Raw genomic sequence first — 72,089 nt, forward strand, 5'->3', positions numbered from 1 at the left:
CAACAGAGCTCAATCTCTATGGCTTACTTATATGGGGTTCAAGGTTGGCTGCTATATGACAAATATTATTACATACAGTATCACATCAGTCAAAACAGAATCTCTATGAATTGTGGGGAAGGACTGTTCAAAGTGTGCGTCATCATACCAGTTCTGTGTCGGGGACCCGTGTGAACAGTGGATGCTCACTGAAGTGTTTCACCATCCAGTGAAGCACCTCCTCCATGTCTGTGTTGGAGTAGACCAAACCCTGGGAGATCCCATAAAATGAGTTAAACAATGTCCTCATAAGTATAACCAGTAAACAGAAAGCCTTTGTCAAAACCTTTCAGATCCCAAAAGTAGACTAATGTTCAGATGAGTCCACGTCCCACATAATCTGTTCTAGATATAGATATATTACTAGATATATTACTAGATATATTACTAGATATATTACTAGATATATTACTCAATTCCACAGGAATGGGGAAAACAAGCACCATATGATCCTCATTTCAGTCTGTGCCAAATGTTTTCCATTCATTTGGGTTTTAGGTCCACTTTTAGACCTAAACATCTGACAAACTTTGATTTTAGAGTGAACAGTCACTTAAAGCTCCTACCTAGTGCAGCAGGTGACTGACACACTCCTTCTGTAGCTCAGTTGGTAGAGCATGGCGCTTGTAACGCCAGGGTAGTGGGTTCGATCCCCGGGACCACCCATACGTAGAATGTATGCACACATGACTGTAAGTCGCTTTGGATAAAAGCGTCTGCTAAATGGCATATATTATTATTATTATTATTACATCATACCAACTGTGGTCTGTACTTTAAGTATCAATCTAGTTTGAGACAGGGGACAGATACTGGGGTCTACTGGTTAACAAACCTAATGCAAATGGTAAATCCTAGCGCTTGCACTAAATCCAGAAGTTTGTCGGAAATATTTGTGCTATTTTCACAGCAGGAATTATTGGCGCAATAGCTGGCAGTGGTGTGAAAAGGCTAGGTTTTGATTAATAAAAAAGTGGTAGGTGTGACAAGGGCTTGACCATCCACTGGTCAATCAACGTGTTCCATGGCTAAATACTGATGCGGCAGTTGTGTACGTTATTGTCTTTGTGTTGTCATCAACTCCAATTCGGCTGGGGGGCATGGAATATTCTAGTCCAATAGTCCATTGTATTTCGATACGGTTTATTACAGTGTTGTGACTTTGTCTATGAATATTCAAGATCATTTACTGATTAATTAGTGGAATAATTAATTGATTTAATTTCTAAGAAATTTGGTCATCCTATCCAACTTAATCTAAAGAATCATTATGGGTTTTGATATAGAGAGACCCCTTGTAGTAACTATCAGTAGTTATCATTAACCATCAACAATAGTCTTAATCAACACTTAATTTACTATATTCTCATTCTGAATGGTCATTGAGATCTTACTTCAAGAATCCAATCTCTCACTAAGGCCAATGCAACAACGGATTTACTTCAAACTTTTAATTTTGAATATTAGTTAGGTACAGTTAGGCCTTCGGCATGCCAATATTGGAATAAAACCTGAGATTGGCTTGTGAGTGTACACAATAAGTCCCTACTATAGGGACTACTATATAGAAAAACAGTTATTAGTTCCTGAAAGGGGATAAGGAGCCCATAGATTCTAAAAAATTCCAGAGCTTCCGGCGACAGTACCCAGTCCAGAGCGTCCGGCGACAGTACCCAGTCCAGAGCTTCCGGCAACAGTACCCAGTCCAGAGTGTCCGGCGACAGTACCCAGTACAGAGCGTCCGACGACAGTACCCAGTCCAGAGTGTCCGGCAATAGTACCCAGTCCAGAGTGTCCGGCAACAGTACTCAGTCCAGAGTGTCCGGCAACAGTACTCAGTCCAGAGTGTCCGGCAACAGTACTCAGTCCAGAGTGTCCGGCAACAGTACTCAGTCCAGAGTGTCCGGCAACAGTACCCAGTCCAGAGTGTCCGGCAACAGTACTCAGTCCAGAGTGTCCGGCAACAGTACTCAGTCCAGAGTGTCCGGCAACAGTACTCAGTCCAGAGTGTCCGGCAACAGTACTCAGTCCAGAGTGTCCGGCAACAGTACTCAGTCCAGAGTGTCCGGCGACAGTTCACATGCCGGAACCTCCAACGACGGTCCCCAGTCCGCGGTCTCCAGTGACGGTCAGGATCCGCAGTCCAGAGCCTCCGATGATGATCCACGGGTCAGTGCTACAAGAGCGGACTCAGAGCAAAGAAGGAGGGCGGCGTCCAGAACCAGAGCAGCCACCGGGGTTAGATGCCCACCCAGACCCTCCCATATAGGTTTAGGTTTGTGGCCGGGAGTCCACACCTTTGGGGGGGGGGGGGATACTGTCACGCCCTGACCTTAGTTATCTTTGTTTTCTTTATTATTTTGGTTAGGTCAGGGTGTGACGAGGGTGGTATGTATGTTTAGTCTTGTCTAGGGTTTTTTGTAATTCTATGGGGTTTTGGTATGTCTAGGTATATGTAGGTCTATGGTGGTCTGATTAGGGATCCTATTTAGGGTGCCATTTTCCATTTTGGTTTTGTGGGTTATTGTCTATTTGTAGTTGCATGTCAGCACTTGTTCTATATAGCTTCACATTTGTTTTGTTAGTTTTTTTAGTGTTCTTTCTTTCATTAAAGAAGAATGTATTCATATCACGCTGCGCCTTGGTCTCCTCTATACGACGAACGTGACAGGTAGCCTAGCAGATAAGAGCGTTGGGACAGTAAATGAAAGGTTGCTGGTTTGAATACCCAAGGTGAATTTTTATTTTTGTAATTCTTTTTAAAAATCGGTCGATGTGCCCTTGAGCTTAACCCCAATTTGCTCCAGGAGCGGGGTACTACTATGGTTGACCCTGAAAAACACACACCTATCCGGTGTATGTGACAATAAAATATATAGTTTTATCAGATGAAACAATTGTTACAGAAAAATATCTTAAATATTTCAAAATACGAGTCACCAGCAACATCTCGTCTCTGGTTCAATGATGGGCATATGGACACGTAGCCTACATGGAGGGGGTTTTAAGCACATCCAAAATAGCCGGCTAAAATAATGTACAATATACAGATAAAAAGGGGATGTCCGCTCACTGTTTTGCTGCTCCCAAACTTAATATTTTAATAAAGCGTTGTTGATTAAGATGTATTTCAAAGCAGTCTCACGAGCCAAACCCTTTATTGATAGTCTTGGCAAATGCATTGGTAAGGACCAAAAAAACTGCCTTCAGTAACCCGGTTTCCATCAAACAGTTGTATGCGAGTAAAGTACATTGGATATTGACTGGAAACAGTCAATTTGTCAGTAAACTTTCCAAATGTCGACAAAAGAAAATACACTAGACAAGGTGGAATCTTTGAGTCTGTAAAATGAATTATGCGAGAAATGGTGGAGGAAACACCTTTACGCGCAAATATGGAAACAACGTGATGATATGTTGTATGGTCCTCCCAATATGACTTGGGAAAGTATGCTGTCTATTAGGCTACAGATTAAATCATTTATAATGAACTTCCTCAAATAAATAGTGAGGGTTTTATTTTGGTGACATGATTAGTGATGCTTGGCTGCCGTTTGACAAATAAAAATAATCTCATGTACAATACCAGTCAAAAGTTTGGACACGCCTACTCATTCAAGACTTTTTCTTTATTATCTCTATTTTCTACATTGTAGAATAATAGTGAAGACATCAAAACTATGAAATCATGTAGTAACCAAAAAGGTATATTTTATATTTGAGACTCTTCAAAGTAGCCATCCTTTATCTTGATGACAGATTTGCACACCCTTGGCGTTCTCTCAACAACTTCATGAGGTAGTCACCTGGAATGCATTTCAATTAACAATTGCCTTGTTAAAAATACATTTGTGGCATTTCTTTCCTTCTTAATGCGTATGAGCCAATCAGTCGTGTTGTGACAAGGTAGGGGTGGTAAAAGACCAAGTCCATATTATGGCAAGAAGAGCTCAAATAAGCAAAGAGAAATTACAGTCCATCATTGCTTCATTACTGATTTATTTGGAATTCAAGGCACTCTTAACCAGCATGGCTACCACAGCATTCTGCAGCAATACGCCATCCCATCTGGTTGGCGCTTAGTGAGACTATCATTTCAACAGGACAATGACCCCAAAACACACCTCCAGGCAAGAAGGAGAGTGATGGAGTGCTGTATCAGATGACCTGGGCTCCACAATCACCCAACCTCAATCCAATTGAGACGGTTTGGGATGAGTTGGACCGCAGAGTGAAGGAAAAGCAGCCAACAAGTGCTCAGCATATGCGGGAACTCCTTCAAGATGGTTGGAAAAGCATTCCTCATGAAGCTGGGTTGAGAGAATGCCACAAGTGTGCAAAGCTGTCAAAGCAAAGGGTGGCTACCTTGAATAATCTAAAATATATTTTTGATTTGTTTAACACTTTCTTGGTTACTACATAATTCCATATCTGTTATTTCATAGTTTGGATGTCTTCACTATTATTCTATAATGTAGAAAATAGTTTTTTTTAAACAACAACCGTTGAATGAGTCGGTGTCCAAACTTTTGACTGGTACCGTATATAAATATGTTATACATTTAATGATGTGTATGAACAGTATATGAATAGAAAAGTATATTGTGCTGGGTGGTAGCCAGCTAGAACAGTGACTAAGGCTAGTGGTGACTGTTTAACAGTCTGATGGCCTGGAGATTGAAGCTGTTTCTCAGTCTCTCGGTCCCAGCTTTGATGCACCTGTACAGTTTCAGCCTTCTAGATGGTAGCGGGGTGAACAGGCCGTGGCTCGGGTGGCTGAGGTCGTTGATCTTCTTGGACTTCCTGTGACACCGGGTGCTGTAGATGTCTTTGAGGGCAAGCAGTGTGCCCACGGTGATGCTTTGGGCTGACCGCACCACCCTCTGGAGAGCCCTGTGGTTGCGGACGGTGCAATTGTCATACCAGGCCGTGATACAGCCCAATAGGATGCTTTCAATGGTGCATCTTTTGAAGTTTAAGAGAGGACAAATTTCATCAGCCTCCTTAGGTTGAAGAGGCGCTGGTGCGCCGCCTTCACCATGCTGTTTGTGTGAAGGGACCATTTCAGGTTGTCAGTGATGTAGAAACGTGAAACTTTTGACCCTTTCCACTGCAGCCCCATAGATGTGGACGTTCTCTCTCTGCTGTCTCCTGTAGTCCACGGTCAGCTCCTTCATTTTGTTGATGTTGAGGGAGAGGTTATTTTCCAGACACCAGACTGTTATGGGTACTTGGTAATTAGTTGCTCTTCAGTAGCTAACTATAAATAGGTTTTAATGTACAATCAGGGCTTTACCTAGAAATTTCTGATAAGGTGGTAGTGATGTAGGCCTAAGGTTGGGTAGGGGGTAGCATAGAGTTTTACATTATATCAAACAATGTAGCCAACACATTAGTTTATGTTTGATCGTAAATTAAATTGAGCTGGTCTAAATTACACTTTCATATTTTTCTAGGTTCAATTTAGGGGTCATTTCACTGCCACGTTCATACCAGTGTACTTTGACCTCAAATTGTGTGTATGGTACGCAAAATGCATGCAGGTTGTGTGCAAAATGCATACAGATTTGGTCATGGCTGGATAGGCTTAGCTTCTGCTGTCAAAATCCATGCCATAACCAACCTCGTTACTGCTAAGATGCTTTTGGGGAGTCTAAAATCTCACTATTTGCGCAGAAAGATAGTCATTTTTGAGCTACTTTTTAAAGACATTACTCAAATATTGCCACCCCTCCCACCTCAGTGCAAGTGAGCTGATGTTAGATAGGTAAATTGCCAAACCTGGCACAAAGGATGCAAAATGCCATAGCACCAGTTTTACAAGCCGAGATAGTGAACCGAAACACGGAGGGGCTACCTGGACCTGTCCAATAAGAAGTTGCACTAATGAATCCGTGTGCAATATTAAATTTGACCCCGATCTCCCATTTTCCTATGATCTTTTAATATTTTTCACAAAACATGCCTTGGTGTGGTGGCCTTAAATACTTCGAAGAGCAAAGGTCCCCCCCCCCCCCAAAGGACAGATATAGCCCAAAACCAACATAGAGGTTTATCACCTGTGTCATTGTAGTTTACATTGGATTGCGGACAGATAGTGTCATTTGAACAGGGCTTTCTTGGAAAACTCAGCAATGGCACAGATTAGCATAGCAGCTGTTGTGTTCACGCCAGGAAATGGGGAGGTGTGGACATCTTACTGAGCTGAGGAGAGAAATCAACAAAACAAATAGATCACAACGCAGACATGACCAGACAGACTGAGGCCACGGACCTATGAAACAAATTCCTCCTGCCATTACTTCCTCTGGTACGTCTTTTACTGTGAAAGCAAGAAAACTATGCCACTAAATATGATCTTTTATCAAACCAGTGTATCAATGTGGTTATTATTCAAACCAGTGTATCAATGTGGTTATTATTCAAACCAGTCTATCAAGTATTATCATTTTTGTGAAATGAGTTAGCGCTATGTAGTTCTCATAATATTTTGGTGTTAGTTGTCAGGCAGCCCGGGATGTAAAGGTGGAAATTCTCTAAGTGATTTTTATTAAGATAAAGTCCCTCTCGTCTCTACCTTTAACAAGGTGTACACAACTTACTACTATTAGTAAAACTGTTCAAGTTCACTCTTTTATTAGTTGAAATAACTAAAGACAGAAAAACAGGGGGATAATCATGGGGGACTGTCTTTGCCCCAGGGGGGTTTCAACTGGGCCACACCACAAAAAACTTCACACTTTAATTAGATGCTCTGGCACATAGGAAAAAAAGAACAACGACATATTGGGGAGTTTAGCGCCGTTTATACCCACACTTACATCATGCGTGTTGTTGCACAAATATCACTCGGGCTCCCGTTAATGTGTGTCCGTATGACTGAAAGTATATTTATGTGTGTGTTAGTCGCTCTGTGTGTTTTTCCAAAGCACCTAATCCTCGGCACAAAACGGGCAGGTCTTAATGACATCATTGTTGGTGCTCTGAAACTTTATTAACACTTGTGAGCGAGTCAAGTCGACAGACACTTTTTGCATTGCTTTCAGTTGTCAGCCCCAGGAGCCCACACCCAGAATGACTCCCTCTTAGGACAGCAATACACTATAGCATTGCATGAGTGAAATGTCCACTGCCTACTCCGTCTCTTTTCATATGTCATCGTGTCACCGCATCTGTTCAAATTCAGCCTAGGAGCTTTGCTCCAATGCAAGAAGTTGAAAGAAAACGAGACGTATTATACATTTCTTGTTTGCTTTTACTTTTTCCACTTGATTAGTTTTCCCTGTAAAATGTGTTGCAACTTTAAATTCCTAAAGTTTGATTCAATCTAATTTAGGTTACTCGCCCTATGTTGTTGATGTGAAAAATATTTGTTTGTGTGTAAAGAGGAGCAAAAAGACAAGGCACCTGACACATTTATGAAATTGCTTATTCCAGTTAATAATAAGCATGCACCTATTAAGAAAATGACAGTAAAAACAGTTAAATCTATGTGGATTGATGAGGAATTGAAAAATTGTATGGGTGAGTGGCAAAAGCAATGGCAAATAAGTCTGGCTAGACAACCACTTGGCAAACGTATTGCAAATTGAGAAATCACGTGACTAAACTGAAGAAGAAGAAGAAGACACTACACTATGAAACAAAGATACATGTCAAAGAATGATAGTAAAAAAGCTTTGGAGCACCTTCAATTAAATTTAGGGAAAAAAGGCAAACTCAGCTCCATCATACATTGAATCAGATGGCTCATTCATCACAAAACCAACTGTTATTGACAACTACATTCATTATTTTTTCATTGGCAAGGTTAGCAAACTTAGGCATGACGCTGACACTACACATCCAAGTATATCTGACCAAATGATGAAAGACAAGCATTGTAATTTTGCATTCTGTAAAGTGAGTGTGGAAGAGGTGAGAAAATGATTGGTGTCACTGTGGTCTGACAAGACTCTGTGGTCTGACAACTTGGATGGAAAATGACTGAGGATAATAGCGGACAATATAACCACTCCTATTTGCCGTATTTTCACTTTAAGCCTACTAGAATGTGTGTGCCCCCAGACTTGGAGGGAAGCAAACGTAAATTCCGCTACCCAAGAATAGTAAAGCTCTCTTTACTGGCTCAAATAGCCAAACAATGAAGAGAGTCAGACCGAAATGCAGCATGTAGGTTATTCATGACTTTAATGAAAATAATCGCGGTACATGAAATAACTGTATAAGAAAACAACAAACGAAACGAGAAACCTATTACAGCCTATCTGGTGACTACAACACTAAGACAGGAACAAACACCCACAAAATACAACGCGAAAGTCAGGCTATCTAAATACGGTTCTCAATCAGAGACAACGACAAGCACCTGACTCTGATTGAGAATCGCCCCAGGCAGCCAAGCCTAACTAGACACACCCCTAATCATACACAATCCCAATTACTACAAACCCCAATACGAAACACAACATATAAACCCATGTCACACTCTGGCTTACCCAAACATATACCAAAAACACAAAATATAATGACCAAGGCGTGACAGGGTGTTCTTTAATGGAAGTCATTCCAACATAATCCAGGTAGAATCAGGAATTCCCCGGGGCAGCTGTCTAGGCCCATTACTATTTCCAATCTTTACTAATGACATGCCACTGCTTTGAGTAAAGCCAGAGTTTCAATGTATGCGGATGACTCAACTCTATACATGTCAGCTACTACGGCGACTGAAATGACTGCAACACTTAGAGAGTTGCAGTTAGTTTCAGAGTGGGTGGAAAGGAATAAGTTAGTCCTAAATAAAAAAAATTAACTAAAAGCACTGTATTTGGGACAAATCATTTACTAAACCCTAAAACCCAACTAAATATTGTAATAAATAATGTGGAAATTGAGCAAGTTGAGGGGACTAAACTGCTTGGAGTAACCCTGGATTGGTCAAAACATATTGATACTAAGATGGGGAGAAATATATGAATAATAAAGAGCTGCGCTACCTGTAACTGACAGTTAACCTATGTCGTTGTCATTTGTTTGAATTGTTTACGTGTCCGCTGTGCGGGGGAAATGATAAGACAAACGGAACTACGTAGCTAATACTGTTGTAACGGGGATCCTTATTGTAGCAACACACTTTTGGAGGGAAGGCAATCCAGCGCTGTGTTAGCTAAGTTTTCATGTTTTCATCAGTAGTCATGTAGTTCGTAAAGGTTGAAGCGTGTATGTTAGGATGGTAAACGTTATAATAATTAAGGATGAAGAGTGAATTCATGCCAGGAATAATAAGTGTGAAGTTTGATTTCCTCCCTTCTGTAATAAGCAGCTGTAACAGTATAACTTTAGACCGTCCCCTCGCCCATACCCGGGCGCGAACCAGGGACCCTCTGCACACATCAACAACAGTAAGCGGAAAAAAAACAGAAAAAACGCCACCTGCTGGAGAAGACATTTTGGGGGCGAGTTACCCGTCTCACTTCGCCTCTTTCACTCTGTTTGTATCCCCTATTTTGTGATATACAGAAATATTTATATTGTGGTTGATAGTAATTATTAAATAACGTGTCCTTCCTAAGGTGGATAACTTCACATAACCTCAATGCCCAATGGTCAGAAAGCTGTACAAAATTGTAGCAAACACCATTTGAATTTGAGCATCACCAGGAAACAAAACATTTAGAAAACTTGCTGAAGGGATCAAGTGCTGTATTATTTAGAGGTGGGATGTTTGACAGACGTGTCTCTACAAATAAATATAAACACGATAAATACAAGGTAGAAGTGTTATGTGGGTGACAACCTTAGACTGTCTTCGGCTACCTCATCATCAACATTGAAGTGTATAAAAACTTTTTTTTTTAAATTGTTAGAATACACTTCACACAAAAAAAGAAAGAGGGGAAAAGGAGACAAAAAATGTGGAACAGGGGAGGGAAAAAAAAGTTAAATACCTGTCCCTTGGAGAAGAAGTTGGGCAGGTACCTCATGGTGTTGCACCGTAAGCAGGCAACGTTCCCGTAGCTGAAGCACGCAGGGAGCGGATACGGTCTTGGACGTAATCTGACACAGATCTCCAGGCCCAGGATCAGTTGGTTTGGGAAGAGCAGGGATAACTACCGGAAACAGGTGGCTAATACAGAGTGGGAAATACCACTAAAATAGAGTCTACTATGGCTGTGGAAAAGGAGAGGATACTGAATATTGAAAGTCCTATTCTGATTCTGAATGCTTTCCTTGCATTAAATCGATATACAAGACTCATTCAATACAGCGACAATACTGTACAAGATCCTCCTTTTGGTTAATCCAGGAATATAGACAGACAAGCCAACAAGTGATATGTTTCTATCCCTCTGTACAGATACAGATCTACTACTCACACCACTCCTCTCAGGATCCCTCCCACCTCTCCTTTCTTCACTGCCTCAGCATAGGACAACTTCTGCACTACTCTAACCCTGGAAACCTCAACCTGCCTCTCTCGCACAGGACATGTTTGATCCCCAGCCCCATGGGCATCCCTACAATGAACACATTCCACTACTTTCCCCAATGCTACACATTATTTTGTCTCATGCCTTTCTGCACACCTAGGAACCTCCCTCCTACACACTGCTGCCACATGACCATAAGCTTGACACCTGTAGCGAGACAGAGGGCTACCTCGCTTCCTTAAGAAACTTTTGCGGTATTTAGTTTTTTTATGTATTATTTTTTTTTATTTTTTTACCTTTATGTAACTAGGAAAGTCAGTTAAGAACAAATTCTTATTTTCAATGACAATGGGTTAACTGCCTTGTTCTGGAGCAGAACAACAGATTTGAACCTTGCCAGCTCGGGGACTTGATCTTGCAACCTTTCGGTTACTAGTCCAACGCTCTAACCACTAGGCTACCTGCCGCCCCATTTTCTGGGCTAACATCCATTGTCCGCACCCCCCAAAGCATTTGAACTGGTTCCAGACACCAACCCAAAACAAAGCCACCTCAGGGAGAGGGAGTTGGAGCGGTCTTCTAGTCAAGACTTCGGAGGTGCGCACACCACCCACCGCTTCCGAGTATATTACTCGCTAATGTCCAGTACCTAGATAACAAAGTTGATGAAATCAGGGCATGGGTTGCTTTCGGGAGAGACATCAGGGATTGTAACATACTGTTTCATGGAAACATGGCTCTCTCAGGATATACTGTCGGAGTCGGTACAGCCACCTGGATTCGCAGTGCATCGCGCCGACAGGAATAAACATCTCTCCGGGAAGAAGAAGGGCAGGGGTGTTTGTTTCCTGATAACGACTCATGGTGTAATTGTAACAACATGCAGGAACTCAAGTCGTTTTGTTCACCTGACCTAGAATTCTTCAACCGTGTTATCTCCCAAGAGAATTCTCTTCGGTTATTGTCACACCCATATATATCCCCCTCAAGCCGAAACCACGACGGCCCTCAAGGAACTGGATGCAAACTGGAAACCATATATCCTGAGGCTGCATTTATTGTAGCTGGGGATTTTAATAAAGAAAATTTGAGGAAAAGGCTACCTAAATACTATCAGTATATCAACTGTAACACTCGCACTGGAAAAACACTGGACCATTGTTACTTTAACTTCCACGATGCATACAAGGCCCTCCCCCGTCCTCCTTTCGGCAAATCTGACCACGACTCAATTTAGCTCCTCCATTCCTTTAAGCAGAAATTCAAACAGGAAGTACCTGTGCTAAGGACTATTCAACCCTGGTCTGACCAATCGGAATCCATGCTTCAAGATTGTTTTGATCACGTGGACTGGGATCATTTCTGGGTAGCCTCAGAGAATAATATCGACTTATAAACTGATTGGGTGTGTGAGTTCATAAGGAAGTGTATAGCAGATGTTGTAACCACTGAATATTAAAACCTACCCTAACCAGAAACTGTGGATAGATGGCAGCATTCGCACAAAACTGAAAGTGCGTACCCCCGTATTTAACCTTGGCAAGGTGACTGGGAATATGGCAGAATACAAACAGAGTAGTCATTCACTCACCAAGGCAATCAAACAAGAAAAATGTCAGTATAGAGAAAGTGGAGTCGTAATTCACCGGCTCAGACACAAGATGTATGTGGCAGGGTCTACAGACAATCATGGACTACAAAAGGAAAACCAGCCACGTCGCGGACACCGACATCTTGCTTCCAGACAAACTAAACACCTTTGCCCGCTTTGAGGATAATAAAGTGCCATCGACATGGCCCACTACCAAGGATTGTGGGCTCTTCTTCTCCGTGGCCGACGTGAGTAAGACATTTAAACGTGTTAAACCTCGCAACCCTGCCGGGCCAGACAGCATCCCTAGCCGCGTCCTCAGAGCATGTGCAGACCAATCTCAATCTCTCCCTATCCCAGTCTGTTGTCCCCACTTGCTTCAATATGGCCACCATTGTTCCTGTACCCAAGAGTGCAAAGGTAACTGAACTAAATGACTATCACCACGTAGCACTCCCTTCTGTCATCATGAAGTGCTTTGAGAGACTTGTCAAGGATCATATCACCTCCACCTTACCTGTCACCCTAGACTCACTTCAATTTTCTTACCGCCCCACTGCTCTGTCCCGTCTGGACAAGAGGAATACCTATGTAAGAATGCTGTTCATTGACTATATCACAGAATTTAACACCATAGTACCCTCCAAGCTCATCACTAAGTTTGAGGCCCTGGATCGCAGCCCTACGCTGTGCAATTGGGTCTTGGAATTCCTGACGGGCCACTCACAGGTGGTGAAGGTAGGAAATAACATTTCCACATCGCTGATCTTCAACACTGGGGCCGCAAAGAATGTGTGTGCTAGCCCGCTACTGTAGTCCGTTCACCCACAGCTGCGTGGCCAGGCACGCCTCTAACTCAATCATCAAGTTTGCTGCCTTCACAAGAGTAGTAGGCTTGATTACCAACAACGACGAGACAGCCTACAGGGAGGAGGTGAGGGAGTGTGGTGTCAGGAAAATAACCTCTCACTCAACGTCAACAAACCAAAGGAGATGATCCTGGACTTCAGGAAAAAGCAGAGGGAGCACCCTTACTAGCCACATCGACGGGACAGCAGTGGAGAAGGTGGAAAGTTAAGTTCCTCGGTTAAGTTCCATATCACTGACAGACTGAAATGGTCCACCCACATAGACAGTGTAGTGAAAAGGTGCAACAGCGCCTCTCCAACCTCAGGAGGCCGAAGAATTTGGCTTGTCACCAAAAACCCTTACAAAATATTTCAGATGCAGTTGCCTGGTGCGGCAACTGCACCGCCCACAACCGCAGGTCTATCCAGAGGGTGGTGCGGTCTGCACAACGCATCACTGGGGGCAAACTACCTGCCCTCCAGGACACATATAGCACCCGATGTCACAGGAAAACCAAAAAGATCATCAAGGACAACAACCACCTGAGCCACTGCCTGTTCACCCCGCTACCATCCAGAAGGCAAGGTCATTACAGGCGCATCAAAGCTGGGACTGAGAGACTGTAAAAACAGCCATCACTAGCACAGAAAGGCTGCTGCCTACATTTACATTTTACATTTAAGTCATTTAGCAGACGCTCTTATCCAGAGCGACTTACAAATTGGTGCATTCACCTTATGACATCCAGTGGAACAACCACTTTACAATAGTGCATCTAAATATTTTAAGGGGGGAGGGGGGTGAGAAGGATTACTTTATCCTATCCTAGGTATTCCTTAAAGAGGTGGGGTTTCAGGTGTCTCCGGAAGGTGGTGATTGACTCCGCTGTCCTGGCGTCATGAGGGAGTTTGTTCCACCATTGGGGAGCCAGAGCAGCGAACAGTTTTGACTGAGCTGAGCGGGAACTGTACTTCCTCAGTGGTAGGGAGGCGAGCAGGCCAGAGGTGGATGAACGCAGTGCCCTTATTTGGGTGTAGGGCCTGATCAGAGCCTGGAGGTACTGAGGTGCCGTTCCCCTCACAGCTCCGTAGGCAAGCACCATGGTCTTGTAGCGGATGCGAGCTTCAACTGGAAGCCAGTGGAGAGAGCGGAGGAGCGGGGTGACGTGAGAGAACTTGGGAAGGTTGAACACTAGTCGGGCTGCGGCGTTCTGGATGAGTTGTAGGGGTTTAATGGCACAGGCAGGGAGCCCAGCCAACAGCGAGTTGCAGTAATCCAGACGGGAGATGACAAGTGCCTAGATTAGGACCTGCGCCGCTTCCTGTGTGAGGCAGGGTCGTACTCTGCGGATGTTGTAGAGCATGAACCTACAGGAACGGGCCACCGCCTTGATGTTAGTTGAGAACGACAGTTTGTTGTCCAGGATCACGCCAAGGTTCTTAGCGCTCTGGGAGGAGGACACAATGGAGTTGTCAACCGTGATGGCGAGATCATGGAACGGGCAGTCCTTCCCCGGGAGGAAGAGCAGCTCCGTCTTGCCGAAGTTCAGCTTGAGGTGGTGATCCGTCATCCACACTGATATGTCTGCCAGACATGCAGAGATGCGATTCGCCACCTGGTCATCAGAAGGGGGAAAGGAGAAGATTAATTGTGTGTCGTCTGCATAGCAATGATAGGAGAGACCATGTGAGGTTATGACAGAGCCAAGTGACTTGGTGTATAGCGAGAATAGGAGAGGGCCTAGAACAGAGCCCTGGGGGACACCAGTGTTGAGAGCGCGTGGTGAGGAGACAGATTCTCGCCACGCCACCTGGTAGGAGCGACCTGTCAGGTAGGACGCAATCCAAGCGTGGGCCGCGCCGGAGATGCCCAACTCGGAGAGGGTGGAGAGGAGGATCTGATGGTTCACAGTATCGAAGGCAGCCGATAGGTCTAGAAGGATGAGAGCAGAGGAGAGAGAGTTAGCTTTAGCGGTGCGGAGCGCCTCCGTGATACAGAGAAGAGCAGTCTCAGTTGAATGACTAGTCTTGAAACCTGACTGATTTGGATCAAGAAGGTCATTCTGAGAGAGATAGCGGGAGAGCTGACCAAGGACGGCACGTTCAAGAGTTTTGGAGAGAAAAGAAAGAAGGGATACTGGTCTGTAGTTGTTGACATCGGAGGGATCGAGTGTAGGTTTTTTCAGAAGGGGTGCAACTCTCGCTCTCTTGAAGACGGAAGGGACGTAGCCAGCGGTCAGGGATAAGTTGATGAGCGAGGTGAGGTAAGGGAGAAGGTCTCCGGAAATGGTCTGGAGAAGAGAGGAGGGGATAGGGTCGAGCGGGCAGGTTGTTGGGCGGCCGGCCGTCACAAGACGCGAGATTTCATCTGGAGAGAGAGGGGAGAAAGAGGTCAGAGCACAGGGTAGGGCAGTGTGAGCAGAACCAGCGGTGTTGTTTGACTTAGCAAACGAGGATCGGATGTCGTCGATCTTCTTTTCAAAATGGTTGACGAAGTCATCTGCAGAGAGGGAGGAGGGGGGAGGGGGAGGAGGATTCAGGAGGGAGGAGAATGTGGCAAAGAGCTTCCTAGGGTTAGAGGCAGATGCTTGGAATTTAGAGTGGTAGAAAGTGGCTTTAGCAGCAGAGACAGAGGAGGAAAATGTAGAGAGGAGGGAGTGAAAGGATGCCAGGTCCGCAGGGAGGCGAGTTTTCCTCCATTTCCGCTCGGCCTTCCGGAGCCCTGTTCTGTGAGCTCGCATTGAGTCGTCAAGCCACGGAGCGGGAGGGGAGGACCGAGCCGGCCTGGAAGATAGGGGACATAGAGAGTCAAAGGATGCAGAAAGGGAGGAGAGGAGGGTTGAGGAGGCAGAATCAGGAGATAGGTTGGAGAAGGTTTGAGCAGAGGGAAGAGATGATAGGATGGAAGAGGAGAGAGTAGCGGGGGAGAGAGAGCGAAGGTTGGGACGGCGCGATACCATCCGAGTAGGGGCAGTGTGGGAAGTGTTGGATGAGAGCGAGAGGGAAAAGGATACAAGGTAGTGGTCGGAGACTTGGAGGGGAGTTGCAATGAGGTTAGTGGAAGAACAGCATCTAGTAAAGATGAGGTCGAGCGTATTGCCTGCCTTGTGAGTAGGGGGGAAGGTGAGAGGGTGAGGTCAAAAGAGGAGAGGAGTGGAAAGAAGGAGGCAGAGAGGAATGAGTCAAAGGTAGACGTGGGGAGGTTAAAGTCGCCCAGAACTGTGAGAGGTGAGCCGTCCTCAGGAAAGGAGCTTATCAAGGCATCAAGCTCATTGATGAACTCTCCGAGGGGACCTGGAGGGCGATAAATGATAAGGATGTTAAGCTTGAAAGGGCTGGTAACTGTGACAGCATGAAATTCAAAGGAGGCGATAGACAGATGGGTAAGGGGAGAAAGAGAGAATGACCACATGGGAGAGATAAGGATCCCTATGCCACCACCCCGCTGACCAGAAGCTCTCGGGGTGTGCGAGAACACGTGGGCGGACGAAGAGAGAGCAGTAGGAGTAGCAGTGTTATCTGTGGTGATCCATGTTTCTGTCAGTGCCAAGAAGTCGAGGGACTGGAGGGAGGCATAGGCTGAGATGAACTCTGCCTTGTTGGCCGCAGATTGGCAGTTCCAGAGGCTACCGGAGACCTGGAACTCCACGTGGGTCGTGCGCGCTGGGACCACCAGATTAGGGTGGCAGCGGCCACGCGGTGTGGAGCGTTTGTATGGTCTGTGCAGAGAGGAGAGAACAGGGATAGACAGACACATAGTTGACAGGCTACAGAAGAGGCTACGCTAATGCAAGGAGATTGGGATGACAAGTGGACTTACACGTCTCGAATGTTCAGAAAGTTAAGCTTACGTAGCAAGAATCTTATTGACTAAAATTATTAAAAATGATACAGTACTGCTGAAGTAGGCTAGCTGGCAGTGGCTGCGTTGTTGACTTTGTAGGCTAGCTGACAGTGGCTGCGTTGTTGACACTACACTAATCAAGTCGTTCCGTTGAGTGTAGTAGTTTCTACAGTGCTGCTATTCGGGGCTAGCTGGCTAGCTAGCAGTGTTGATTACGTTACGTTGCGTTAAAAGAACGACAATAGCTGGCTAGCTAACCTAGAAAATCGCTCTAGACTACACAATTATCTTTGATACACAGACGGCTATGTAGCTAGCTATGTAGCTAGCTACGATCAAACAAATCAAACCGTTGTGCTGTAATGAAATGAAATGAAAAATGTGATACTACCTGTGGAGCGAAGCAGAATGCGACCGGGTTGTTGAGTGCGGAAGTTCTATTCAGTAGACGTTGGCTAGCTGTTGGCTAGCTAGCAGTGTCTCCTACGTTAAGGACGACAAATAGCTGGCTAGCTAACCTCGGTAAATTAAGATAATCACTCTAAGACTACACGCTCTAAACTACACAATTATTTTGGATACGAAGACAGCAAAGACAACTATGTAGCTAGCTAACACTACACTAATCAAGTCGTTCAGTTGAGTGTAATAGTTTCTACAGTGCTGCTATTCGGTAGACGGTGGACGTTTGCTAGCTGGCTAGCTGCTGGGCAGATAGCAGTGTAGACTACGTTAGGACGACGAAATACGAAGTTGCAATAGAAGTGCTGACTGTTTCACTTTGTTGTCCTCTTTCTTTTCCTTTTTCTTCTGTCCTTCTTTTGTCCTTATTTTGTCTTCCTTTCTTCTGTTAACTAGATATTTTTTGTTGTTATTCTTTGTAAGCTAGCTAGCTTTTTCCAGGAGAGTCCCTAGCAACTGCTTAGCAACAAGTAAACAATTCTGCTAGCAATTCACCTAGCTAAGATAACTGTACAATTTTATGAAAAAAATAGTTAATTTTTCAAAAGCCTGTCTTGTTTAGTTTGTTCCTTGTTTTGTCTTCTATTGAGTCTTGCAGTTTTCTCTTGATTTTTTCGATGTACTTCACTCTAAAAAAAACATTTAAATCTCAATAAATACAGGAGCTCATTTTTCAGCAGCTGCTCAATTTAGAACTCCGCCTACATACAAACTTAAATTAATTAGCCACTTTAATAAATGGAACACATTCTTATTCCATTACTTTACTTAGATTTCTGTGTTTTAGGCATTTGTTGTGGAATTGTTAGATATTACTTGTTAGATATTGCTGCACTGTTAGAACTAGAAGCACAAGCATTTGCTACACTCGCAATAACATCTGCTACCCATGTGTATGTGACCAATAAAAATGTGTTTGATTTGTAACTTAATGAATTCGGCACCAAAGCTCGTACAGGATAACTTATATATCCTAACATCACTTTGTCAGCCAAAGACTTAACATCAAAACTCAAAAGAACAAACAATGACTCTGTTTCACCACTCACACCACCCTGTCTGCATCTCACCAAACGACGAGCATCACAAACACTGGGAATCTTCCCCTTCAGTTGGTCAACTTTTACATTTACTGCACCCCAGTAATCAGTCCTTTCAATGGCACCCTTTTCTTCAGAGCAAAACAATTCACATTTCTTGCCCCCATTTGTTTAACGCAGAGAGCCTCTGACCAGCAGAAATGCAAACAATTATCACAAGATCACTTTTGGTTACCTTCGCCGACTCCACAGCACCCAACTCTGATTACACCGACCCTGAAACCACAAATGGATCAGCCAAAAGGCAAGGCTCCACTTTTCCTAAAAACCTCCCTCCTACTGTCACAGACTCATCTTTATCCTGACCCCCGGGGCAAGCCTCAGGCTCTGAGAACTTCACCACACCTACCACTTATGATACTTCGAACTCATTTACTTCCATCTCTCTCTCTCTCTCTCTCTCCATTCCTCCGACGTATTCCAAGTATACTTCTCCTAACCTACATCTTGTTCTTACCTTCTCAAGGGACGCCATTTAGTCGGCTGTCACAATCTTCGTACAATCAGCACGAACCCCTCCGGATGTCCCCCACGTTAGTTGTCGGTCGCTTCCCTTCCTTCGCTTCCTTCGGCTGCCCAGTGACACGAGCCTAACAGACGAGCTAAACTACTTCTATGCTCGCTTTGAGATAAATAACACTGAAACATGCATGAGAGCACCAGCTGCTCCGGAAGACTGTGTGATCACACCATTCGCAGTCGATGTGAGTAAGACCTTTAAACAGATCAACATTCACCTGGCCGCAGGTCCAGACGGATTTCCAGGACGTGTACTCCGAGCATGCGCTGACCAACTGGCAAGTGTCTTCCCTGACATTTTCAACCTCTCCCTGTCTGAGTCTGTAATACCAACATGTTTTAAGCAAACCACCATAATCCCTGTGCCCAAGAACGCTAAGGTAACCTGCCTAAATGACTACCGACCTGTAGCATGCAGGTCTGTAGCCATGAAGTGCTTTGAAAGGCTGGTCATGGCTGTCATCAACACCATTATCCCAGAAACCCTAGACCCATTCCAATTTGCATAACACCCTAACAGATCCACAGATGACACAATCTCTGTTGCCCTCCACACTGCCCTTTCCCACCTGGACAAAAGGAATACCTATGTGAGAATGGTATTCATTGACTACAGCTCAGCGTTCAACACCATAGTGCCATCAAAGCTCATCAATAAGCTAAGGACCTTAGGACTAAACAACTCCCTCTTCAACTCGATCCTGTACTTCCTGACGGGCTGCCCCCAGGTGGTAAGGGTAGGTAACAACACATCAGCAACACTGATCTTCAACACAGGGGCCCCTCAGGGGTGCATGCTCAGTCCTCTCCTGTACTCTCTGTTCACTCATGACTGCTCGGCCAGGCACGACTCCAACACCATCATTAAGTTTGCCGATGACACAACAGTGGTATGCCTGATCGCAGACAACAACGAGACAGCCTATAGGGAGGAGGTCAGAGATCTGGCAGTATGGTGCCAGGACAACAGCCTCTCCCTAAATGTGACAAAGGAGATGATTGTGGACTACAGGAAAAGGAGGACCGAGCACACCCCCATTCTCATCGACGGGGCTGTAGTGGAGCAGGTTGAGAGCTTCAAGTTCCTTGGTGTTCACATCACCAACAAACTAACATGGTCCAAGCCCACCCCAAGACAGTCGTGAAGATGGCAAAACAAAACCTATTCCCCCTCAGGAGAAAAGATTTGGCATGGGTCCTCAGATCCTCAAAAGGTTCTACAGCTGCACCATCGAGAGCATCCTGACTGGTTGCATCACTGCCTGGAATGGCAACTGCTCGGCCTCTAACTTCAAGATACTACAGAGGGTAGTGCGTACGGCCCAGTACATCACTGTTTGAAAGCTTCCTGCCATCCAGGACGTCTACACCAGGCGGTGTCAGAGAAAGGCCCTAATAATTGTCAAAGACATCTAATCAAATGGCTACCCAGACTATTTGCATTGCCCCCCCCCTCCTTTTACACCACTGCTACTCACTATTGTTATCATCTATGCATAGTCACTTTAATATCTACCTACATGTACATATTACCTCAATTATCTTGACTAACCGGTGCCCCCGCACATTGACTCTGTACTGGTACCCCCCTGTATATAGTATCGCTATTGTTATTTTACTGCTGCACTTTAATTACTTGTTATTTTTATTTATTTATTTACTTTTCTGCTCTTTTGCACACCAATATCTCTACCTGTACATGACCATCTGATCATTTATCACTCCAGTGTTAATCTGCAAAATTGTAATTATTCGTCTACCTCCTCATGCCTTTTGCACACAATGTATATAGACTCCCCTTTATTTTCTACTGTGTTATTGACTTGTTAATTGTTTCCTCAATGTGTAACTCTGTGTTGTCTGTTCACACTGCTATGCTTTATCTTGGCCAGGTCGCAGTTGAAATTGAGAACTTGTTCTCAACTAGCCTACCTGGTTAAATAAAGGTGAAATAAAAAAAATAAAAACATTTTTTCTTATTCTTATTCTAATTCAAATGTTTTATTTTTATACTGCATTGCTTGTTAGGGGCTCGTAAGTAAGCATTTCACTGTAAGGTCTACACCTGTTGTATTCGGCACATGTGACTAATAAAATTTGATTTGGGATTTGATTTGATTTAAAACAAAATACAGAACACAACTAATCCTAATATATTCACAATTCAATCAGAGCTACACAGGTCTGGGAAACTGAGAGGACGGAACTGTTCCAGCCAGTACTTCATGTAGCTTCTTGCTTGTGACGTCCCGCAATACCAAGAATATCTCAGCTGCGACAATTCTTCCTGAGTTCTTCTACCTAATTCATTGATACAATCACAGACCGTTATGATACAATGCAGCCTGTAGTGGAGCCAATCTACTACAGTTTAAGTCAGAAGTTTACATACACTTAGGTTGGAGTTATTAAAACTTGTTTTTCAACCACTCCACAAATTTCTTGTCAACAAACTACAGTTTTGGCAAGTCTGTTAGGACATCTACTTTTTGCATGACACAAGTAATCTTTCCAACAACTGTTTGTTGGCACCAAAAAGTAGCTTAGAAAATTCCCGAAAATTATGTCATTTCTTTAGAAGCTTCTGATAGGCTAATTGATATAATTTGAATCAATTGGAGGTGTACCTGTGGATGTATTTCAAGGCCCACCTTCAAACTCAATGCCTCTTTGCTTGACGTCATGGGAAAATCAAAAGAAATCAGCCAAGACCTAAAAAAAAAATCCACAAGTCTGGTTCATCCTTGAGAGCAATTTCCAAACACCTGAAGGTACCACGTTCATCTGTACAAACAATAGTATACAAGGGTATACAAAAACAATAGTATACAAAGTATACAACACCATGGGACCACACAGCCGTCATACCGCTCAGGAAGAAGACGCATTCTGTCTCCTAGAGATGAATGTACTTTGGTGTGAAAAGTGCAAATCAATCCCAGAACAACAGCAAAGGACCTTGTTAAATGTATCTATATCCACAGTTAACCGAGTCCTATATCAACATAACCTGAAAGGCCGCTCAGCAAGGAAGAAGCCACTGCTGTCACGATTGGCTCTTGTCCCTGTTCAGGCAGTGCTCGACAGTTGTCGTCGCAGGCCTACTAGCTGCCAATTATCCCATTTTTCCTTTTCGTTTGTGTCTGTCTGTTTATCCTTTCCAAATGTGTCCTACTTGTTAATTCCGGTGGGTTTAGTAACCTCCGCTGCCTGCTATTCTGTGTGCGGGATTATTTGCTGTTGTTGCTATATTAGGGGTGCGTGTTTGCGCCACGGGGTTTTCTTTCTCACGGTCGTTGTACCGTTTTGGACTGTAATTAGGAGTAGAGGTTTCTCCTCCGTGTGTTGAGTTTATTCCCTGTGTGTGGGGACTTTGTTTGGGCGTGTTCCTCCACCTGTTGTTGTTGAGTTGGGACTTCTAATAAATGATTGTGCTATTGGGACTTCCTTGCTCTCCTGCTCCTGACTCCTGCACCTCCCTCCACTTAGGAGGCACATAACAACTGCTCCAAAACTACCATGAAAAAGCCAGACTACGGTTTGCAACTGTACATGGGGACAAATATTGTACTTTTTGGAGAAATGTCCTCTGATCTGATGAAACACAAATAGAACTGTTAGGCTATAATGACCATCATTATGTTTGGAGGAAAAAGGGGAACGCTTGCAAGCCGAAGAACAGCATCCAAACCGCGAAGCACGGGGGTGGCAGCATCATGTTGTGGGGGTGCTTTGCTGCAGGAGGGACTGGTGCACTTCACAAAATAGATGGCGTCATGAGGGAGGGCAATTATGTGGATATATTGAAGCAACATCTCAAGACATCAGTCAGGAAATTAAAGCTTGGTCGTAATTGGGTCTAACGAATGGCCAATGACCCCAAGCATACTTCCAAAGTTGTTGCAAAATGGCTTAAGCACAACAAAGTCAAGGTATTGGAGTGGCCATCACAAAGCCCTGACCTCAATCCCATAGAAAATGTGTGGGCAGAACTCAAAAAGCATGTGCGAGCAAGGCGGCCTACAACACCTGACTCAGTTACGCCAGCTCTGCCAGGAGGATTGGGCCAAAATTTATTTTGGCTTATTTTGGGAAAGTTTTGGAAGGCTACCTGAAACATTTGACCCAAGATAAACAATTTAAAGGCAATGCTACCAAATACTAATTGAGTGTATGTAAACTTCTGACCCACTGGGAATGTGATAAAAGAAATAGACTGGAAAGAAATGATTCTCTCTACTATTATTCTAACATTTCACATTCTTAAAATAAAGTGGTGATCCTAACTGACCTAAGACAGGAAATTTTTACTAGGGTTAAATGTCAGGTATTGTGAAAAACTGAGTTTAAATGTATTTGGCTAAGGTGTATGTAAACTTCCGACTTCAACTGTAGATATGGATTAACTGCTGTATTGTATCAACGCAAATGCAGTTGTATTAAGTACTTAGGTAAAAATATGTTAAAGTACTGCTTAAGTAGTTTTTGGGGGTATCTGTACTTTATTATTCATATTTTTGACAACTTAAAATTTTACTCCACTACAGTCCTGAAGAAAACATGTACTTTTTACTCCCATATATTTTCCCGGGCACCAAAAAGTACTCGTTACATTTAGAATGCTCAGGCAGGACAGAATTACGGTGCAATTCGTGCACCTATCAATATAACGCAGTGTCATCCCTGAGTGTCTGAGTGTCGGAGTGTTTACATTTTTTCCATCACTGTACTTAAGTACATTTAAAACCAGATACTTTTAGACTTTTACTCAAGTAGAATTTTACTGGTTGACTTTTACTGTTACTTGAGTCATTTTCTATTAAGTTATCTTTACTTTTACTCAACTATGACAATTTAATACTTTTTCCACCACTGTGCAAATATTTGCATGATGTGTGTCACTTCACTGAAAGACAAATGATGTATACCAGTTTATTTGCAACGGGACACATCTGTTTGGACATTGTTCTATTTCACCTGTTCCGTATTATGGATACGGTAGCCCTTTCCTGCAGTCAATGACCAAACGCTCCCTTTTTGGCCTCATGCGTGGAATTATGTTATTAATATTTAATAAATAATAATAATTAATAAATATTATTTCAGAAAACCTGACAAAAATCCAGTGTTTCTATGTCAAACAATTTTGTTATATTTCAGTCTTCTGTGATGTATATAATGTGTAATATTGGGATGCAAATTCAAAATGTTTATATATTTCAACTCTTTATCTGACATTGTACAGGTGTTTTCTATTTTTAAGCCCAGAACCATGTGTGAGGTGTTGTAACCTGTGTGACCCTGATTCAGCCCACTGCAGTAAAAGGTTCAACTTAAAGGGCATGTTATTTTTATTGCGGCTGTTTTAATCTGTTTTAAAGATACCAAAACATGAATTGCTGCCCATAGACCATCAAAGACCATCAATCTTTTATATTGGTCATTTGTCGCCATCTGTTGGCCTACTCCGCATTTACTGAATTGAAAATAATTACTTTTCACAAACAATGAGGGTGTAAGTAGTCCACTCTAACACATAAGCATTGTACTCTCCTGCATTCTGTAAACTACAGTCAGAATCCAGAAAATGGTAATAGTGGGTTCACAAAGCTACACAATTTCTGTTGTGAAAGGCCAAAATTATTATACACGCCATTCTGCAATTGAATCCTTACACCACCCATTGGCAGATGGGGCTAAATTCCATGTCAATTTCAGTCGACTGAGGTTAGCTTATATTATATTCAAACCATTAAAGAAAAATTTAAATCTGTTCCTGTCGATTAACTCTAATTATTGATGCTTACCTACCTTCTATTGTTAACTTTAACATATTCAAATATTCCAAGGTACAAATCTCAGAACTTCACACAGTAACTGATGAAAACAAGACAACATATACTATTGATACCAAATATTGTGCACAATATAAAACTGTGACGTCACACAGGGTTTCACCATGACATGTACAGGTTTCTTTATTGCAGAAGATGAATTGTAATGTTGGAATCTCATTCAGATGTGTCAGTCATATCTCTTTAAATAGTTTTATTGCACTTTTTTGGACGTATCCTTTAGAGGGTTCCATGTCTGCTTTGCGCCAAAGGGACAGTTTAGGTGTTACAGGTGGACAGGGAATGTATTTCACAGACACCGTGGAGAAAAAGAAAGAGAAAAGGGGAGGGTATGGGGATACAGGGATGAGTTGAGTTGAGGAGGGGGAGATGTGGGTCAAAATTGGTGGCATGGGTTTTGGTGGCATGGGTTTGGGGGGCAGATGTAAGAAAATGTCCCTTGCCATTTTTCCTCAACACGTTCTCGATTATAAAATCTAAATCAGTAACAATACTTTGAGGTTTTCTTCAGAAAATAGAAGAACAGGAATAATGACAATACTGGCGAAAGAAAGCCTTCCAGCTTTTTTTCCATTTTTTTTATTGAAGCCATTTCCTTTTAGTCTTTTTTTATTAATGGTTTTGTCCTACAGTCTGTGTCTGTAACTTCAACAACACTCTAACTGTGCTGCTCTCCCTCCCCTCGTGTCTCATGGGAGGGTTATCAGAAGCAGGATCTCTGCGTCTATGCCGTTGTGTTTATGTTCACTCTCACTGCGCCACACTTTGGGCTTAGGGAGATACTCAGTGCGGGGGGGGGGGGGTAAGGCCAGGGGCGAATGGTGAGAGTCATTTGGGGGTTTTAAGGAGGTGGATCAGGGGGGTTGGTGGCTGTTGTCCAAATCCCTCGCACCCGCAGAGTCCGGTCTCATACGGTGGTGACCCTCATGACCACCTCACGGTTGGTCGTGGAGCTGATGCGTGCATTGCTGGGCCTCAGCTGGCTGAGGATGTGCAGGATGGTGTAGCCACAGTGCTGGTTGAGAATAGTCCTAACACGCTGGCCTGTCAGGCCTCCCCTGTCCGCCCCGGCTGAACTGTGGGGAGGGTTTCGACCCCCACGCCCCCCACCCTTGCTGCTGGAGCTGACAGGGTCGCCCAGGTCCTTGTCTTTCTCATAGTTCAGTACTTTCCACTGCTGGTTCACTGCCTGCCAGCGCTTAAAGATCCGGTATACAGACGATCCTTCATGAATTATAAGACCTGGACAGAGAAAACCAGACAGACATGGACAGACAGACATGGGCAAGTAAGAGAGAGAAAGGGAGAGAGAGAGAGAGAGGACAGGTATGAACGTGAGGGATGCAGGAGCGATACAAGAGGTAGGAGATAGAGAGACAGTGAATAGAAAATAGGTTGATGGAGGAGGAAGGCAAATGGATGGAGAGAAGTGAAAGATTGCAGAGTGTGAATAGCCAGACAAAGAAGGAAACAGATAAAAGGACACAGAGAAAGAGAAGGACAGGAGAGAAAGTAAGAACACACTCTGGGGGAAAAAAACCTTTAAGGCAGACATTATTGTCGGCTGCCTTTGCACAAGTATGCTGTAAATATTTAAACAGTCTGGATGTACAAGGCTCTTGAGAAGTGGCTGTACATTTTCAGCATTACATGTCACACAGACTACGACCTAAGTGAGATAAAAGCCCAAACAGAAACGAGCAAAACAAACAAATTGCTCTCACTAACTAAATTATACACACACACACAGCTGACAACTCAAGGAGAACTGACCATGAATGTTAAAATGATCAATAGTTAATAGCGTTTCTTTATCGCTTTGTGGTGAATTTTCAAAACTCTTACTACAAAACACCAAACTGGTAACACTTGTAATGCAACCAGTCTTACATTCAAAACCTTTCATTGTGCAAGGTTGCTAGGCACGTGGCCCCTCAAATATGTCCTGTTTTTATTTATTTTTCAGATGTTAAATTAATAACTAAAGTTAATTTTTAAGCCCACATTTGATAACATTTATTTATAAAAAGATCTGTCAGCTGAAGTTTGCGGAAGGGGCACACTGACTGGACCAGGAAAAAAGTACCCCCCTATTCTCCATAATAAGTGGTTCCTTCCAAGGTGCACCAAGGAGCAGATACGTTACTTCAGTGGAGGAGGAGAGAGAGTGTTGGGTGACACACACCTCATTTGATTTGATTTTAGCTGCCGGTGATGGGCAAGATTCGCAGGAACTATTTTGTTCCAACTAGATCCCCACACTTGACAAGCTGAGCTCATTAATCAGTTCAGTGATTGCCTAAATTCAACACACCTGGTCTTCCAGGTCGGTTAAATAAAAAACATGCCGTGCCTGCAGCACTCCAGTACCAGGGTTGCCTACCCTGCGTATTGGCCGTAGGGATGCATTTATTTCTTGTTTTGGACTGTCTGGATTATTTTCATATTAGTACTGTATTGAAATTGAGTTACAGCACTGTAGGAGCTAGAACAACAAGCATTTCGCTGCACCTTCTGTAACATCTAAATTGTTTATGCAACCAATAAAATTTGATTTGTTGCACATATCTGGTCTTGTCAATATCTGATTTTTTTTTAAGTACTGTGAAATAAAATCACAACAGTCATCATAGTAGTAGTACATTTGAGTATTAATCATACTTTTATGTTTATACATTGCAGACATACATTTTCATTATGTAGTTCTCAAAATCTGTAGTAGACAAACCGGTTTACATTTAGAATCTTTAGGTTTACCAAACGTTTAAGCGATCATCAATTAAGAGCGATCAGATTGTGTAACAGTAAAATGTTGTTTAACAAAACATGTATTTCTACAGTAGATGAAACACTGATTAAGTTTGGAGAAAAAGTGACTATGATTTTGTGTGTTTTACTTTGTCAATTGAAAGTGGGCTTTGAGTTTTGAAGCAAATGCCTTTATGATGAACTGTTTTTGAGTTTTGTACTAAGAGTTGCGAAAATGTACCGCATACTTGTGAAAACTGCACCACTGAAATTAAAAAACTGTAGGATGCTTCACCTTGTCAAAGTTCAGGTCAGACATAGTAACTGTCAGGAGACCAATCACAAAAGCTTATGAAGAAAAGGTAGAATATCTGTAAACTGTTTAGATCCTAGACCTAGTGCTGTAACACTGGAACGTTTCAACCACCCTTCCTACATTCAAACTCTGGGAGCATTGTCACACTCTGACCTTAGATGTCTCTGTTTTCTATATATTTTGGTTAGGTCAGGGTGTGACGAGGGTGGGTACTCTAGGTTTTTGTATGTCTAGGGTTTTTGTATGTCTATGTTGGTCTGATATGGTTCCCAATCAGAGACAGCTGTTTATCGTTGTCTCTGATTGGGGATCATATTTAGGCAGGCCTTTTTCCCCACTTTCTGGTGTGGGATCTTGTCTATGTGTAGTTACCTGTCAGCACTATAGTGTATAGCGTCACGGTTCGGTTGTCATTTTGTTCGGTGTTTATTCTTTTAAAGAGAATGTACGCATACCACACTGCGTCTTGGTCTCCTTCATATGACGAACGTGACAAGCATGTAGGTATTCCCCTTTGTTGTCATATGCAACTCTACTCATACCTGCAATTGCAATCACAAAAGCTTATGATTATCTTTGATAGTATATCAGTGAGGTCTACGTTATAGAACCTTCTAGCTTACCTATGCACACAATGTCCATGAAGCCGTACATGCCATAGCAGATCTGGAAGAGCAGGTCCTGGCGCTGCCACTTGGCCGAAGGGCTGAGGGACGACCACACCAGCCAGGAGATGCTGGCGATAAGGAACAGAGAACCCAGGATGATGGCTGCTATCTGCACCTTCTCTATCACCGTCAGAGAGATGGCTTGCCACTGGAGAGAGAGGGGTGGTAGAGAGAGAAAGAGGGAGGTGGAAGGAGGGAGAGGTGGATCAATGTGTGTCTTTTTGGTGGAGATAATTATCTGTGCACTGATGTCATGCAGTTGCAGGCAGGAAGACGTGAAAAGGTGTTTTGTTACATTTGTATGTATTTTCGGAAGAATTGGAGTGCTATGTTTCAGCATTCACAGAATACCTTTGATTTGGTATGGAAACCCTGAGGTATAGGGCAGCACTTGTAGTCACTTACACCCACATGCGTACACACAAACAGATCCTGTACCTGCAGTGGGTTCTTGGTGCTGATGGCCAGGACCTGGTACTTGAAGTAGCAGAGCTCACAACTCCAGGAGCCTCTCTCGCTGATCCAGCGGATGAGGCAGGGCTGGTGAGTACAGCGCACAGAGCCGTCACAGCGACACGGGCTCAGCAACTCCCCCTGCAGGACACAGACATATGCTTCAGTTAAATCTCTCTAAATATCTACTGAAGGCATGGGCAACTACTCCGGTCTTTTGATCCTAGACTTTTGGTCCAGACCAGCACTAAAATACCTGATTCAGCTAAGCATGATGTGGATGATTCATAGATTTGTTGAATCAAGTGTATTAGTAATGGGTTGCTACAAAAGCCTGCAATCCCTGAGACCAGGCACAAAGCACTGAATCGTTGGTGAAGCTGACACGGATGTTCAAAAACAAGTGTGCACCTGGATCTCTAGAGGCACTTGTGGGTACAGGGTTTTCTTAAGGGTGTTGTTTGAATAGTCATTTGAGACACACATGAGTACACCTTGGTATCTGGCAGTATTCCTAGATTGCTATCTAAAATAGGACATCTGCCAAATTCTTGATTCCCTTCAACATGAGATCCACATAAATATCAATGTCAAGTTGTATAGCCACTGGCTGAGGTTAGAGGTCAGGGTCAGGTGGCTTATCCCCATCTTGTGGTTTATTCCATTAAGTCCTGCCATCTAGTCTAGGACATTACTCACTATGGTAGTCTGGATGGAAGAGGACAAGCATTTCCATGGTAATTAGATGGTATAAATTTGCCAGGATAGTCCAGTACAACAAATTACAAAATGGAGTACAGGGATTGTGCATAAAAGGTGAGTGATGTTTTGTGTGATGGAAGCAGGTATGTATAGTACAGTAAGAGGCATATTAATGTCATTACAGTTTGCTTTATGGTACATAATAAGACCAGGATACTGTACTGTAACTTCCCAAGCACAGGCAAAGAACAAGGAAGTTGTTGAATGCAGAACATTTATTTAGCTCACATTTCATGATTTAAGTTGTTAATGAGAGCGAATGTACAGCTGTATAGCTTTACATGATTTGGGAGAGGATGACATTGCTAATCCTGACATAGCCCCCACATTAATTGTAGATGATTGGCACCAGGTTGACACACTCAAGAGATATAATGTTACTCACATTACACCATGAAAGTCCCCAACATAATGAAATTGAAAGTGGCTTTCTTGTCCCTCAGTATGTTCCTCAGTACACAAACATGCACACAACAATATAGCAAGGCATACCATGTGGTGCTGGGCCCAGTCAGGTCTTTGACAACAATACACTACATGGCCAAAAGTATGTGGACACCTGCTCGTTGAACATCTCATTCCAGAATCATGAGCATTAATATGGAGTTGGTTCCCCTTTGCTGATCTAACAGCTTCCATTCTGGGAAGGCTTTCCACTAGATGTTGGAACATTGCTGTGAGGCACTAATGTTGGGCGATTAGGCCTGGGTCGCAGTCAGCATTCCAATTCATCCCAAAGGTGTTCGATGGAGTTGAGGTCAGGGCTCTGTACAGGCCAGTCAGATTTTGTCACACTGATCTCAACAAACAATTCTGTATGGACCTCGCTTTGTGCACAGGGGGCATTGTCATGCTGAAACAGGAAAGGGCCTTCCTCAAATTGTTACCACAAAGTTAGGAGCACAGAATTGTCTAGAATGTCATTGTATGCTGTAACATTAAGATTTCCCTTCACTGGAACTAAGGGTCCTAGCCCGAACCATGAAAAATAGCCCAGACCATCATTCCTCCTCCATCAAACTTTACAGTTGACACTATGCATTGGGGCAGGTAGCGTTCTCCTGGCATCCACCAAACTCCGATTCATCCATCGGACTGCCAGATGGTGAAGATTGATTCATCACTCCAGAGAACGCATTTCCACTGCTCGAGAATCCAATGGCCGATGCTTGGCATTGCGCATGGTGATCTTAGGTTTGTGTGCGGCTGCACGGTCATGGAAACCTATTTCATGAAGCTTCCCATTAACATTTATTGTGCTGATATTGCTTCCAGAGGCCGTTTGGAACTCGGCAGTTAGTGTTGCAACTGAGGACAGACAATGTAAGCTTGTGTGGGCTACCACGTCGCGGCTGAGCAGTTGTTGCTCCTAGTAACAGCACTTACAGTTGACCGGGGCAGCTCTAGCAGGGCAGAAATTTGATGAACGGACTTGTTGGAATGGTGCCATCCTATGACGGTGCCACGTTGAAAGTCACTGAGCTCTCCAGTAAGGCCATTCTACTGCCAATGTTTGTCTATGGAGATCGCATGGCTGTGTGCTCGATTTTATACACCTGTCAGCAATAGGTGTGGCTGATTCCACTAATTTGAAATGGTGTCCACATACTTTGTTTATACATGTAGTGTATAACAAGCCATACTGTGCGGTGCTGGACCCAGTTAGGTCTTTGACACATTCAAATCAAATAAAAATCTAACTTTATTTGTCACATGTGCCGAATACAACAGGTGTAGTAGACCTTACCATGAAATGTTTACTTACAAGCCCTTAACCAACAATGCAGTTCAAGAAAGAGTTAAGAAAATATTTACCAAATAAACTCAAGTAAAAACAGTATCAATGTAACAGCGCACCACCGCTAACTAGCTAACCGTTTCACATCCGTTACAGTAGTACAATAAAATAACAATAATGAGGCTATATACAGGGGGTATCCCGATACCGCGATACTTGCATAAAAAGGTTGGATGGAAACCTGGTTACTGAGAATTTGGTAAAAAACATTGTAATGGCTTATTAGATTGAATAAAAGTTTCGTAATGTTTAGGTTGCTATGAGTGTACTGATATAAGTATGACAATACATCCTTGAAAAATAAAAAACGTTATATTTGAGTTGTGCCTGTTGTTCACACACATCTGCCCTCTCATTGGCTCGAATGGTCTCCTCCCAACTGACATACATTTTTTAAATAAATGTCTTTCCATTGTTAGACGTGTCTCTAGGCTTTCGAGATGGCATCCGTTTCCAATGTTTTCTTTTCTTTTACGGTCTCAACCATTGCAAGTCAAAATGTGATTGGTTGATTCCACTTTCACTCGCGGATGCTGCTCCAATACAGTTGAATTGCAAAGGCCTCCTGTCTAGCTTCCGAAGGCCTAGCCAACAGCTAAGCTAGATAGCTTTATTTTTATCCCCAGACCACCAAATAAAAATCTTGGTAAGTTGGTGGTTGAAGATTTCCCTCTAGTGGTGTGGGGGCTGTGCTTTGGCAAAGTGGGTGGGGTTATATCCTTCCTGTTTGGCCCTGTCCGGGGGTGTCCTCGGATGGGGCCACAGTGTCTCCTGACCCCTCCTGTCTCAGCCTCCAGTATTTATGCTGCAGTAGTTTGTGTCGGGGGGCTAGGGTCAGTTTGTTTATCTGGAGTACTTCTCCTGTCCTATTCGGTGTCCTGTGTAAATCTAAGTGTGCGTTCTCTAATTCTCTCCTTCTCTCTTTCTTTCTCTCTCTCGGAGGACCTGAGCCCTAGAACCATGCCCCAGGACTACCTGACATGATGACTCCTTGCTGTCCCCAGTCCACCTGGCCATGCTGCTGCTCCAGTTTCAACTGGCCTGGGCCCTAGGACCATGTCCCAGGACTACCTGACATGAGGACTCCTTGCTGTCCCCAGTCCACCTGGCCATGCTCCTGCTCCAGTTTCAACTGTTCTGCCTTACTATTATTCAACCATGCTGGTCATTTATTAACATTTGAACATCTTGGCCACGTTCTGTTATAATCTCCACCTGGCACAGCCAGAAGAGGACTGGCCACCCCACATATGCTCTCTCTAATTCTCTCTTTCTTTCTCTCTCTCGGAGGACCTGAGCCCTAGGACCGTGCCCCAGGACTACCTGACATGATGGCTCCTTGCTGTCCCCAGTCCATCTGACTGTGCTGCTGCTCCAGTTTCAACTGTTCTGCCTTATTATTATTTGACCATGCTGGTCATTTATGAACATTTGAACATCTTGGTCATGTTCTGTTATAATCTCTACCCGGCACAGCCAGAAGAGGACTGGCCACCCCACATAGCCCGGTTCCTCTCTAGGTTTCTTCCTAGGTCTTGGCCTTTCTAGGGAGTTTTTCCTAGCCACCGTGCTTTTACACCTGCATTGTTTGCTGTTTGGGGTTTTAGGCTGGGTTTCTGTACAGCACTTTGAGATATCAGCTGATGTACGAAGGGCTATATAAATAAATTTGATTTGATTTGATTGGATATTTTTTTCTCTTCAATGTTAACCCTTTCCTTTCCAAAACAAACTGAAGACATTAAATCCGAATTTTATTGAAATATTATTGAAAAGATGGGAATTAAATAAAAATTTGAACTAAACATATACTTAAAAAAATAAAACAATTATAACCCTAACCCTTCTCTGAAGGCCCTTATGGTCCCCCACTGCCCATTTCCTTCTCCTCTTTCTCTCCCTTTCGCCTGCTGCGTTCCCCCCTCATATTGTTTACCTTTCTCACACTCTCTCTCTCTCTCTGTGTGTGTGTGTGTGAGAGAGAGTATATGTATGTGTTTTTGTGTGCTCAGATTCCAGATAGCCACAGGGCTGCTGTAGGGACGGAGAGGAGAGAGAAGTGGAAGGGAGGACGGTGACGGGAAGGAGGGGTGGACGGTGAGTCAGCGCACATGTCTCACTGCCTGTTTGCCGACATGGCCATCCAGAAAGCCAATGGCATCCCACTGGACACAAACAGGATAAATCAACATTGTTTTAATGTATTGTGATGCAGAATCTGCATTGGATTTGAAATTTTGAGGGTGAAATTTCAACCACATGATTTGATCTGCACACATGGGTGGCAGGTAACCTGGCGGTTAAGAGCGTTGGGCCAGTAACAGAAAGGTCACTGTTCGAATCTCAGAGATGGCAAGGTGGAAAAATCTGCCGTTCTGCCCTTGAGCAAGCCAGTCAACCCCCAACAACTGCTCCCCGGGTGCTGATGACGTCGATTAAAGCAGCCCCCTGCGCCTCTGAATCAGAGGGGTTGGGTTAAATGAGGAAGACACATTTTGGTTGAATGCATTCACTTGTGCAACAGACTAGGTATCCCCTTTCCCTCATGGTAACCACATTTCAACATAGACAGACCTTGTATAAAATATTTTTAATTTGTACCTTAAAAACAATGATAGTTTTTCAAGGTTATATCCACTATCTTAATTTTAAAAATACAATAGGTAGGGCAGCACCTCCTACTGGAGAATTGACCAAACTACAGCTACCCCATGTTCTCGCATCCAAGGTTTTAACCAAGCCCCGCTTAGCTATTTGTCACTGACTATTACCAATATGCTATCGTTAGAATGATTGTTGAGAGATCTCCACTTAAAAACGAAATAGATTCTGTGTTGTTATCAAAGTAATTCCAAAGGGTAGGTTTAACAGATCAAATGAAATGTGACAATACTTGATCAATGATGCTATTCAGGCCGCAACACAATTCAATATCACTAAATATCATGGCATTTTAAATCAACCAAAGCTTGAAACCCTAGGCATACTGTATAAGTCATCAACACCAATTGTTTGAATTCAACCCAGAATTCAACAAACAATATACCATATAGTATGCCTAGGGTTTCAAGCTCCGGTTGATTTTAAAATGTCATGATATTTATGGATAATGAAGTGTTTGGTTGTCGACGTAACCAAATATCAACATTTGAAGGAGATGTACAGTTGAAGTCGGAAGTTTACATACAATTTAGCCCAATACATTTAAACACAGTTTTTCACAATTCCTGACATTTAACCTCTAGTAAAAAGCAGGTCAGTGAGGATCACCACTTTATTTTAAGAATTTGAAATGTCAGAATAATAGTAGAGGGAATCATTTATTTCAGCTTTCATTTCTTTCATCACATTCCCAGTGGGTCAGAAGCTTACATACACTCAATTAGTATTTGGTAGCATTGCCTTTAAATTGTTTTTGTTTGGGTGGCCTTCCACAAGATTCCCACAATAAGTTGGGTGAATTTTGGCCCATTCCTCCTGGCAGAGCTGGTGTAACTGAGTCAGGTTTATAGGCCTCCTTGCTCACACACACTTTTTCAGTTCAGCCCACAAATTCTCTATAGGATTGAGGTCTCCAATACCTTGACTTTGTTGTCCTTAAGCCATTTTGCCACAACTTTGGATGTATCCTTGTGGTCATTGTCCATTTGGAAGACCCATTTGCGACCAAGCTTTAACTTCCTGACTGATGTCTTGAGATGTTGCTTCAATATCCCTCATGATGCCATCTATTTTGTGAAGTGCACCAATCCTTCCTGCAGCAAAACACCCCCACAACATGATGCTGCCACCCCCGTGCTTCACGGTTGGGATGGTGTTCTTCGGCTTGCAAGCCTCCCCCTTTTTCCTCCAAACATAATGATGGTCATTATGGCCAAACAGTTGTATTTTTGTTTCATCAGACCAGATGACATTTCTCCAAAATGTACGATCTTTGTCCCCATGTGCAGTTGCAAACCGGAGTCTGCTTTTTTAATGAAGGTTTTGGAGCAGTGGCTTCTTCCGTGCTGAGCGGCCTTTCAGGTTATGTCGATATAGGACTCGTTTTACTGTGGATATAAATACTTTTGTAACCGTTTCTTCCAGCATCTTCACAAGGTTACCTTGCCTGGGGCGTCAGGGTAGCCTCGTGGTTAGTGTTGGACTAGTAACTGAAAGGTTGCAAGTTCAAATCCCTGAGCTGACAATGTACAAAACTGTCGTTCTGCCCCTGAATTGCCTAAACCCACTGTTCCTAGGCTGTCATTGAAAATAAGAATTTGTTCTAAAAGGTCCATGCACTTTTCACACCAAAGTGCGTTCATTTCTAGGAGACAGAAAGCATCTCCATCATGAGCGGTATGACAGTCCCATGGTGTTTATACTTGCATACTATTGTTTGTACAGATGGACGTGGTACCTTCAGTCGTTTGGAAATTGCTCCCAAGGATGAACCAGAGGTCTTGGCTGATTTATTTAGATTTTCCCATGATGTCAAATAAAGAGGTACTGAGTTTGAAGGTAGGCCTTGAAATACATCCACAGGTACACCTCCAATTGACTCCGATGATGTCAATTAGCCTATCAGAAGCTTCTATAGCCATGACATGATTTTCTGGAATTTCCAAGCTGTTTAAAGGCACAGTCAACTTGTGCATGTAAACTTCTGACCCACTGGAATTGTGATACAGTGAAATAGTCTGTCTGTAAACAATTGTTGGGAAAATGACTTGTGTCATGCACAAAGTAGATGTCCTAACCGACTTGCCAAAACTATAGCTTGTTAACAAGATATTTGTGGAGTGGTTGAAAAACAAGTTTTAATGACTCCAACCTAAGTGTATGTAAACTTCCGCTTTCAACTGTATCTTCTGCTTGGATAGTTATATCTGTGCTACTGACTTAGTCTGGCTTTAATTCCAGTTTGTCTACAAATAAAATAGTTATATGTTGGATTCTCATCTCCATCTCAACCAAATATCTAAATTAAATAGGAAGAAATCAAATTAAACTTTATTTAAAGTGTATTTAAAGTCTGATTTGATGTATTCCCATTCTATAACTTAAATGTTTGTTTGAGATGGAAACATGAATCCAACATATCGAAGTTAAAGAATAGGACTAATTCAAACTTAATTTAAAGTGATTTAAAGTTTGATTTGATTTAGGTTGAGATGGAGATGTGAATCCAACATGTCAATTATTAATTTGTTGACAAACTAGAATTAAAGCCAGACTAAGTTAGTGGCACAGATGGAACGATCCAAGCAGAAGATATATCTCCTTCAAATGTTGTTATTTGCTGCATTAACATGCAAGCACCATTCAATTTTACTTTTGTAATACGGTAAATAGCCTAAAGTTGTCACGCCCTGATCTGTTTCACCTGTCCTTGTGCTTGTCTCCACCCCCTCCAGGTGTCGCTTATTATCAGCAGTGTATTTCTCCCTGTGTTTCCTGTCTCTCTGTGCCAGTTTGTCTTGTTTTACCAAGTCAACCAGTGTTTGTCCTAGCTCCTATTTTTCCCAGTCTCTGGTTTTTCCCTAGACCTCCTGGTTTTGACCCTTTCCTGTCCTGACGCCGAACACGCCTGCCTGACGACTCTGCCTGTTCTGACCTCGAGCCTGCCTATCCCCTTTTACTGTTTGGACTCGAACCTGATCACTGAACCCCTGCCTGTCCTGACCTCGAGCCAGCCTATCGCCTGGTACTGTTTGGACTCTGACCTGGTTTATGAACTCTCGCCTGTCCCCGACCTGTTTTTACCTACCCCTTTTGTTATAATAAATATCGGAACTCAACCATCTGCCTCCTGTGTCTGCATTTGGGTCTCGCCTTGTGCCCTTATAAAAGTTAAGACGATCTTGCAAATGAATGTAACCTTTGACCTTAAAATGAGTAACACATCCATGAGCACATTTTGAGGTTACTGTAACTATACATTTCTTCTTCAGTAATCATATAAAGCATGCATAGGTCATCGCAGGTCTGTGGAGATCTTCAAAATCGCTGTAATAATCTATGCAGAATCTTGAACGGCATTGATCACTTGCACCATGTATTTGTAATGTCATCTCAACTGCAATCCAGGTAATTTGTTTTTTAAATTAGTTGAAGCACAGTGATATCACATTCCTCTTTTGTACTGTATAAATTAACAAAATATCTGACATTTTGTTCCCATTTGAATTTTGCTGTGCGTTTTAAATGGTTGAAAGTGGAGTGATAAGATGTTTGTGTGACAACTTAACCAAAGAATGTCAGACATTGTTTTTCCATTGGAATTTGGTCGTGCTTTTAGATGGTTGAAAGCATTGGAAATTCAACTGTCTTTTTGAGTGGGTGAATATAGGTTGTAATCACATTGATCAATGTCTCAACCAAATGTTACCCAATTTTCCATGTTGAAATTATGCAGTGCCCAGTGTCCACTTCGGATAAAAACATTTTACAATTACACACACAAAACACTCTTGAGCTTTTATGCGGTCCATTTCATGAACATACTTTACATTTTTACTACTGAACTTATTTAGGCTTGCCATAACAAAGGGGCTGAATACTTATTGACTCAAGACATTTTAGATATGATTTGTTTTATTACATTTACATTTTAGTAATTTAGCAGACACTCTTATCCAGAGCGACTTACAGTTAGTGAGTGCATTCATTTTCATACTTTTTACTACAGGTCCCCTCGTGGGAATCGAACCCACAACCCTGGCCTTGCAAGTACCATGCTCTACCAGCTGAGCCCAAAATAATTCTACAAACAGAATTCCACTGACAGTATGGGGTATTGTGTACAGACCAGGGCCACAAAATCTAAATTTAATCCATTTTAAATTCTGGTTGTAACAGAACAAAATGTGGAAAAAGTCTCTCACTTTCTGATGGCACGGTTTGTGGAGTAATCATAGTCAGTCAGTGCTGGTGCTTTGGTATTTTCCTTCATTCAATCACAGTGATTCTTTCCACTGTGATACATCCTAATTCATCCAAAATAGTACGACTAATTTCTCTCACCCCTATTGCTCAGATTTGGTTTTCTACATTGAGATGTGTTATTGGTCTCTGTAGTTCATTCTATGAACATTATATTGTATTTGAATCCTGCAACCAAGTGTATCTCAGTCTTGATCAATACTTATTCTCAGCTAACAGCTAACAATCACAGACATGGACAAGACATTATTTTCAAATACAAAGTGAATGTTGAAAGAATGTCTCCACGGAGTACTGAAAACATTCCTGAACAATTAATGGAATGTGTCTGTCATGAACATTATTGGAATTAACCTATGAATATCCTGGGAACCAACAATCGCTCGCTGGATTGTATCTTTGTCTCTCTGTCACAATGATGTTTTGGGCGATGAAGTATGGAGTATTGAGCATGGGTGGGACCAAATTTGATTCCCAACCTCAAAACACGCACAGAGTGCCCATCATAACAACTTAATATAAATCAGATTTGTTTCAGGACATATAAATATCCACAGCAGTTGATGGTTCAATTGGCAAGGACTGAAGTAGCTGGGTCCAAAAAGAACCAGCAACATTATATAGGCTAATTCAAGGGTAAGTCAATCTGCTCCTTGGGCATAATGCATTATAAATCAAATCATGTAGACAGCTAAGTAACCAATGATTTATTTGTAAATGGGATGTTATGGAGAGACAGGTGAACCAATTATGACATAGAGTACCACAGTATGAGTCATAATACCCATAAAACCTAGCAGTCAAACAGGGAAATGGTTCCAATAATTTTTCCACCATTCATTTTCCCATGGGGTATTTTAGAAACACTGTTTTCATGTAGGCTTACCCTGGTGTGACGTTTTGATAACTGTGTAAATCTCTCTAGGACAAGGTGACTTTTATCAATATATTTGCAAGTATTTACCCCCCCCAAAATGAAATGCTAATTTACTGCTAATGTGGCTATAATAAAGAACTACAAATGCCATGATGACCTGCACAAGACTGGCAATAGAGGCAAAGGTCAGAATATCTCGATTAACTATCTAATGTTAGCTAAATGTAGTAATAATTTATAAATGTAAATTTAGTAAATGTAATAAATTGGCTACATTTCTTAAAATGGACATTTCTGTGATCTGTCTTGTGCATGTTTTCAATTGACACAATACCTGTTAGCAAAGGTTTCAGTTAGTGATGACATGCAGGAGCTGGCCTTGCAGGGATTTTAGTTTTGCATGGTCTCTACTTTGATGCTAATTAACATGTTTGAATCTGAGAGTAAATAAACGTGAATATATTGGTAATATTCAACTTGTTCGAGAGAGATTTACATGGTTATCAAAATGTCACGCCAATGTTAATGGAAGGCAGGTAATGAAATAATCAAAATAAAAACGTGTTTATTATAGCCTACCCACTTGGCAAAAACTGTTTAAATCAACGTTGTTTCCATGTGATAGATTTCAACAAAACAATAATATATTGTTACGATGTTGAATCAACCTGGAAAACTGTTTGAATTTGACAAAAGTCATTAACGTAGGGTCGTTTCGTATTTTTACCCAACGTTTAACCTAAACCCAATGACAAGGTGACATTTTTTGTTGATTTCACATTGAATTCACGTTAGTTGACGACTCCAAAACTAGATGGTGAACTGACTTCTGTGCCCAGTGGGTAGGAGTTATAGGTACATATGCTGTGAAATAGGCCTTGTGTGAAATCATTGTCAAAGCAAAAGAGATACCAATGCATGTAGGACTAGATTATTTATGGTTCTCATAGAAATATTCAAACATTATTTTAACAACTCCAATTCAATTGCATGTGGCGCAGGAATCGCTGACTCGCTGCATTTTCCTAATCAAGACACCTGCTGGTAACTCTTAACTGGTTACGACAGCTCACGAGGTCTCCAAAATATATTTAGACTAGGTGTGACTCTAATGACTGAAGAGGCTTCATGCATAGCTTTTATTTTTACCCATAACAGTAGGAGTAAAATGTCTCTATTCTCACCACTTACAACCAATTTTCTACTCTGAGACGCTTTGTGAATACAGGCCCGGGCTGGTTGACCCACAGTGACACAGCATGTTCATCTCTCCATCTCAGGTTGACAGAGTCAACAGGGAGTCACCCCCATCACCGAGCCGCTGGAGAACGGCCTGCTAATGATCATGAATATTTGATACCTCCTGACGAGGTGGCTAATTGTGTTTGTGGAAGATAAATGGCAAGCGCCACGGAGGTCGGGCCATCACCTGTTGAGACACTTAACCTGAAGAATCGATGAGGAGAAGGAATAGAGAAACTGTAATAGAAGTGTGATATGCAAACTGCTTTTTATACTGTTCAACATACCTTGTGTCAATTGAAGCTTATCCTCAATACTGAGTAAACTAATGGTGTTTTCTAATGCAAGAAAAAAACTCTGAACCTTTCACCTATTACCACCTGTCAGGGCAAGGAGATTGAGGTTGTAACCTCATAAATATTTTGGAATTTTAATTGATGACGACCTCTCTTTTAAATTGCATATTCAACAACTTACAAAAAAATGAATCCTGAAAAGGGATTTTATTTTAGGAATAAGACCTGTTTTTCTTTTGAAGCCAGGAGGCTAGTATCAGCTACATTTATGCCTTTACTAGACTATGGGGATATTTTATAAATGAATGCTTCCGCTCAGTGTTTGAGATCAATTGACACTTTACCATGGAGCATTGAGATGTATTTAAACTGCAAAACCCTTACGCACCACTGCATTTTCCATACCAGGGATGGCTGGCCTTCTCTAGTCAATCGTAGGCTCAGTCACTGGTATACTTTTATTTACAAAGCCATTTTTGGCTTATTACCTTTTTAATTTGTGCATTTTTATTGTTCAGAAATGTGGTGGGTACTCTCTTCGTTCGCTTGACTTTATCCTGCTAACTGTTCCAAATGTCCGAACTGAATTTGGTAAAAGGGCTTTTATGTACTCTGCGCCATCGTCTTGGAACACCTTACAAAATACTTTTAAACTGGAAGAACTTGTCCCGATTGGTGTTTTTAAATCACTGATGAAGGATTTTGAGGCTGATTCCCTGACCTGTCAATGTTTTTAATTTGCTCTTTTATACTCTTGTGAATTTAATGTTTTTTACTAGATTACTTGTAGTTTTTCATGTTGTCTGTCTGTATTTTTTTTTTTGTAATGACTTGGTGCTGCCTATCTTGGCCAGGGCGCTCTTGAAAAATAGATTTTAATCTCAATGAGCCCTTCCTGGTTAAATAAAGGTCAAATATATAGGTGTAGTGCTATTGCACTCTATGTGATTAATGTTGTGCTCCTCAAAATCCTTAGCTTTTTCATGAAGTTGTTTCAAGGCCAACGGTTACCTCTCACTATGTTGGGTAAAAGGCTGACCATAACTAAGGTTGGGATCAATTCCATTTCAATTGCCCCATTAACTGAAATGTACACTACCGTTCAAAAGTTTTTGTCCATGAAAATAACATCAAACTGATCAGAAATACAGTGTAGACATTGTTAATGTTGTAAGTGACTATTGTAGCTGGAAACGGCTAATTTTTTATGGAATATACATAGGTGTACAGAGGCACATTATCAGCAACCATCACTCCTGTGTTCAAATGGCACGGTGTGTTAGCTAATCCAAGTTTAGCATTTTAAAAGACTAATTGATCATTAGAAAACCATTTTGCAATTATGTTAGCACAGCTGAGAACTATTGTCCTGATTAAAGAAGCAATAAAACTCACGTCAACAGTGAAAAGGCAACTCCGGGATGCTGGCCTTCTACGCAGAGTTGCAAAGAAAAAGACATCTCAGACTGGCCAATAAATAGAAAAGACTAAGCTAGGCAAAAGAACACAGACACTGGAGAGAGGAACTCTGCCTAGAAGGCCAGCTTCCCAGAGTCGCCTCTTCACTGTTGACGTTGAGACTAGTGTTTTGCGGGTACTATTTAATGAAGCTGTCAGTTGATAATTTGTGAGGAATCTGTTTCTCAAACTAGACACCCTAATGTACTTGTCCTCTTGCTCAGTTGTGCACCTGGGCCTCCCGCCCCTCTTTTAAATAGTAATTTACAAGATGAACAATGTCTACACTGTATTTCTGATCAATTTGATGTTATTTTAATGGACCAAAAATGTGCTTTTCTTTCAAAAACAAGGACATTTCTAAGTGACACCAAACTTTTGAACGGTAGTTTATATTTTCCTCAATGGCATTCAATTAGAAACATTTGGAAATGGAATTGGAGTTCCAGGTAACCTTATGAATTGACTGAATTGAAAACACAACTGACATTCAAGTGTATCAAGTTGAATATAACCTCGCTATAGGAAGGGCTGATGTATGAAAATTGAAAATGTCAAACTGTACCAATATCAAAGCCAAAGAGTAACCTTTTTGTGAATAGCTTACATAGAATCATCATAATGAAACCTCAAAAGCTAGAAAGGTACATGTACAAATGAACGTTCTCAATTAACCATATGGTTTTAGAGATAACAAAATCCTTCAAATCTGCATTTTCTTCTCATCACCCATTTCCCTCTCTATTGTTCTTTTCCCACCATACTACACTTTACCTAACTGTCCATCTCACTTCCCCCTCTATCCCTCGCTCTCCTTTGTCTCTTTCCCCTCCCCCACTGTCTTTCTCCATCTCTTATCATCGCCCCTTTATTATCTTGCTCTCTGCTTGGTTCATATCATTTAGGATGTACTACATAATGAGACACACACACACACACACACACACACACACACACACACACACACACGTTGACATGTGCACAATTACACAGAGTTAGTGCTCCAGAAACACCTGACGGTGACAGGAAGGTTGTTATTGTCTCTGGTCTCAGACATGACTTACAACATTCCTCTCTGACTAGACCAGTGTGAAAAAACAGTGTATATGAATTCATGCACAAGGTGATCAGATTCTTTCACCCATATGGTAATGACCACTTTCTGTATAGTTTCTATTCAGAGAACAAATACACAGGTAGATGGAAGAATGAGATTTAACGGACTCAAGTTGATTATATCTTTAATGTAATGGAGTGGAATACAGTGTTCATGGTGTGTTTCAGCTAAGACCCTGGGATTGCATGTGGGAGTTGTCCATCTAGACAATCCACTGTGGGCACACTTGGTTCCATGAGCATGTCTCTCCAGTGATGTTGGATGAATGTCAGAATCTGCCTGCAGTCCAATGCCTTACAGATCAGCACTCTTCAACCAGCAGAGCCTGGGTCCATACACGCGCACCACCACCATTACCTCACTGCAAATAACATAGAGCTGTAGCCAGCCGTTTCAAGGATATTCTTAGAACCATACTTGCTACACTTTGAAAATGAATTATCATCTAGGATAAAAGAATCCTCGACCTCCCATTCGAAACCCACTTCCTAAGCTCTTCTTTATCTGCAGTCTTTCGGTTAAATGAGAAAATGTGACCCGTTTAATATACATGTACAGTTAGAGGTTTGGAAGGAATACCATTCCCCAGTGCAGAGGTGGAATAATACACTTGACTGTAGATTTGTGATAAGGTTAGGGCACTATTACCCTAGCTACATGGTTTTTGTCTTGCAGACACCACAGTCCTCTCTTCATTTCTTATTTCCCTGCACAGTAAGTCTCCATCACGACACTCCTATAAATCAACTCCATGCAATGTTGTCATCTCCACTCTATTAATGGACCCACGTGCCTCCTTTCAAAGGATACCATCAAGCCTAATTAAAAGTGTTCAAAGGTCCGGTCTCATTTGATTCCCTAAGGGGATCCCAATATCACGGGACATGGTGCTGCAACAGAGACTGTTCCTTTCTATAAAACTACATAAAACATGTGTATGGAATAATGTATGGAACAAGATGTATGTTTGGAACAATGTATGGAACAATGTGTGTATGGAACAATGTATGCAACAAAACAACAATGTTTTACCCATTGGAGACATTTCCATATTCTATGTGTTGCTTTCTGAAATTAGACTTTTGGCATCCTAATAGGGTCACAATGAATTCAACCAAAATCCTGTTTAAACTCCTCAATAGAAGGAACCTGTATCACTGTCTGTTTTGGCTGCAGCTGGAACATGATGATGCAGAAACACGTCAACAAAGTTTATTAAGTTAAAAGGTTTGTATCCGTTTTAGTTATTGGGTTCCAGGAAAATGTAACAGTCTGTATGGAGCCAATATGTCATATTATTATTATTTAAAAATATATATATTTTACCAACCCAATCTTGTCTAATCGCTGAAACTCCCCTACGGGCTCGGAAGAGGAGAAGATGGAGTCGTGTGTCCTCCGAAACATGACTCGACTAACCGCGCTCCTTAACACCCGCCAGCTTAACCCGGAAACCAGCCGCACCAATGTGTCAGAGGAAACACCGTTCAACTGGCATCCAGGTCAGCCTGCAGACACCCGGCCCGCCACTAGAAGTCAAGATGAGCCAAGTAAATCCTCCACGGCCAAACCCTCGCCTAACATGGGTGACGCTAGGTTAATTGTGCCCTGTCCAATGGGACTCTCGGCCACGGCCAGGTTGTGGCACAGCCAGGGAATGACCCCAGATCTGTAGTAATGGCTCTAGCACTGAGATGCAGGGCCTTAGACTGCAGAGCCACTCGGGAGGCCCTGCCAATATGGGGTCTTTGGAGACAAAGGTTGGCTTGATCCAAACAGTTTGATCTTTGAACTGATAAAAGACATGCTTGTTTGCCATAGCCTAGTAGAGGGATACCTGAGCTTCCCTGCAGTGTGTGCTTATGTATAGACCTGAAATACAGTACATGCAAAGTACCAACTTATAAGCCTTGAAGAAACTTATAGAAATAACCCTGGATACAATGGGTAGTCACAATGAGCAGGGGGGAGGGTAGCCTAGACTTGGATAGATAGGTGAAATGCAAGGCTACGGTTGAGGACAGGGGAGCCTACCTGTTCGGGGCCCTGGAAACAGATCCGGCACTGCGGCGAGCGCATGCCACTGTCCAAGCTGCTTGTGAACGACACCGCGTCCAGGCCTGTTTGGAGCTTCTGATCCTTCTCCTCGAATGCCAGGCTGCGCGGCCGGGGATCGGTGCCATAGTACTCCTCCTCATCGTCCCGAGTAGAGCAGTCGAAGCGTGGCCACCCGCAGCCTCCTACCCCGAGCCCTCGCATGCTGCTCGTTCGCCTGTCTGTGTCTGTGTCTGAATCGGTCTCCCGTCTTGAGCCAGACCGCATGAAAACCAGCACTTTCAGTTCATTGAAAAACATACGGATCCGGTACTTAAACATCATGAACTAGCCCACATAGGCAAAATGCAGCTGTAGGGTGAAATAGAAGGTATCAATAAAGGGAGTTGGATGAATCAGGCATTTAGTTTGCATGATTTGGGAGCCAAAGGGGGCTTTGTTAGTATTATTATTATTATTGCCAAGTGCGAGGCTATTTGTTTCAAGTAGCCTTCTCTAGCTATGGTATCAAAACAAAATATCAGAGGTGTCTATAAAAAGTATGGCTGCCGGGCACAAATCTTGGTCAATAGAAATCCAAATATGACAATGTAAATAGATTGTATCATTCCTTGATACATTTTTTCTGTTACCAAGTGTAGCCTATGATAGTCAATGCGGAAGTATTTTAATGGATGGGCAGAGACGGTTTCTTTTCGGGAGTCAACGGATGCCAATACAAAACCATCATGATAGCTTTCTGTGTGAGCGATTAGCATATCCAAATAGCAATAAGATCAAACGGAATCCCCTCACGTTCATTTTCGACCCAGTCACTCATGGGACAATGCCAAAGCTTGAATTTAACGGGAGCTGTATTTAAGGGGAACCTTTAACATGGTTTTGAGCGAAAATGTGATATTCTATTTCAAGACGAGAGCGGAGCAGGATTGAGAGGGGTTCAGAGGAGCTTTGGAGTCTCAGGTATAATATAAAATTATATTAATGCTATGGCATGAGTAATTCCACCGAGTCATTTTGGGGTGTTGCTTTCGGCTGTTTAGTCCATACAAAAAAAGGCCAGTTGAAATTAAAACGAGATGGCAATCATCTCTCTTGTTTGTCCCTCAATGGCATGCTAGCCATCAGATCACCGTTTTTCTCTTCCCCTGTTTCCTTACCGTGTTTTTTTCTGGCTGATAGATAGAGAATAGGCTACGTCCACACTGTTCCCACTCCACACAAGTCCGAGAGACACTACTATCCAACGTGTTTGCATTTTAAACAGAATCGGACGAGACACCAAAAATGTGTAGAAAAACGCACATCACTTTGCCATTGAATTTCCATGCTGCTTTTTTATTCTTTCTGCAAGGATTCCTGCACAACACAAACCAGGAAGAACGAAGATGCCGGTGAAGAACCCCCCAGAATAGGCGAACGAAGCGATTACTTCGCTATGCCAGTTAAACTTTGCCATCAAATAACGGTTTCGTTTACTACCAATAACTAATTTCCCCAGTTCAATTAATAACAATAAGACGTTCATTTACATGGTTGCGCTGAAATACTTGCTTCCGACAGCAAACGTGCCTCCATCGAAATCTGATAACTGGAGGATCCTGCCATGGAAATGCATGCTAGCCGAATTTAAACATATGTGTTTATCTATATTGTTGTTGTCGACTCATTTTCTTATGATTATTCCTTCCTCCGTCTATCGGTAAAGGAAAAAGCTCCACCGTTTTGCTGCGCGTTGGCAGAAGCCGCTGTCCGAGGTGCTGATTTCCATGTGACGTTGCGGCCACGTGTTAGTCAGAGTATCCCGGGAAATCTAAACGGTGTATGGACAAGGACGGACGTTAGTAGTCTGCCATTGCAATAGGGTGTGTCTTTTATCAAATATCTCTCTCTTGTAACATGTGCCTATGCATCGTTTATTCAAAGCTTTCTCAAACAAGTCTAGGCCTATCACCTAAACGGATACTAGGGTATTGGCTTACATGGATGTTGTAATGATGCACATTGCTTCACTGGACACCCCACCATTGAGGTGTTCTTTCATTAAGTTCAGCCAGGTGGTACTTGATGCCACAAATAAAATGTTTAACAAATTTCAAAGAACTCGGCCAAGCAGCATCAGACGATTAAATAGATGAATTATGCCATAACTAGATTAGAGTTTAATCACAGCCAGATGAAAACATTAGTCATAGAGATATGGGAGTGAGGGTAAAGCCTTGTGTGTGTTATGAGTGCTGTCTGGCCCGGCCGGACACCTGCGGAGAGCAGGGGCAGGATGCTCTCTATCGGCTAGACATGCAGCAGCCTACGGAGCGCTGGATCCACGTGCGCCTTGCATGTACACAGAAGATTTTCACTCAATAATAAATGAGCTGAAAAATAAATCTTCTTCGGGATCGGTGTTCTTTCCACGGGACGGTTAAGCTAACGTAGGCTAATGCGATTAGCATGAGGTTGTAAGTAACAAGAACATTTCCCTGGACTTAGACATGTCTGATATTGGCAGCAAGCTTAAATTCTTGTTAAGCTAACTGCACTGTCCAATTTACAGTAGCTATTACAGTGAAATAATACCAATACCATGGTGTTCAACCTTCCCAAGTTCTCTCACGTCACCCCGCTCCTCCGTTCTCTCCACTGGCTTCCAGTTGAAGCTCGCATCCGCTACAAGACCATGGTGCTTGCCTACGGAGCTGTGAGGGGAACGGCACCTCAGTACCTCCAGGCTCTGATCAGGCCCTACACCCAAACACCTCCCTACCACTGAGGAAGTACAGCTCCCGCTCAGCCCAGTCAAAACTGTTCGCTGCTCTGGCCCCCCAATGGTGGAACAAACTCCCTCACGACGCCAGGACAGCGGAGTCAATCACCACCTTCCGGAGACACCTGAAACCCCACCTCTTTAAGGAATACCTAGGATAGAATAAGTATTCCCTCTCACCCCCCCCCCTTTAGGATTTAGATGCACTATTGTAAAGTGACTGTTCCACTGGATGTCATAAGGTGAATGCACCAATTTGTAAGTCGCTCTGGATAAGAGCGTCTGCTAAATGACTTAAATGTAAATGTAATGCAATTGTTTGAGGAGAGGGCACAATTTTGATCATGAAAAGTTATTCATAAACAAATTAGGCACATTTGGGCAGTCTTGATTTAAAAAATGGAACAGAAATGCAATGGTTCATTGGATCAGTCTAAACTTTGCACAAATTTGTTTACATCCCTGTTAGTGAGCATTTATCCTTTGCCAAGATAATCCATCCACCTGACAGGTGTGGTGCATCAAGAAGCTGATTAAACAGCTGATTAAACAGCTGATTAAACATGATCATGATCATTAAGCATGATCATTACATAGGTCCACCTGGTGCTAGGGACAATAAAAGGTGACTCTAAAATGTGCAGTTTCTTCACACAACACAATGCCACAATTGGAATGCTGACTGCAGGAATGTCCACCAGAGACCATGTGTAACCATGACAGCCCAGGACCTACACATCCAACTTCTTCACCTGCGGGATGGTCTGAGATGAGCCACCCGGACAGCTGATGAAACTGTGGGTTTGCATAACCAAAGGATTTCTGCACAAACTGTCAGAAACCGTGTCAGGGAAACTCATCTGCGTGTTCATCTTCCTCACCAGGGTCTTGACCTGACTGCAGTTTGGCATTGTAACAGACTATAGTGGGCAAATTCTCACCTTCGATGGCCAATTGCCTGCCTCAAAGTAGCCGCCCTTTGCCTTGATGACAGCTTTGCACACACTTGGCATTCTCTCAACCAGCTTCATGAGGTAGTCACCTGGAATGCGTTTCAATTAACAGGTGTGCCTTGTTAAAAGTACATTTGTGGAATTTCTTTTTTAATGCGTTTGAGCCAATCAGTTGTGTTGTGACAAAGTAGGGGTGGTATACAGAAGATAGCCCTATTTGGTAAAATACCAAGTACATATTATAGCAAGAACAGCTCAAATAAAAAAAGAGAAACGACAGTCCATCATTACTTTAAGACAAAGATCAGTCAATCCGGAACATTTCAAGAACTTTGAAAGTTTATACAAGTGCAGTTGCAAAAATAATCAAGCCCTGTGATGAAACTGGCTCTCATGAAGACTACCACAGGGAAGGAAGACACAGAGTTACTTATGCTGCAGAGGATGAGTTCATTAGAGTTAACTGCACCTCAGATTGGTCCAAATAAATGGTCCTTTGGTCTGATGAGTCCAAATTTGAGATTTTTTTTTCTCCAAACGCCGTGTCTTTGAAAGACGCAGCGTGATCTCCGCATGTGTGGTTCCTACTGTTAAGCATGGAGAAGGAAGTGTGATGGTGTGGGTGTGCTTTGCTGGTGATACATTTATTTTACAGTCCAGGCACACTTAACCACCATGGCTACCACATCATTCTGCAGCAATACCCCATCCCCATCTGGTTTGCACTTAGTCCCACTATCACTTGTTTTTCAACAGGACAATTACCCAAAACACACCTCTAGGCTGTGTAAGGGCTATTTGACCAAGGAGAGTGATGGAGTGCTGCATCAGATGACCTGGCCTCCACAATCACCCAACCCCAACCCATTTGAAATCGTTTGGGATGAGTTGGACCGCAGAGTGAAGGAAAAGCAGCCAACAAGTGCTCAGCATATGTGGGAACTCCTTCAAGACTGTTGGAAAAGCATTCCTCATGAAGCTGTCTGAGAGAATGCCAAGAGTGTGCAAAGCTATCATCAAGGCAAAGGGTGGAATCTAAAATATAACATGTATATTGATTTCTTCAAAACATTTTTGGTTACTACATGATTCTATTTGTGTCATTTCATAGTTTTGATGTATTATCTATTATTCTACAATATAGAAAATAGTCAAAACAAAGAATAACCCTTGAATGAGTATGTGTCCAAATTTTTGACTGGTACTGTATAGGCGAAATGAGCAGTCAGATTTTCCAGCACTGTGAATAGAATTGTAACCAGTACAATTATCTGCTGATATATTAGTACTGAAATTAGATAATTTGTGTGGAGGACAAGAGCCATGAAAGGACAGCGAGGCCCAGATGTATGAAAGAAAAAGAGATTTAGGTCATGGAAAATTGACAACCACTGCTCTCTGTCTGTACGAGTGTAAAAAAAGAAGAAGAAACAACTGCTAGGCAGGACTGTGTCACATTTCATAAACTATCAATTTAAGAATATGATGTTTGGATAGGCTCCATCAGTTCATGCCAACAGGCTAACATTGACTACAACATGAATGCACTGACTGTAAGTCGCTATGGATAAGAGCGTCTGCTAAATTACTCAAATGTAAATGTAAAACGTAATGTTCTGTGAAAAGGCCAGCAGGTTGTCCAGGCATGCTAACTCTGAGATTATGTCAGTCTTAGAGACACTACTACAGCACACAATGTTAGCTAACTAAGAGGGAGATAACTACTGTAGGAGAAAGCAGAAGCAACTTAAGAGAGAAAGATGAGGAAAAGATAGTGTAGCATTCAAAGGTAGAGGGACAAGGTTGTGTCACTGAGACATTAGCAATATGTGTCATTGGTTATCTACAGAGAGCTGAGCAACTTTGTGACCATCAGTCTGAATAATACATCTACAAAAACCCATAAAAACAAAATACATACACACACCAACACACTGAAATACTCATAAAGACACACACACACACACTGACACGTTACAAACACAGGTACACAAAAACAGACACTTAGACACTCAAACAAACACACACATACACAGTGACCACCCCTGCTGGCTGAGCACAGTCTGTCTATGCACTCAGCCACGTCACCCACACCAAATGCACACAGATTGTGCTGGCAAGGCATCTGGTTTAAACTAAGAGAATTCTCTCAGTTCAGCTGTCTAGCTTGTTTACCAGAAATATTACATTCACCAAGACTTGTTTTCCCCTGGTCATTAAGTTCACATTCAATAATCATTTTCCCATTACACTGGGTCCTTACCAAGGTTATTATAGTAAAAGAAAACTGAAACGAAAACGAAAACTAATCATGAAAATAATTTAGTAAACTGAAGTAAAAGTAAACCCGTTTGAAAAACTAAAACTGTACTGAAAGTATTATCTTTGGCTTCAGAATAAAATAAGAACCATAATAAAATTAGTTCAGTTACAGTTATTTTTCACATAAAAAAAAATATGGTTTTCAAGCTTTTGGGGTGGGGGTGTTCAAACTACTTAATCGTGTGGGTAAATGCTGCCAGGAGAGGGCGCTTTTTCAAATAGGCCTAGTTTGTGCATCGCAATCACAAGCTATCACTAATAACGGGGGGAGGGGGGGTCGTCTCGATAGCGAACTTGATTCTTCTTATGTGTACAGATATACTATCTTAATTTGATCACTCTGTTGTGGCAGGGAATTGTCTTGCTCAGCGGGAAATGCAAACATGTATGTAATCAAGTTTTAAAAAGGCTTCTAAAGTTTGTAATTTCGACTTTAACATGTCGGACTTGATTTGCACTAACGAAATGCATCAACCTTTACAAAAATGTACATCAAATATAATACACATAATAATTCCCATTTTCTGTTGCAGCAGGATTATTTTCCTGCTGTGAGAAACTGGTCAATTTAAGATAGAACATCTGTACTACTAAAATTAAATAGCATTGGATTGATGGAAACATGAGCAAAATAGTTTTCTTTCACAATATTTGTTTGCACCAGTCTCTCTGCTATTCATTTTAAATACAAGTCACATTAAGGTTGAATTTCAAAATAAAATCAAAAAACGAAAAAAAAACATATATATAATAATCTTAGTCCTTACAAATCAATAATTAGCCCAACCACTTTGTCATTGGCTTCTGCTTTGAGATATTGCCATCAGAAACAGACAAATAGAGTTGTGGAATAATCAACTATAATAGTGACTGACACAAAATAGGATACAAGAGGTTGAGGTTGTTCTTAATAAGGGTGTTTTCCCCACAACCCTGACCTATAAGAGTCTCCTTAAAAGTAGCCATTGCAAGGAAATCTTGAGTCCCTCAAACATCATGGAGATTTTTCTGATCGCTGCTCTAGTGGCCGACAGGCTGCAGGCTGTCTAGGCTCTGATATCTCTCTGGTGGACAGATGGTCATCCCAACTCAGTGGCTTTACTGATACCCAGCCATTCTGAGTGAAATAGACCCGGCATATGCGCCCGCATCGTGGGAGGGTCCTGGCAGAGGGCCCTCTGGACGCACCAGACAGGATGGAGTCCTGCGTTCGTTTGCCTGAGAGCATCCAACTTTACCATGGTGCTAAAAACTCTCCACCTTTGGAATGTAACCATTATAGGTGTTCGGACCCAACTGGGTGATGAACTATATAATGGGACCATACAGAAGCCCAGTTGAGTACAAATAGAACAGCGTTGAAGGTGCAGGATCCCCATTAGCCGACGCCAATGGCAAAAGCTCCGACACATAACGAAAAAAGACATTACAGACAAAAGTACCTTACAATTAAAATACGATCGTAGACATTACAGACATTATATATTATACACACACAGTACAAGTCAAAAGTTTGGACACACCTACTCATTCAAGGGTTTTTCTTTATTTTTCCTATTTTCTACATTGTAGATTAATAGTGAAGACATCAAAACAATGATCAACTACCAATAATAACCTATAAACTGTAAGGGAAAGGGAATACCTAGTCAGTTGTACAACTGAATGCATTCAACCGAGCAGTTGTTGTGGGAGTTAATTGCCTTGCTCAAGTGCAGAACGGCAGATTTGTCCACCTTGCTGCCTTTGGGATTCCAACAAGCAACTTTCCAGTTACTGTCCAAACACTCTAACCGCTCTATCTTCTCCCGGGTTTGATGCAGTAAATACAGGTACTACATAATCATATTTGATGATAAGTAACATAGCTCTGGCAGCTATTAGTCTACTATTGCTTGATTTGGCTGGTGTCTCTTGTCTCTCCCTCCCTGCTCACCCTGTCACTACCTAATAGTACGGCCCCTCCCCTGGCTGTTAGAGCAGTACCTCTATCCCTCCTCTCACACTTTATCAGTTCCCGGTTAATAAAGTAGGTATAAAAATGCCTTTTCTTTTGCTTCCCTCACTCTGATCGGATCGGGTCTGGATCCGACCAGGTCTAGTTGTCCTCGGGTCCGTTCGGAACAGGTCTCATATATATATATATATATATATCGGGTCCGGGTTGGAAAGCCCATGGTCCATTTCGGAAAGTGTTTAACTTTTTGGACCTTGGAATACCTTTAGTTTGAAGTAGTCTGTGACTCTGATATTGATTGTTTTCCTGTCCAACTACATTGCAGATGCCTGCCAGATATCACAACGCTTGGATATGTGTTTAACTATCAGCTATACCCATCATATGATATTGCAATCTGATGCCGACTGCACAGTCGATGATGTGGCACGAAACCATTGGTTGATGCAATGCAACTTCTGGTGGTGCTTTCAAAACAACTCTGAAACCCCAAAGCCTCCCAATTTCAAATTTTTGTGAATCTTTTGCATAGAGCTTCCTATTGGTTGACTCTGATACTTTCCAAGTGGGAAACTTGGAGCTCATCTTTCTATAACAAGTTTCCACGTTGGAAATGTCAGAGTTTCTGAGTTGTCTTGAACGCAGCATAGTGGGGCAGAAACATGACCATTGCCTTCAGTGGCAGATGGGTAAAGAATGTGATTATTTATATGGACTGGACAATTATGCATTGAAAGATTTTCACTAAAAACATCTTGCTGTACCTATTATAGCCTAGTCTAGTATATAAAAATATCCCCAAGTCTGGTCATTTCAGGTTTCTTTTTTTATATGATGATTAACTTTATTGCAAAGGCCCAGGGCATGATTTATATCCCTATACTATGAATTGTGTTTCTGTTAATACGGTATAGTATTAATTTAATTTAACTAAAAGTCAAATTACTCATTCTGAATACTTCATTTGGAATGCAGGGCTGGTGTATGAGCCTAGCAACAGCAGTTCCCCGCCAATCGCAGCGTAAGAAAGAGCTGGGAGGGGTTTGGTGCACGGTCCTCATTCACCAAGCCATGGAGCTCTGCGCGCGCCCGGGGCGAAGGAGTCACACCCTCTTCTTCAATGTATGTAATATACATTGTCTTTGGAGGAAATAAACCACATTTGTAGTCTTACATGAGGAAAAATACTAAGAGTTAGCACATTATAGAATTCAACACTTTTAAAATACCCACTTATTGCCTCACTCTGCACTGTGCACTCACTCATTCATAATGTTTATGAAGACTTGAACATGTAATTGGCAGCTGTATCATTCTACAGAGTGTAATGTACTAGTGGATGGTCACCTAAATAAAAAACATGCTGCAAAGTTGTCATGATTTTTTAAGAGGGTATATGGATATTTGGCCCCGCCTTGTATGGCTACAGGAAGCGCCTCCACCTTACCCAGAGATTTGCCAGAGTGTTTAGAAAAAAGAAGTAAGGCCGAAGTTAAATCGAATGATTTGATCGAAGACATCCGCAACAGTTTCTGCCAGTTTGGTGTAAAACCTGTGTCGACTGTGGTTTGATAAGAAGAACCAAGTGAAAAACATGATTTCGTTCATGCACTAAATGTAGCAGTGTAGCCTGCTAACGTTAAATAAAACGTAAAGACACGTGGTAAGTAGCCTATTACATACAATTTAGTAAACATTATGTTCACATCATCTTGTAAAATACTTCTTAAACAAATGTCGCTTGTTGCAATGTATTCCTGCTAGTTTGGGGCACTGTTTACATATCAAGTCATAATCACACAAGTTCTACACAACTTGTTGCATGAATTTGCTATTGCCGCTAAAACATGCTTTGCTATGCCAAAAATAAGTATAGAACCATGTTTTAACATATACGACTTTTTGCCACGTCAGATGTTAAACTGCGTTTGAAAAGTGTTGTGGCCTGTTCTCTGTGTTGTCTGAGAATATAACTATGGAGGAACACCACGTGTCGAGGGGGTGCTTTCGTTTTCATGCTTTATGCCACGAGCTATGTCCAATATTTTGATAGCGTTGGCTATTTTGCTTGCTTAAGTTTATTTGATGAGAAAATACTAGGACAACTACATATAATTAAATTGTTTATTTGAGGTATGTAGATTTAACAATGAAAGTTGTCCTACCTTTTTTTTCTTGGGTAGAATGTAGGACCACATCAGTAAATAATTCAGAAGAAATTTCAGATGGTCTTTGATGCAGCATTGCATATGCCCCATCGTGGCCTATTGATAATGTACACCTGTGAACCATGTGACTGAACACCTTTACATTTAATCACATTTTATTGGTCACATACACATGGTTAGCAGATGTTATTGAGAGTGTAGCGAAATGCTTGTGCTTCTAGTGCAACAAGTAATCTAACAAGTCAACAACAAATACCTAATACACCCAAATCTAAGTAAAGTAAAGGAGTGGAATAATAATAATAAATATATGGATGAGCAATGTCAGAGCAGCATAGCCGATGATGCAATAGATAGTATAGAATACAGTATATACATATGAGATGAGTAATGGAAGATATGTACACATTATTAAAGTAACTAGTGATCCATTTATTAAAGTGGCCAATGATTTCAAGTCTGTATGTAGGCAGCAGCCTCTCTGTGTTAGTGATGGCTGTTTAACAGTCTGGTGGCCTTGCGATAGGAGCTGTTTTCAGTCTCTCGGTCCCAGCTTCGATGCGCCTGTACTGACCTCACCTTCTGGATGGTAAAGCAGGGTGAACAGGCAGTGGCTCAGGCGGTTGATGTCCTTGATGATCTTTTTGGCTTCCTGTGACATCGGGTGCTGTAGGTGTCCAGGGGGGCAGGTAGTTTGTCCCCGGTGATGCGTTGTGGGTGTTGCAGTTGCCGTACCAGGCAGTGATACAGACCGACGGGATGCTCTTAATTGTGCATCTGTAAAAGTTTGTGAAGGTTTTAGGTGACAAGCCAAATTTCCTCACCCTCCTGGGGTTGAAGAGGCACTGTTACGCCTTCTTCACCACACTGTCTGTGTGGGTGGACCATTTGAGTTTGTCAGTGATATGTACGCCGAGGCTCTAGGTAGGAGGAGCTAAGGATGGCAATTTGGTAAAAGCATTTATGGCTGGTTTCCAGGACCTAGATTAAGACTAATCCTGGATTCAAGTCTAGTCTTCCTTACTCATTCTCAGTGGAAAATCTGTATTAAATTAGCATTTTAGTCCAGGATTGGGCTTAATCTCTGTCTGAGAAACCAACCTCTGTTTGGCTCCATTCAGTGGAACTACCTCTGTTTGCACCCTTAGATAACATAATTTATATGGAATACACCCTGTCAATATAACATTGACCACATTATTACCCATATATTATTTGTTATAAGGTGACTAAGGCTACTCTTCCTGCATTTAGCCTACTTCCTTCCTTTGTTTACATACTTTGTACAGTATGCAGACTGATTACAACTTCCTTTATTTCTGCATGGAATTCTGTATGGAATACAAAGCGCCATGGTGCTGGCATCATTCTGTCTCATGTCTAATGTCTCTGAGTCATTCTCTCTCCCCCTCTCTGACTTATGTCTGCAGGGAGCCTGTGCTGTGTGGTTGACCACTGGAATGTCTTGTTGACTGAAATCTTGTCTCATTGAATATCAGGTCAGATTCCAACCCCATTCAGTCACATACACACACGCACTTTCCGACAGCCTCTTCCGCTCTGGAATGCAGAGGTGACCCCAGCTAATGAGGTCTAGTGCACAAGAAGGTGAAAGATCGTAGGAGGGGGCTGGATCTAAGACAGGTGGACCTCCATTTTGGAGAGCACAGTGACAGAGAGGGGATTGGAGGGGACAGTGTCTTACTGCAGAAGGAAAATGTATACATGCCTAGTTATTTTTCTGTCTGCCTGTCTGTCAACCAGACAATGGCCCAGGGCAGTGGGGTCCAGTACGAGCCAGTGGCAGAGATTGGAGGGGGTGCGTACGGAACGGTGTACAAGGCTCGGGACCTGGAGAGTGGCCAGTTTGTTGCTCTGAAGAGTGTTCGCGTCCAGACGGACCAAGATGGCCTCCCTATCTCCACGGTCCGAGAAGTGGCCCTGCTGAAGAGACTGGAGCAGTTTGATCATCCCAACGTGGTCAAGTAAGAACACATTTAAAAAAAAAAAAAAACTATTTTTATAAACAATACAAACGACAACATCATACAAACATCAACAACATCACGCCTACACAGACCCACTAGCACACACCCCCATCTCCAGCGCCCGCATCACTTTCCGCCACATGGCCTGAAAATTTTGTTTCTCTCTGTAGCCCACACATTTTCAGTGTTTATATATAATAAATCATTCAATTTTTCCATTGTGTTAATGGTGGCAGATTGATTGATTTCCAAGTTTTTAGTATATGTTTTTTCAAGATGAGTGATGAGAAGAGAATCGTCCAACCCACCGGGTATCTCACTACACCCCCATATGCCTTGTCTTGAAATATGCAGACAGATGGATTAAAAGTAAGTTTACATTGTAATACTGCTGACAACAAACTTTCTAGCTCTGCCCACAGCTTCTGGACTTTATAGCATTCCCAGAAAGCATGGATTATTGAGTCATTATTAGTTTTACACTTAAGACATGCCGTTGTTGTAGAATTTGTCATTTTGTCTCTTGTATAATACATTCTCTACATTAGTTTATACTGGATTAGGCTCACATTTTCGTTAACTGTGATTGTTAGTTATGCTCCAACTTTCCCTCCATCTTGTGCCAACATCATTTTTTAAGTCTTGGTTCCAATAGTAAATTTTGTTTTCTAAGAGATTGTCAGTTGGATATGCTCTCTGCAAGGGAAAATATACAAAACATATCATATGAACATCCTTTTTCTGACTCAAATAACATTCCCTCAAGGTTGCTCTGATGTCCACAAGGGGAAAAATGATGATATGTAACTTTTTATTTAAAAAAAGTTGCATGTATTTCAAATGATCTACGTTGGTCAGTCCAAAATGACTTTTTAATTCTGTCATGGAAATAAATCTATTTCCTGTTACCAAGTAATTTACTGTTTCTATGACTTTAGTTGACCACGTGGACCGTTCTTATCTGTGAATTCTGAAAAGCTCTCCAAGGATTGTTCCATGTGTTTGTGGTTTTAGGAAGTGATATTGATTTGTGTAGAATACGTTTATATTTTTCCGTATTGTTATAGTAGTGTTCTGAACTATGACGTTGTTAATATTCTTAGCTTTATCTTTAGAAAATAGACATGTAAAAAGATTCTGGGGATGAGTGTGCGCATCTTCAATGTGTTCCCATTGTTCCTCTTTAGTGCATTTAACTATATGTCGCGGGTTGGGTTGTCTGTTCATACAATTCCAAGACTAGAAGTTTAAAACCACCCTCAGACTTAAGAAGATGTCAAACTTTCCTTTTTAGTCTATGAATTTTATTTGCCCATATAAAGTCTTATGACCAAGTGTACTTTCTTTTTAAAGAATGTCTTCAGTGGGTAGTTGGTGTTGCTAAAAATGCATGCAAAAACTTTGGCAATCATGCCATTCCAAAGAGGTTTGAAGAACACATTTAATCATTGAACCTTTATTTATAGTGATGTTCTCCAGCCAGGAAAGAGGTCTAATTTTGAGATTAGTTCACATCCCACGCCATCTTTTGTGTAGATCTAGGATTAACTGACAAAACCGCACAGTCTCACTGTCCACTGTAAAATTGTAGTGGTAAAAAGGGAATGAATGGAATAACGTAAGCTATACACGTTCAATGTTTCTACTTCATACTTAATAGCACCTTTTGAAATGCGTAAACACGAACAATCACAGTCAACCGCTTTCATTGGCACATTGTGTTGTTTTTGTTGCGACTTGTAGAGCCCGTGACTTTAGTTTTGACCTGATCACCTGTATCTTGTGAAACCCTACGCCCACATAGCATAAGAACTTTGGAATGCCTAAAAACTGACTGGTATGTCTATGATAAGCAGGTTCTATAAAGGTTATTATCTAGTGACTGACTCACCATGGCATGACTCGCCTCTCATTCAAATTATGGTGATTGACCATGAGCTTGTCTGTTTTGACTGTGTATTAAGAGATCCCACACATCAGTGTTTCGCCTATATAATTTTTCAGTGCTGTTGTGGACGAGCACAAATTTAAAAGTTGGGGATGTGTGATTCATCAACTCAAACTGTCTCCTTGGGTGTGGAGCACCCTCATTGGGTTGTGTGGACGTTTGCACGTTTGTCAGATAAGAGGCCATGGCCATGCAGCGCTTTAAATGTTAAGAGTAAAGGTCTTCAAACCAATACTTTACAGGCAGCCAGTGTAGTGCTGATAATAATAATAATAATAATAATATATGCCATTTAGCAGACGCTTTTATCCAAAGCGACTTACAGTCATGTGTGCATACATTCTACGGTGGTTCTGGCTAACCTCTACTGTGGTTCTGGCTAACCCCTACGGTGGTTCTGGCTAACCCCTACGGTGGTTCTGGCTTGGTTCTGGCTAACCCCTACGGTGGTTCTTGCTTGGTTCTGGCTAACCCCTACGGAGGTTCTGGCTAACCCCTACGGTGGTTCTGGCTAACCCCTACGGTGGTTCTGGCTAACCCCTACGGTGGTTCTGTAGGTGGTTCTGGCTTGGTTCTGGCTAATAGGTGGTTCTGGCTTGGTTCTGGCTAACCTCTACGGTGGTTCTGGCTAACCCCTACGGTGGTTCTGGCTAACCCCTACGGTGGTAAAACTTGAGTGATGTGCTCGTGCATTCTAGTGTTGGTTAAAATGCGAGCTGCAGTGTTCTTTGCAAGTTGTAGGCTTTTAATAGTGTAGTCTGAGCAACTGGAGATTAAACAAATTCATGGACCAATTTTTTTGCATCTGTTTGAGAGATGAAGTGTCTAATTCTGGAAATTTTCCTGAGATGAAAGGATGCTGTTTTGGATATGCTTTTTATGTAGTTGTCAAAAGTGAGGCCGGGATCAAAGGTGACACTAAGATTTTAAACAACCATGTTTGGTGTAATGCGGCAACCATCAATGTTGAGGGTGAGGTCTGACACCGAGTTTCTTGTGGCCAAGTGCCATCATTTCGGTCTTGTGAAAGTTTAAATGCAAGAAGTTGGATGTTTTATAATTAGAAACTTTATTGTCCACGTAATGTGGAAATTTGTTTGGCTTCACCACATAAAAACAGACATTAAATGCCACCATGAGCACATCCATTCTCGAGATCATTAAATAAAAATACAAAAACGCTACAATGCCAGTGCACTATAACTGTATTTAGCGTCTGTGATGCACACCTCAAGGCGGGCTGACTTTAAAGTATCGTCTGGTTTAAAAGATGAATACAATTGGGTGTCATCAGCATAGTAATGAAAGTGCATGTCATTACCAATGGGTAGCATGTATAAAGAAAAATAAGGGGTCCAAGCACAGAACCTTGGGGAATTCTAAATTCAACCATGGAACGTTCAGATGAATTATTACACACTGTGTACACTGAGCTCATGGACGTGTCTGTGTGTGATGTTTGACTGTATGTGTACGCTAGGCTCATTGTCTGTCTGTGTGTGTGTTTGTACATCAGGCTCATGGACGTGTGTGCCACCCTGAGGACAGATCAGGAGACTAAAGTCACCCTGGTATTTGAACACGTGGACCAGGACCTGAAGACCTACCTAGAGAAGGCCCCCGCCCCAGGACTGCCCCCCAGCCACATCAGAGTGAGAAGCCCCCTCGGGTCCCTGTAAACCATGTTAAATAAACATAGCAGGTCCCTGTAAACCATGTTAAATAAACATAGTAGGTCCCTGTAAACCATGTTAAATAAACATAGTAGGTCCCTGTAAACCATGTTAAATAAACATAGTAGGTCCCTGTAAACCATGTTAAATAAACATAGCAGGTCCCTGTAAACCATGTTAAATAAACATAGCAGGTCCCTGTAAATCATGTTAAATAAACATAGCAGGTCCCTGTAAACCATGTTAAATAAACATAGCAGGTCCCTGTAAACCATGTTAAATAAACATAGCAGGTCCCTGTAAACCATGTTAAATAAACATAGCAGGTCCCTGTAAACCATGTGAAAAGGAAGGTACATCCAAAACAAACATTTTAAATGATCTCAGTGTTTGGCAGGTCCACAGGTCGCCCTCTATCTGGCTGGATATGTTGGACCGTTGTGTGGACCGAGCCTGGTACACATGTTAAATGTGTCCCCCTGTGTGTTAGGACCTGATGCGTCAATTGCTGTGCGGCCTGTCATTCCTACACTCGAACCGTGTGGTGCACCGGGACCTGAAGCCAGAGAACATCCTGGTCACCAGCCGTGGTCAGGTTAAGCTGGCCGACTTTGGACTGGCCAGGATCTACAGTTGCCACATGGCCCTTACCCCTGTGGTAGGAACACAGACACACGCAAACTGGTTGAGAATGGAAAGGGTCTCTATGTGCATTCACCATAATGCTTACTTATGCTTTCCAGTTGGCATAAATATTCATACACATTCATACCTCTCTCCTACTCTCAACTGTCCCTCCATTGACGTCTCTCTCCTCCATGTCTGCCCTAGGTGGTGACTCTGTGGTACAGGCCTCCTGAGGTCCTGCTCCAGTCCACCTACGCCACGCCGGTGGACATCTGGAGCACGGGTTGCATCTTTGCTGAGATGTTCCGACGCAAGTGAGTGGTCAGGGCCAGAGAAGGCTTATTTGACATACTGGGACATTTATTTTTAAATAATTTTCTCTCTGTGTTATAAATTGTATGGTATATGTTATGTATGTAAATCTGATATTCTAAAAGATGCCCACTGGATTAATAGATTATATCCCACCCAGCAAGTTACCACATTGGAAACTGAGCAAGAAAAACCTAATTTGTTTGACTGTAGTGTGACCGAGCTCTCATTTCTATGATTATGCTCCCGCCAGGTGGTCAAATCGAAGTATAGCAGTCTACTGCTGTGGCACTCCAATTAACTAGGACTCAGGGTTTCTTCTCTTATCATTATGGCTCCACGCTAACGGCCAGGCCACACCAGGGTACACAGGGGAGGGTCAGCCCTGGCCCTGTAATCTCCCACAGACATGGCCGTAGGTCAGCACAATAAAATAAGACTATATGGGGACAGAGAGACAGACGGTACTGCTTGTCACAGCAGGGGAGGTTTGCCAACAGAACATTAACCCAAATCCAAACTTTCTCATGTAGACCGTTGTTCTCTGGAGACTCTGAAATGGACCAACTGGGAAAGATATTCAAGTGAGTATGGGCAGAAATGTCCACTTGTGTATCCCAAATGGCACCCTATTCCCTATATAGTGTACTACTTTTGACCAGGGCCTTTAGGGTGCATTTCGGGACTCAGTCCTTGCCACTTTGGATCAGTCTAACTTCTGTTAATTCTTTCTGAAACACTTGTCTGACTGGTTGGCTTGTTCCTTTCTGTCTGCCATTCCACAGTGTGATTGGCCTGCCACCCATGGAGGAGTGGCCTGCTGATGTCACCCTCTCCCGACACAACTTCAGTCCTATCAGCCCCCGCCCAATCACAGACTACGTTCCTGAGATCAATGAGCAGGGGGCAGAGCTGCTTTTGGTGAAACTTTTTGTTTTCTAACCAGCTGTGGGGTGTATTCTGTTTGGTCAAAAAATAACTTTTTGGGAGTGTTGAAATGCTAAATGGTAAAATTGTATATGTGAATCCTGGCTAAAAGTGTATTTATTTACCCAGACCAACACCTGTAAAAGCTATGATAAAGATAGGACAAACCCTACTTTTAATTGCTAATTGAGTCACATTTGTAAACCTAGCCGTTCTGTTTGTTCCCACAGAAAATGCTAACCTTTGACCCTCTAAGAAGAATCTCTGCCCTAAACGCTCAAGAACATCCTTACTTCCAGGAGGATGAGGAGGAAGTGACAAATGGTTGAAATGCAGTGAATGACATCGAAGGATGGGACCGTGAGGAATGGTAACCGTGACTCCATTTTGGTGTATATTGTCATTCAGTGCATTTCAGGCCAGATCCCTGTTGTGGTTCCTTTTAAAAAAAATACTACAGAAGCCAGTTGCACCCCTTGAGAATGTATAGGAGTAGAGAAGTGGAGTTCACATTCCTCAAATGAATTCTCCAGCCTGGTCTCATAGACTAGACGTAACATAATAAACTTAAAAACGAGACACTCAAATTAGTATGATATATTACGTTTGGTATGGTTACATAAGACCGGTGGTTATTTAAAATCTTGTCACTGACAACTTTTGAGCTAATTAGCAACTTTTCAACTCCTTACTACTTTGCATGTTAGCTAACCTTTCCACCTACCCTTGTCCAACTCCTAAACTTAACCCTAACCCCTAGCCAAGCTAACATTAGCCACGTAGATAGAATTCTTAACATATCATACATTTTGCAAATTCGTAACATTTTATTTGAAGTCCACAAATTAATTCATACCATATGAAACGTGACTCATCATATTAAATGGCGTGTCTCAGTTTTACGTACAGAATAATACGAAATGCTCTGAGACCAGGTTGCACACACACACATATAACATGGAATAACTGTCCTCCTGTGTGGTTATTTTAATATTATAGTTTAAAGATCCAATGCATACATTTTTATTACAATATCAAATATTTTCTGTTTAACAATTGAAGTACCGTGCTGTGATATTTTTCTACCAAAATGGCTTCTTAGCATTTTTTTTTAAGCAAGAATTTCGCTAGGACTGTCAGTGTGAGTGGGGATGGGAAAACTGAAAAGTAGCTGTTATTGGCAGAGAGATTTGGAACATTTTCTTATTGGTCTAATTTACCACCTGGTGATGTCGCCAGGTAGGCCAAAATTCCATTCCACCAAAAAAGGCGGACATTTCAGGCTCTTACTTTCATAGCTCTTACACTAAAGGGGCATTATTATTTTCACACTTTCACAGTATTATTCCAACCTCTGTGTGGAAATATATATATATATATACACACACACACAGTGGCAAGAAAAAGTATGTCGAACCCTTTAGAAATACCTGGATTTCTATCTAGGTCACAACAATAGACAAACAGTCTGCTTAAACTAATAACACACAATTATACGTTTTCATGTCTTTATTGAACATACCGTGTAAACATTCACAGTGCAGGGTGGAAAAAGTAAGTGAACCCTTGGATTTAATAACTGGTTGACCCTCCTTTGGCAGCATTAACCTCAACCAAACTGTTTCAGTACAGCAATATTCTTGGGATGTCTCAATCAGGTTGAGTTCAGGACTCTGGGCTGCTCCAAAAGGCATACTTTCTTCTGTTGAAGCCATTCTGTTGTTGATTTCCTTCTGTTTTGGGTCGTTGTCCTGTTGATTCACCCAACTTCTGTTGAGCTTCAATTGGTGGACAGATAGCCTAACGTTATTCCTGCAAAATGTCTTGATAAACTTGGGAATTCATTTTTCCATCGATGATAGCAAGTTGTCTAGGCCGTGAGGCTGCAAAGCAGCCCCACACCATGATGCTCCCTGCACCATACTTTATAGTTGGGATGAGGTTTTGGTGTTGGTGTGCTGTGCCTTTTTCTCCACACAGTGTTGTGTGTTCCTTCCAAACAACTCAACTGTAGTTTAATCTGTCCACAGAATATTTTTGCCAGTAGCGCTGTGGGACATCCAGGTGTACTTTTGCAAACTTCAGACGTGCAGCAATGTTGTCGTTTTTTTGGACAGCAATGGCATCTTCCGTGGTGTCCTCCCATGAACACCATTCTTGTTTAGTGTTTTATGTATCGTAGACTTGTCAGGTGTTAGCATGTTCCAGAGATTTCTGTAAGTCTTTAGCTGACACCAGGATTCTTCTTAACCTCATTGAGCATTCTGCACTGTGCTCTTGCAGTCGTCTTTGTAGGATGTCCACTCTTAGGAAGAGTAGCAACAGTGCTGAACTTTCTCCATTTATAGACAATTTGTCTTACCTTGGACTGATGAACATCAAGGCTTTTAGAGATACTTTTGTAACCCGTTCCAGCTTTATCGAAGTCAACAATTCTTAGGTCTTCTGAGATCTCTTTTGTTTGAGGCAAGGTTCACATTAGGCAATGCTTCTTGTGAATAGCAAACTCAAATTTTGTGAGTGCTTTTATAGGGCAAGGCAGGTCTAACCAACATCTCCAATCTCGTCTCATTGATTTGACTCCAGGTTAGCAGACTCCGATGAGCTTTTGGAGAAATCATTAGCCTAAGGGGTTCACATACTTTTTCCAACCTACACTGTGAATGTTTAAACAATGTATTCAATATAGACAAGAAAAATACAATAATTTGTGTTAAGTTAAGCACACTATTTTCCTCTGTGATTTCGATGAAGATCAGATCAAATTTGATGACCAATTTATATAGAAAGCCAGGTCATTCCAAAGGGTTCACACACTTTTTCTTGCCACTGTGTGTGTACACACACACACACAACACTGGAAAATCACTGACTGTACTGGGCCTTAATTTTCTTTTAAAAAGTGCACATGGAAGGACACGCTAGCTAAGTGGCATTTGTTGAACATGTTTACGGGCCAAATAATGTGTTGTTCTGTACTAAGTATCCCTCCCTTTCATTCCAAGAACACCTTGCAATGTTTAAGTGCTGCAAAGACTAATAAAGCTGCTCCAATCATCAACTAAAATAGCCGTTTCTAATCGTACCTTTTGTATACCAGAAATGCCCTAGATGTTATTGGGAAACACATTTTCTATCCCTCGTTTTCAGTTTCTTGGATCATTCAAAGTGTGTGTTAAGAAATCTCATTCTTGTACGCTAATTTGTTTTTGTTTCTTTTATCTGAAATGACTACAGGTTCACGTCAACTTGGAGAAGTGAGGAATGAAAGGACTGTATAGTACAAGCCAAGCTCTTGAATCATGACATTTTAATTGGAAAGTTGTAGCGGAGAAGGAAACATTAAAGTAATCAAGTCCACAGTGAGTTGAAAGGCAGGTACAACAGCAGAAGGAACAAGTGTGAGAGATAAGGACAGTCCTAAATTACATCCTATTCTGTGTATAGTGTGCACTACTTTTGACCAAGATCCATAGAGCTCTGGGCCCGGTTTCCCAATAGCAATGGAACTGATCCACTGTTTACATCCTGACATCGTACACCATATGTGATCTTCAGATCTTGCCCCGCTAATGAACGGACAAGTTTGGTGTTTGTAACGCAAGATGGAGGAGAGATAGCAAAATATGACCTTTTCATTCAATATATTGTTTCAGGTGATAACATGTTTAACTTTTTTTAAATCTAAACTTCTTTCTTTACCTTTCATAGCATGTCAAGCTTGCTTGCACTGCAGAGCAGCTAGCTAGCTAGATAGGCTACGTTTTAGATACCACTGTAGCTAGCGACCTCCACCTAATGATTATCCTATTAAAATAAACGTCATTCCCATCAAACTTAAATGGCAGGCAACAGTCATATTAACTCAGCAAAAAAGATTCATCTTTTTCAGGACCCTGTCTTTCAAAGAGCATTCGTAAAAATAAATAAAAACTTCAGATCTTCATTGTAAAGGGTTTAAACACTGTTTTCCATGCTTGTTCAATGAACCATAAACAATTAATGAACATTCACCTGTGGAACGGTCATTATGACACTAACAGCTTATAGACAGTAGGCAAATAAGGTCACAGTTATGAAAACTTGGGACACTAAAGAGGACTTTCTATTGACTGAAAAAAACAAATATGCTCAGGACCCCTGCTCATCTGCGTGAATGTGACTTAGGCATGAGGACGGCAGATGTGGCCAGGGCAATAAATTGCAATGTCCGTACTGTGAGACGTCTAAGACAGCGCTACACGACGGACCGCTGATCATCCTCGCAGTGGCAGACCACGTATCAACACCTGCACAGGATCGGTACATCTGAACATCACACCTGCAGGACAGGTACAGGATGGGCAGTTGTTGTTGCTGAGTTACACCAGGAACGCACAATCCCTCCATCAGTGCTCAGACTGTCCACAATAAGCTGAGAGGTTGGACTGAGGGCCTGTTCTAAGGCAGGTCTTCACCAGGAACAACGTTGCCTATGGGCCCAAACCTACTGTCGCTGGTCCAGAGAGGACTGACAAAAAGTACTCTTCACTGACGAATCACAGTTGTCTCACCAGGGGTGATGGTCGAACTCGCATTTATCGTCGAAGGAATGAGTGTAACAGTATAACTTTAGACCGTCCCCTTGCCCATACCTGGGCGCGAACCAGGGACCCTCTGTGTACATCAACAACAGTCACCCACAAAGCATCGTTACCCATCGCTCCACAAATGCCGCAGCCCTTGCAGAGCAAGGGGAACCACTACTTCAAGGTCTCAGAGCAAGTGAGGTCACCGATTGAAACACTATTTAGCTCGCACCATAATAATAATAATAATATATGCCATTTAGCAGACGCTTTTATCCAAAGCGACTTACAGTCATGTGTGCATACATTCTATGTATGGGTGGTCCCGGGGATCGAACCCACTACCCTGGCCGCTAACTAGCTAGCCGTTTCACATCCGTTACATGAGCGTTACACCGAGGCCTGTACTCTGCGGGATCGATTTGAAGGTGGAGGGTCCGTCATGATCTGGGGCGGTGTGTCACAGCATCATCGGACTGAGCTTGTTGTCATTGCAGGCATCTCAACGCTGTGCGTTACAGGGAAGACATCCTCCTCCCTTATGTGGTACCCTTCCTGCAGGCTCATCCTGACATGACCCTCCAGCATGACAATGCCACCAGCCGTACTACTCGTTCTGTGTGTGATTTCTTGCAAGACAGGAATGTCAGTGTTCTGCCATGGCCATTGAAGAGCCCAGATTTCTATCCCATTGAGCATGTCTGGGACCTGTTGGATCGGAGGGTGAAGGCTAGGGCCGTTCACCCCATAAATATCCGGGAACTTGCAGGTGCCTTGGTGGAAGAGTGGGGTAACATCTCACAGCAAGACCTGGCAAATCTGATGCAGTCAATGAGGAGGAGATGCACTGCAGTACTTAATGAAGCTGGTGGCCACACCAGATACTGACTGCTACTTTTGATTTTATTCAACTTCTGTTAGTCACATGTTAAGTTTGCTGAAAATAAAGGCAGTTGAGAGTGAGAGGATGTTTCTTTTTTTGCTGAGTTTGTAATTGGCTTAACAGCCAATGTGTATTTAACATTATTAAAATAGTACTCACTTATAGGAATGGGTAATTGTTTAGAAGTTGCTAGCTATCCCATTAAGTCGTGATTGAAAACAACATTTTCATCTTCTGTGGTTTGATATCTTCCTGTTCTTTGACTGACTCTGGCTGGAGTAAAGACGACGTAACGGAGCCTTCAACCACAAGGGGGCGTTGCGATTCCAAAACGTCTTCACATTACCAATAAGCACTCCGACAACGTTGCGCCAGATGTCATGCATTTTAGTGGGGATGTCCACAACCGAGTGGTAACGCAACGCCCCCTTGTTAAATAATACACATTGGCTGTTAAACCAATTATATTTGAACTGTTGCCTCCCGTTAAAGTTTGATGCTAATGATGTTTGATTTATAATTATTTAATAGAGGTCGCTAGCTACAATGCTATCTTCAACCTTGCCTAGCGAGCTTGACTTGCTATCAAATTTGAGAAAGTTGAGGGGAATTGAACTAAACAAAAACATGTTTGTCACCTGAAACAACATATTTATTCTGTCTTGAATGAAGAGGTCATATTTAGCAAAATACAAAATAAATAAAATATCCCAAAATAAATAAAATCTCTGAAGAGAGACAGGCTCTCCTCTATCTTGTGTCAACTTTGTTCTGAAGTTATCAGCGGTCACAGAGATACTGGATAAACTATGTTTAGCGAGATCTTGTGTGTGTACAGTGACGCGGGAGGGCAAAAAAAGCATCTAATGGCGCACTTAGCTGTTCTACGGATGGTCTAGAGGCAGGTGTTAGATTACAAGTGTTTAAGTGCAATGTTAATAACGAAGGAGATCGTTACAACGATGCATTTGGGAAACCGGGCCTTCGTCAAAAGTAGTACACTATATAGGGAATAGGGTGCCATTTGGGTCAGAGAAAGGCAACAGGAAGCTGAGACGTTGCCACAATCTAGAACAGGAAGTCAATACCAGGGCTGAGTCCACCCTCTTCAAGACAGATGTGAGTCATTCTGTCAATCATGGTGAAGTGAGAGCGTTGAGTCAGAGGATGTGAAGTGGCAGCAGTCTTGACGAGGGTAGTCAATCTCAGGGTCACTGATTCTTAGACTGCGTTTAGACAGGCAGCCCAATTCTGATATTATTTTTTTTACTCATTGGTCTTTTGACCAATCAGATCAGCTCTGAAAAAGATCTGATGTGATTGGTCAAAAGACCAATTAGTGGAGAGAGAAAGAAAAAAATCAGAATTGGGCTGGCTGCCTGTGTAAACGCAGCCTAAGTGACCGCTTGGGGACTGTCTGAACATACTAACTCCAACCCACTGCTGTGCATAGGTACTGTACAACCAAGGACTTAATACTTAATGCAGTACTTAATACTGAATGGAACTCGTTCCTTAACTCTTTTCTCTAAAAGGTGTGTCCTATTGGCTGTTTTGTGAAAGTGACAAATTAAGGGTATTTAGATAGGTAGTTAAAAGCCATATCCATAGTTTGAAACTTCCTCCAAGATAGGATCAATGAGACAAGGGGTTCTTAAACTTTTTCACCCTGGGACCCAAATGAGAAATTCAGTGTTTTCCTGGGACTGAAGCTTATGAAAATATGCCTCATTTGGGGGCCCTAAGTGAGATTTGGTGAGGAGGCCCTCTTCACCTTGCGGGCAAAACATTTTAGTGGCGCTACTCTTGACAGTGGAGATACATTTAAGTGTTAATTTCCTGAAATTCTACACATACCATGGTGTGGAGAGAACAATTAGCAATAATTTTTAAAAATTAATTCAACTCATTTTGCCATGTAGCAGAGATATTTATTTCTTCAGTTTTACAGCAAATTTCCTGCAATTCTACCCATTTTGCCTTGACTTAAGCCATGTTAATATGATATCTTAATGAGTGCCCTTTATTTATTTAAAAATGTTTACATGTCCTGACCCATATCTATAAGAAAGGCTGACTTAGACAGTGGTGGAAAAAAGTACCCAATTGTCATACTTAAGTAAAGATAACTTAATAGAAAATTACAGAAATTTATAACAGAAAGTCATCCATTAAAATACTACTTGAGTGAAAGTATTTGGTTTTAAATATACTTAAGTATCAAAAGTAAAAGTATACATCATTTCAAATTCCTTATATTAAGCAAACCAGACGGCAATATTCTTGTTTTTTTATTTGCGGATAGCCAGGGGCACTATCCAACACTCTTGACATAATTTACAAATGAAGCATGTGTGTTTAGCCAGATCAGAGGCAGTAGGGATGACCAGTGATGTTAAGTGTGGGAATTGGACCATTTTCCTGTCCTGCTAAGCATTCAAAATGTTAGGAGTACTTTTGGGTGGCAGGGAAAATGTTAAAGTAAAAACGACATTATTTTCTTTAGGAATGTTTAAAAAATATAAATAGTAAAGTACAGACACCCCAAAAAACTATTTTAGTATTTTAGCAAATAATTTCCTCCAATGACAGGCAAATAAATAAGGTAATCAAAACAAAGTGTCACTAGGAAAACACTTTTTCAAGTTATTTACAAAACAATTACACACAACAATAAAGGAAACAAAATAGTTAGAACCAAGATAAATACAGAATTCACCTCAGGTTTTTCATAATTGAGTAAACACAATGGTTATCGGTGTCAATTTATTTGAAGGCATATACATTAGCGGAAAACCATTTAAACCAAGCTAAACGTTGGGATGCCCATCGCGGTGTATTGTAATTCTCAATTTCCCACTTCATTATACATTACTTATCAATTCCATTCAAAGTTAATTTGAATTATCAGGCTTACAGCGTGTCTCAACTTTTGAGAGACTACCTGACTGGTGCACTTCTTATGTTATAAAAATAGCAAGAGTGCATTTCTTGGTCATCAACATGAATATACAAAAAGCTTGTTGTCTGAGGCATCTCTGTAGGCTTCCTGCCAACCACCCCCCTTTTCCAGACTGATACCACACTGACACTGTTGTTAAATGAAGGAATGTGTGACAACTAGGGAAAGGAAAGGGTCAGTTGTACAACTAAATGCCTTCAACTGAAGTTTGTCTTCTGCATTTAACCCAATTCAGTATTACCTCAATCAATAGTTTGTCACAAAATATATTTCCCACCCAAGGCACTAATGTGACATGATCTATAGGGCACCCCTTTTATTTGTAAAGAAATATTGATGGCTACAAACCACAGACAAATACTTATTTGTTTAAGCTACAAAATATTCACACACGTTTATATAAAATCAGCACAACTGCAACACTTTCTGTGGCATAGACAAAACCTCTTAAATTATAAAATTGTTCTTTGTAAAAAAAAAATCTCTGCATGTCACCACACACAGTGCAATGCTGGTAGTTGGTGCTCAGGGTTCTGTTTCTGATAAACCCCCAGACAGACAGAGGGCTAGGGGAATCAAACTGGGGTGGTTCTCAGCCAGTTTGGTCCCAGGGACAAACAGGGTCGTATTCATTA

The 72,089-nt window shown here is 42.0% G+C and overlaps 2 protein-coding genes across 3 annotated transcripts; one reads left to right on the top strand and one right to left on the bottom strand.

Annotated features, from left to right (window-relative positions):
- Positions 1–24,807: 24,807 nt before the first annotated feature.
- On the bottom strand, positions 24,808–47,140 carry LOC124003985 (E3 ubiquitin-protein ligase MARCHF9-like). Its single transcript, XM_046312699.1, has 4 exons — positions 45,382–47,140; positions 28,859–29,014; positions 28,376–28,568; positions 24,808–25,930 (listed from the first exon to the last, which is right to left on the bottom strand). The coding sequence occupies exons 1-4, from the start codon at positions 45,724–45,726 to the stop codon at positions 25,596–25,598; spliced, it is 1,029 nt and encodes a 342-aa protein (XP_046168655.1). The 5' UTR covers positions 45,727–47,140; the 3' UTR covers positions 24,808–25,595.
- Positions 47,141–54,794: 7,654 nt separating this feature from the next.
- Positions 54,795–67,141, top strand: LOC124003111 (cyclin-dependent kinase 4-like). Of its 2 annotated transcripts, XM_046311176.1 has the most exons (10): positions 54,812–55,061; positions 56,997–57,065; positions 57,331–57,551; positions 61,019–61,154; positions 61,666–61,833; positions 62,007–62,116; positions 62,648–62,698; positions 62,900–63,035; positions 63,272–63,411; positions 66,279–67,141. In XM_046311176.1, the coding sequence occupies exons 3-9, from the start codon at positions 57,334–57,336 to the stop codon at positions 63,368–63,370; spliced, it is 918 nt and encodes a 305-aa protein (XP_046167132.1). In that variant the 5' UTR covers positions 54,812–55,061; positions 56,997–57,065; positions 57,331–57,333; the 3' UTR covers positions 63,371–63,411; positions 66,279–67,141. The 2 variants fall into 2 exon arrangements, with proteins under 2 accessions (XP_046167130.1, XP_046167132.1); XM_046311174.1 differs by lacking the exon at positions 66,279–67,141 and having other exon boundaries at positions 54,795–55,061; positions 63,272–65,053.
- The last annotated feature ends 4,948 nt before the right edge of the window (positions 67,142–72,089 follow it).

Source organism: Oncorhynchus gorbuscha, linkage group LG18 (assembly GCF_021184085.1).
Source record: "Oncorhynchus gorbuscha isolate QuinsamMale2020 ecotype Even-year linkage group LG18, OgorEven_v1.0, whole genome shotgun sequence".
Classification (NCBI taxonomy): Eukaryota; Metazoa; Chordata; class Actinopteri; order Salmoniformes; family Salmonidae; genus Oncorhynchus; species Oncorhynchus gorbuscha.

Coding starts and splice junctions, on each gene's coding strand:
- LOC124003985 (XM_046312699.1), bottom strand. CDS start 45,726: ATGATGTTTAAGTACCGGATCCGTATGTTTTTCAATGAACTGAAAGTG. Junction 28,569..28,858: donor GCACCAAGAACCCACTGCAG/GTACAGGATCTG, acceptor CTCTCTCTCCAG/TGGCAAGCCATCTCTCTGAC. Junction 25,931..28,375: donor CATGGACATTGTGTGCATAG/GTAAGCTAGAAG, acceptor TTCTCTGTCCAG/GTCTTATAATTCATGAAGGA.
- LOC124003111 (XM_046311174.1), top strand. CDS start 57,334: ATGGCCCAGGGCAGTGGGGTCCAGTACGAGCCAGTGGCAGAGATTGGA. Junction 57,552..61,018: donor GATCATCCCAACGTGGTCAA/GTAAGAACACAT, acceptor TTTGTACATCAG/GCTCATGGACGTGTGTGCCA. Junction 61,155..61,665: donor TGCCCCCCAGCCACATCAGA/GTGAGAAGCCCC, acceptor CCTGTGTGTTAG/GACCTGATGCGTCAATTGCT.